Consider the following 71,574-nt stretch of genomic DNA (forward strand, 5'->3'; position numbering starts at 1 on the left):
ATCACAGTGGGTCCTCCCCTCCGAGCAGAACGGTGTGATAACGGCTTGGTACCCATGTGCCGTATTTCATCGAATCTACAAGCCATCGATTTTAAGGTACCCAATTTAAGAAATTATATTATGGCTTTAAAAAAGAAAAACATGCTGCCACGTGTACTACGAAATGCCAAACGATTATAAGACGCCCCCTAATTACTACGAGGATCTTCTAATGTCAAAAGAAGCGCTTCTTCTAGGAACCGCTGGGAAAGGGCATGTAACGCAAAGTGCGCGCACGTTTAAGCGCGAAACCAGCTTCGGCTGCACCTGCTCCGCGCGCGGGGGCGAAACGCGGGCCCTTGAGGCGAAGACTCGGTTGAGTTTCGCTTTCGGTTCGCAGGAAACGAAAGCTGGGCGGCGGGGCGGAGCGGGGCGGGGAGGTAGGCGGGGACAGAGGTGCTGGCACAGAGGTGCTCGGCGCTTGAGGACAGAGGCGCGCGGACCGAGGTGGGGACACAGGCGCAGGGACAGAGTCGCAGGGACAGACGCGGGGGCCGAGGTGGGGACAGAGGCGCGGAGGCAGACGCGGGGACAGGCTTGGGGACCGAGACTTGGAGACCTAGGTGGGGACAGACGGGGCCCCGCTCACCACGCCCGCAGCGCCCGCCACGCCGCTGCCTGGAGGACCGGACGCGGTTGCTGAGTTTCTCCCTCATCCAATTTAGCAGCGCGGGTCTGACGCTTCGCTGCACCTGAGGCAAGTTTGGTGATACTTTTGGAAGCTTTCTTTCCAGGGAAGGCACAACGGGGCTGTGCTCAGATGCCACGTGGATAATTATGGGATTCTTTTGGGCTGAGCGAATTATAATAATGGTCTGTATTCGTTAATACGTATATTAGATCAGTGAAATTTTCCCATGCTGATATATTTATTTGGACATTTTTTGCACGGCTGTTTTTAATTAAAGAAGAAATTGCAAAATCCGCCTCCTACCGTCTCCCTCTTTTCCTGGAAGAAAGCTAAATTTAGACCTTTAAACCTAAAACTCTATGACCCCTGAAAAATGTGGGCTCAAAGTGTTTTGAAAACTAAAGCAGAGCCTTTAACTTCATACTTTACAGCATTGAGGTAGTTATACTTTGAAACTGTTCAAAAAAGAGGCAAATATTTAAAACATTTCTTTGTGGTGTTATATTGTGAGAGTGAGGCGGAGGGTTCAGACCTAGTCATCCAGGTGGTCTAATGTGCTCATACAAATCGGACTAATACAGGTGCACAGATCCATCTTGGTTTTTGGATCACTATCAAATAACTGAAGAAAAAAAAACCGCTTTTTGTATTTTCACTAAAGAAAAATGCGTTGCACAGTTTGGGCACTTTTACACAATGATGAGCTTGCAGAGGGGAAAATGGTTTTCATGTGGAGTGTTCTAAATCTGTGTGCCCAGCACATTACCATCACTTGAGAAATACACACGAATGATTAAGAATGAGGTCTGAATCTGTCGTTGCCATGATGGGTTGGATTTAGAAGACTGTGAGGCTTGTGTCATGTTCCAGGCATGATGATTTTGTTCCTCTTTGAGCATTTAAGGATGGAGTCAGTCCTCCTTGTAGAGAATCTAGTGGTGAGTGAAGAGCCCAGCTAGAGACCAGGGCCAGCCCACGTTTCCATCATGTCTTATGTTGTTTCTCCGAAGACCCCAGTTGTTTCTGTGACTACAGTGATGGCCAGTCTAAGCCAGCTGTTTCTATCATTCACGTCTCCCATTTATTATTTTTTTAATTTTATTTATTTTTTTAAAGACACCAGTTGTACTTGAACATTTGTGTGTTTTTTTAATTAATTTATTTTTGGCTGTGTTGGGTCTTCGTTTCTGTGCAAGGGCTTTCTATAGTTGTGGCAAGAGGGGGCCACTCTTCATCGCGGTGCGCGGGCCTCTCACTATCTCGGCCTCTCTTGCTGCGGATCACAGGCTCCAGACGCGCAGGCTCAGTAGTTGTGGCTCACGGGCCTAGTTGCTCCGCGGCATGTGGGATCTTCCCATACCAGGGCTCGAACCCGTGTTCCCTGCATTAGCAGGCAGATTCTCAACCACTGCGCCACCAGGGAAGCCCCTCCCACTTATTTTAAGGGCAAAAATTTTTGGAAGGGTGGGAGCTATGTTAGTTTAGTTCTTTGGAACCAAAAATTTTGTTTAAATAATAGACTTTAATACTAGACTTCACTTTTCAGAGCAATTTTAGGTTCATGGCAAAATTGAGTGAGTGCAGAGAGTTCCTGTATATGCCCTGCTGCCTCCTTTGACTCCACAGCGGCCTCCACCTTTAACAGTTTGTTACAGCTGATGAACCTAGGTCATTATCATCCAAAGTCCATTCTTTGTGTTAGGGTTCATTGTTCTCTGCATTCTGTGAGTTCTGACAAATGTACAGTGACACCACTATAGTATCAGAATAGTTTCACTGCCCTAAGAATCCTGTGTTGGACCCCATTTTCTGAGTCAGGGGTTGAGTTTGAAAATTCAGCTTCCTTGGGATATATCCATTCTCTTTTTCCCTGTCACCAGCTGCTTAGGTCACTTTGCCTTTCCCCATCCTTCTCAGATCTTTAAGTTTCACTTTCCTTCCTTTTTTTTTTTTTGATAGGATCACTATTTATTAATGATAATATTTTGAAAACAAATTAAAATTTGCTTTCTTCAACCATTTAAATGCAAAGATCTTAATTTGATGCCTAAAACTAAAAACACACGATAACACCCAGGAATCAAGGTTTGAGTGTTTTCCAACAATACAAAATTATAAAATAATTTAAAACTGGACGCTATTTGACTAATATAATTCAAATCAGTCTCTCAGTGGAAGAGACTAACGTCGCAAAAGTGAAATCCCGCATGCTGTTGCTGTCTAAAGAATCTTCAAAGACATTGCTGTGTTCTTACTAACATTAACAGCTGCTGAAACAATTCTTTTAGAAATCCTCATTTTCTTCCAGGGGTGCAGTTTCCCAAAGAATCCCAGGCTAAAATCTAAATGGACACAGGGCCAAAACCGAGTGATACCACAAAATTCAGACTTCCTTTAAAACAACTTTTACACTCTTTCCTTGGAAGAGAGGACAAAGGACACAGCTCTCATTATTTGCTCTGTTTACACCACAAAGGCTTCAGGACAAGAAACTCTGGGGGTGATTACTGGCCAACTGGTTGAAGTGCATCCCTGCTCATAGAGAATGCTTCTGTTATTTTCCTTCCTTTTTTGCCCCACTTAACCTGTCTGTCATCTGTGATCAGCGCTGAAGTTTCCTGCCTTTTTCTGTTGCTCTTTGGGATCTGGCCTGCCAGCCGGCCCAAATGATGCCTCCTGGGTTTTACTGTCGTATTTTCGAGGTTTTGGCACAGTGCAGAATAATGTCTCTGGAAAACAGGCTGGTCCCTTTCTACTGTTTCATCAGATTTCCCTCAATGTGGTCTCAAAGTCCTATTTTTCGCTCATGGAGTTGTCAACTGCCATCATTTCTCTCTCTGTTTGACTTCCCTAGGCTGAGCCTCGTAAGAGGAACAGCTGTTTATGACTATTGAAAGTAAATATTTACTAAGAAAAGAGATTTTGTTATCTGAGCCATTTAACATGAATCTGTTAATTATGCCACTTATATTTAGCTGTTTCCCAACTTCAGATGTTCTCCTTCCTTCACATTTTATAACAGAATTGAGAAAAAAAATTCTAAGACTTCTCATCCCCAATTCATTAATTTTTTGGATCTTGGAATAGGAACACTATTGCCAAACAAAGCCTCCCTTAAAAGAAATTAAATCTGTGCCTTAAATGAATTATTGCTTATTTTAAATCACATATTAATTAATTACAGGAAATTTGGAAATTAAGAGAAATAATCCAGAAAAAGACAAAAATGATTTGTAATCCCACCAATTAGTTATCCTTTAATGACATTTTTGATATGTTTTGTCCCAGTCCTTTTTCTGTGTGTATATGTAGTTAGATTTATGTTTTATAAAATTGTGTTCAGACTATACAATTTGTAAAACACATAAAGAAAACAGGCTGTAAAAATGAATTTTGGTGAACAGTCTTTTACATAGATCTTTGTGTCTTTGTTTCTTGAACATAGAATCCTAAGGTAGAATCAGTGTTAATCAGTAGTCTTTCAGCTACAAGTGACAGGAACCCATTTCAAACTGATGTTAAGAACAGCAGAGGCGACTGTGAGTGGCAGGCAGCTGGGGGCTGGGTTGGATCCAGGGCTTCAGCTGGCAGCCTCAGGGTTCTGTCTCTTTCTCCATCTCTTGGTTCTGTTTCCTGTCATTGGCTCTTTTCCTTGGCTGGTGGTTTTTCTTCCTGTGGTGGAAAAGATGGTCTGATTTATGTTCTTCTGGCTTAAAACGGCTTGTAACAGGCTGATTATGATCAGCCCTGAGTGGGTCACGTGACCATTGCTGAACCAGTCCCCTTGGTCCCTGAGTGGCCAGGCCTTTGAGCCAGGCAGTGTGTGGGCTCCACCCAATCCTCATAGTCTGAAAGTGGAGATAGTGTTTGTAAAGAAAAGTTGAGTATGCTACCACAAGGTGGGGCACTGGGCTGGCAGAAATGACAGGCGTCCACTGGGGTCATTTTCAAGGTCGCGGTACACGTTGCCAAGTGGTCGTCCAGGCTGGCTGTGGCAGTGTCCACTCCCAGTAGCAGTTCTGAAAGTGGAGATAGTGTTTGTAAAGAAAAGGTGAGTATGCTACCACAAGGTGGGGCACTGGGCTGGCAGAAATGACAGGCATCCACTGGGGTCATTTTCAAGGTCGTGGTACACGTTGCCAAGTGGTCGTCCAAGCTAGCTGTGGCAGTGTCCACTCCCAGTAGCAGTGTGTGAATAAGAAGCTCGCTGCTGCTGTGCACCCGGACTGAACGATCTCTCTGCACAAGTAACACCGGGAGGTCTTCACTGGTGACCCCTTAAATCGAAATAGAGCAGCCGGGAATCATGCACCTTTAGGGAGAGCAACGCTGGGACTGAACTGAAAACAGTCTTTGTGAAATGACCTGAAGGTAGCTGGTCTGCAGGAAATCCTCTATGCCGGTGGCCAGTCCCCTGCAGCCTGAGCTTGGTCAGTGCTTGTCTAGAACAGCTTCTCAACCTTAATGCTTGCGTAGGTCACCTAGCAATCTTGTCAAAAGGCAGATTCCAATCCTGCCTTTGTAACAAACTTCAGGTGATGCTGCTGCGGCTGGTCCAGAGACCTGCCTACCTGCTTCCGAGATGCTGGACCAGTGGATGCCAATATTTTAGCAGAACAAAAGAAAAAAATTGAGGCCCCAGATCCCCTTCAGATAAGAACTGAACTCTTAGTAGCCATTAATTGAGAAAACACACTGAACATCTCTGTGCATTCAGGAAAGCTTTTACACCTTTTGGCAGAACACTGAAGGGCTGAGTGTTAGACTCAGTATTTGGTTACAGTTGAGGCCATTTGCCCCTCACCTTTGCTTAAACGCACACCAATTTCAGCACATCACTGGGACGAAGAACGGGAGGCTCTTACAGGAGGTATCGCATGAGAAATATTTGGATTCAAAAGGAGACTTTCAGTGTAGTTTCTAGTGAACAAACTGCAGGTGCTAAGTTCTGAAAACTACAGCATTAGGACTTTTTTTTTTCCCCCTTGTGGTCCTTCCTGTCTTAGTAGCCTTTTAAACACATAGTGTCTGCTACCCCATAGTGTTTGAACATCTCACATAGGTACTTGACGAGACTATTCCAAAGTCTCTGACAAAGGATGATGAAACCGTCTCCCCATCTTTCTCCTCTGACCAGGATTTCTTTTTACATTCTTCTGTGCTATAATTACCCTCCTGTACGCATACTGAAGGATGTGAACAAAACACTGTATACAAGACAGTCTACATAACTTGCAGGTCCCCTAGTAAAGTAAAAACGTGGGGCTCCTTATTAAACAATTGTGAAAAATTTCAGGACTGCAACAGGAGAGCATTAAACCAAGCCGGGCTCTTCTGAGTGCAAGTCTGTGCAGCTACACAGGTTGTGTACTCACCAAGTCAGCCCTGACTAAGTCTGTGATTCCCAAACCATTCATAGCCTGCATCTTCTTTGTTCCACTGTTGATGACAACTGTATGGTGTTGACATTTAAAAAACGGGTTTTCCAGTCTATAAATATTTCTTCAGTCAGACTTGCAAGGAGAGAATCTGACCGAACTCACCATTAACCCACCGTGCTGTTTAAAAGAGGCTCTGGTTGTTTCTGCCTGTTCAGATGCCTGATATACATGATATAGAAGTAGCACATTTAAAATTATCACTGTTTTTGTTGGTGCACACAGCAGAATATAATTCAGTAAAATTATTTTTAGGAATGTATTTTCCAGAGCAATGTTGTCCCTAGGATTCATAGTTTGGGTAACTGTCAAAAGTTGAGAGTTTTATTTCCAACTATTAAACTGAGTGACAATCTAAAGCCATCATTTGAACAACAGTTTTTAGCCTCCATAAGTAGACCAGACATTACAAAGAGCAGTGTGCTTGATTCATGTGTGTAGTCTGTGGTTTTTGAAGTTTGACTAGTGAGAACAAACTGTGTTTTGGGTGCTTTGGTTCTTTTCAGATTTTTTATATTCTTTATCACACCTGGATTGAATGATGATTTAATTATTGATTTTTTTGTAGATATGTTTGGAGTTTTTCCTCCTCATGATAAGTGGTAAAGCTGATGTTCTGGTTTTAATTCATCTTCACAAGATGTGAAGAATTTGCAAATAGGGTTTTTTTGTTTTTGTTTTTAATTTATTTATTTATGGCTGTGTTGGGTCTTCGTTTCTGTGAAAGGGCTTTCCCTAGTTGCGGCAAGCGGGGGCCACTCTTCATCGTGGTGCGCGGGCCTCTCACTATCGCGGCCTCTCTTGTTGCGGAGCACAGGCTCCAGACGCGCGGGCTCAGTAGCTGTGGCTCACGGGCCCAGTTGCTCCGCGGCATGTGGGATCTTCCCAGACCAGGGCTCGAACCCGTGTCCCGTGCATTGGCAGGCAGATGCTCAACCACTGCACCACCAGGGAAGCCCGCAAATAGGGTTTTTTTCTTGAAAGACTCATGGCTTAATTGGGATTAAATAATTAAAATTTAAATACAATTCTTAAAGATTATTTTGTTTAATATTATGAGAAGGCTGGCATACCAAACAATTTTGCAAAGTCTAACTCAGTTAGACTTGATACAGTCTAACTCTGTTATTCTCAATTACTTTTAAAATTTAATAAAGTTGTAAGCCAAAAAAGATATAATATCCTCTATAAACTATTTAGCAAACTTATTCTCTTTACTATATGTATTAATTTCTTTTCCTTTTTTAAGATTTTAAAATAATTTTATGCATATAATGGCCCAGACCATTCACTGTTACAGCATCTTTCTTTTGCAGTGAAAATTATGCTTTTATATCTCAACATACAAAGTACAATATATGAGATTTTCTACCCTAAGTTGTGTGGATCATTTGCAACTGGATATTCAGATATTACCAGTTAATCCAAGTGACCCCCCCCCTTTTTGTTACACTGGTCACATAGGGTGGTAACCAAAGTGATCACTTGATTGTGTACCAGCGCAGGGACACCAGAAGGGGACTGAGGTGGGCGTTTGGTGGATGGCCTTTCAAAGGCTGAGGCCAAGGAGCAGATCTCAGGTGAAGAATAATAATAAAGTGAAGCCATGCTTTGGTACTTTCCTACTTCATCTGAAAAACGTAAGTCTTCATACAACGTTTAGCATGCATTTGGATGCAGTGCCACTATCATTAAGTGCTCTGGCAGTAGGTGGGAACGACTGGTCTTTCGGTATGATTCAGGGTTTTCGTATTAGGTCTTTTATTATCTGTCCTTGGGTGTGTGCTCCTGTCTGTTTAGTTGGTACCAGCCTTGGCAGTCTGTCTTCAGCCCACGTCCACCGGGACATTCCCATGTATCCACTAGGGGGCAATGCCGACACTCCCACGCCTGGTTTGGCTTCTGCTTTTCTCACTGGAGAGAGAGATCTAAGGGCATCTGCCTTTAAGGACTTCTCTAGTCAATTAAAACTGAGCTTGTTGGGGCAAGTCCTGGAAGTGATTCGTGGTTCGGATCTGTCAGCGGTTGAGTTAGCTGTGCCTTCACTGCTGGGCTGTGTGTGTGCTCTTTGCGGAGAATGACTCCACACCCGCATCAGACCATGTCTGTTTGCCTCAGACCACTGACCTTGACTCCAAGTTCCAATTAATTAATTAACTAGTTAATGATAAAATAAACACTTATGAAACCCTTCCCCCCAAACTAGAACATTACTGGCGATTACATGCTCTCTACTTGTCTCATCCCTCTGCCTGCCCATTGGAGGTAATGATCTGGTCTTTTTTTGTTTTTTTAATATTTATTTATTTATTATTTATTTGGCTGCTCCGGGTCTTAGTTGCGGCAGGCGGGCTCCTTAGTTGCAGCTCACGGGCTCCTTAGTTGCGGCATGCGAACTCTTAGCTGCAGCATGCATGTGGGATCTAGTTCCCTGACCAGGGATTGAACCCGGGCCCCCTGCATTGGGAGCACAGAGTCGTAACCACTGTGCCACCAGGGAAGTCCTTGACCTGGTCTTTTTGATCTTCGTTATCCATTTAAAAATCTTTGTCACACATGCACGTTGATGCCTAAACAGCATAATGTCTCATTTTCCTTGAGTTTGAATCTACAAAAAGAAATATTAGATATTATCCTCTAAGAATTGCCTTTTGACTCAGCATTGTGTTTCTAAGATTCACCCTATTGTGACATGTTCATTCAGGTGCAACTGAGGAATATTATTTCATTGTGTAAATTTATTACAGCTCATGTACCCATTCTTCTGACATTTGGGTCGAGCGCTTGGATTGTTTCCATGTTTTTGCTGCACAAACAGCACTGCTATGAACATTCTTGTTTATGTCTCCAGGGGCACATGTAAGAATTTCTCTTTTGAATTTTTGGGTTGAAGTTAAGTGAATGTTTAACTTTACAAGATGATGCCCGGTTGTTTTCCCAAGCGACTGTACCATTCTACACCCTCCCCTAGTAGTATATAAAAGACCCTATTTATCTACATCCCCTCCAACACTTGGTTCCATCAGAATTCTTAACTGTTGCCAGTTGAATAGTGTAAAATGCTATCTCATTATGGTCAAGGTTTGCACTTCCCTGGCCACTAGTGACCACTTACTTTTTATAAAAACTAAAATTCTGGAACGTCTACATTTTATTCCAGTCCCGGCTTGGATGCACCCGTGCAGGTCTTCTCACAGTCCTTTGCACACTCTTCCCCGCATGCTTCTCCCCCAAACCCCTGGGCTTTTTTGCACAACACCTGCCCTGCCTCAAGGTGCCCCTTATTTTAAACCATAGCCTTTCCTCTTTAATAAACTCAGATCCAGACTCACTTTTCCCACGAACCCTACCCTCGTGAACATCAGTGAACTTAGGTTACTTCATTAAGCCACTGAGTCCTGACAGGCCTCTGAGCCACTGGCTAGAGTACAGACGGGGGCAAGTCATTTAGCCACGTATATTAAGAGGCTTAAACTTTGTACACTGTGACCTTGTAATTCTATTTTTAAGAATATCTCCTAGGGCTTCCCTGGTGGCACAGCGGTTAAGAATCCACCTGCCAATGCAGGGGACACGGGTTCAAGCCCTGGTCCGGGAAGATCCCACATGCCGCGGAGCAACTAAACCCGTGCGCCACAACTACTGAGCCTGTGCTCTAGAGCCCGTGAGCCACAACTACTGAACCCGTATGCCACAACTACTGAAGCCCATGTGCCTAGAGCCCGTGCTCCACAGCAAGAGAAGCCACCGCAATGAGAAGCCCGTGTACCGCAGCGAAGAGTAGCCCCCACTCACCGCAACTGGAGCAAGCAGACGCTCAGCAACAAAGACCCAATGCAGCCAAAAATAAAAATATAAATAAATAAATTTATTAAGAAAAAAGAATATCTCCTAGGTATTTAAGGATTCTTTTTTGAAGTGGACCATTTTTAAAGTCCTTATTGAATTTGTTGCAATATTGCTTCTGTTTTATGTTTTGGTTTTTTGGCCGCGAGGCATGTGGGGTCTTAGCTCCCTGACCAGGGATCGAACCCGCACCCCCTGCATTGGAAGGCGAAGTCCTAACCACTGGACCGCCAGGGAGGCCCCCCTCCTAGACATTGATTTAGCGTCTGGTTGTATCTGAAGGCCACAGGTTTATTTGCACGGGGACAGCGGAGCGATTGAGGAAACAGCATGGGTTGTGCCCGAGCTTAGACCCGGGGGCAGGCCTGAGCCCTGGGGAGATATGGCTGCCCGCAAAGCTGAAGAACTTGGCGAAATGAAAAGGCACGAGGCAGTGGGAGGACTGGGCTTGGATCCCACTTCCACGCGAAGGCCCTTCTTGTAGATACAAGGAAACCTTTGTGCATGGATTGCTGTGTCGGGCAGTGCCCTGCAGACACCAGTGGGCGCTCCAGGGCAGGTAGGGACAGGGTATGATGGTTGTGACCTCACTCCAAAACACAAGAGACTCCTGAGATTCCCACACACCTGGGGAGAATTTACAGGTGGCTGAAGCCTGTGTTGCCAGGAAGACGTGGGTTCTGGTTAACGTGACCTGGTTCACAGCTGCAGTTTTGTTGTGTCCATGACCTTTGGTTTGCCTGAGGAAAAGTCACATAGGTAGAAAAAGGTTTTATACCTAAAAATGTTCACTGCAGTTTTTTTTTATAGCTGCAAAAAATTGAAAACAGCCAGAATATTCTGCAATGTTTTGTTGCTATATCAGGCATCACTGTGAAATGGTTGAAAATATACTGCTTTTTCCATTTCACATTGTAACAAGAATATTTGATTACAGGCCTCTCTCAATTGCTTGTGCCCATGCAAGGGAAAAAGGAGAAAGCCCAGGTCAGGAAAGAATGTGTCAGAAAGTTTATATATGTGAATGTATACATATGGGCATGGTGTTTGGGTTCCCACGGACATTTGCCAGCCAGTCCTGGCTGAGTCTCAGCGTTTCTTGATGGAGCCCGTTGAGAAGAAGTCTCTATACCCTGTGTGTGTGTGTTTTGTCTGAGAAAGCTCAATAGACTCAAGGCCCCGCCATTGATTTGCCCTCCTTTGACGGTGTAGTCCCAGCTGAGCTGTGCGTGGGGAAGGTTTCCTGGGGAGCACGCTTGGGAACGACACCCAGGGGTGAGCACAGCAGGTGGGCAAACGGAGGACTTGAACTCCCAAAATTTGCGACAGAGGCCTCAGCCAATGCTAAGGGTAGCTCGGGGGCTGGGCGACCCTCCAGGCAGGTGTTAAGGCCCTTAGGCCCCCTCATCGTCCAGACTCTGGTTAGGGACCGGGCCAGCTTTCTTCACTGGGGTGAATTCTGGAGGGGGCCTCAGCTGGGGGCCGTCGACCACCAACACCCGGTGGCCTGGGGAAGGGCTCCTGTCCCGCCGGAGTGTGAGTGGTCACCACCTTCCGCTACAGGCAGACATAGCTGTTCCCCGCCGCAGTTACTTGAACGGCCCTGTGTACAACACGCGTGGGCGTTCGCAGCAGCCCCCGCCCCGGGAGCCAGGACAGGCTTCCTTGGGCCCAGCGTGTGGACGGCAAGGAGAGGGCTTTGAGCAGCCTTCAGGCAGTGGAGGGCCTGGGAATGAGGAGCAGGGAGACCCAGGTGTCTGGTCTGGACCCCTTGGTGAACGTCGAGCCATTTGCCAGAACAGAGGGCCCAGGGCAGAGGCTGTGGCCGTGGGTCCCAATGAGGACACTGTGGGAATGAGGGACCAAGGGGACGGAGTCTCGCCGAGTTGTCGTTTCTCGCCCTAGAGCTTTGCGGGCCAGTCTCCCCAGACTCTGGTCTCCCCCCAAGCCTGGCTCTTGGGGATCAGAACTGATCACTTGGACGTGCTTCCCCTTCTCTCATCCTTTCCTCTGCGGTGTGCTTTCACAGAGGTCCCGCCAAGGCCGGCTCATGAGAGCTCTTCCTGGAAGTGAGGTCGTGCCGTCCTGAAGACGCCCTGCAGCTGCCGTCCGGGCATCTTGGAGTGACCGCTGATGGGTAAGGTGCCGGGTCCCTAGGCCGGTCTTGGCTGTCTCAGCGTTTCTCAGCAGAGCCCATTAGGAGAAGGATGGGAGCAGCAATGGGAAGAGGCACAGGGAGCCCCGAGCCCGGGCTCCCAATGGGCCGAGAACCCCAGTCTTCTCTCTTGACTACGCAGAAATGCTTTGTTTGTCCGCTGGACCGTAGAGCTTTGTGGTTGACGATTGCTGCTCTCTGTGCCTCCACTTCTGCATCTGTGAAATGGGGATGATTATGATCCTGAGCCCATAGGATTGTTGGGAAGAATAATGAGGTTGTTGTGGAAGCTGCTTTAATCCTGTGCTTGGCATGTCGTGGCCCCCAGCCTTCCCCCGGGTGCTAGTGTGTCTGGTGACAAAGTGCTTCTCCTGATCGGGTTCCTGCTGACCACGGATTCTTACGTTCTTACTGCCCCAGCTCGTACACCAGAGCACTTTCCCTGGGAGCTCTGAGATTAGTGGACTCCCTCCCTCTTAAATTACGCACCTTGTGGGGTCTGCGGAGCCCAAGGTTGGGTGGGAAAGGGGAGGTTGGTTGCTAGTGGGTCAGAGAAATACTACCTTTTGGTTTTCTCACATCCTCATAAGTTCCTTGTGGCTTCCAGCCTCTCAAGGTGAATTTAGATGAGGTGGATCTCACCCAGAGCTTTCTTCTGATTCCCTTCCACCACCTGGTAGGGCCTGGGCAGGGGCCTTACCCCCGGGGCCCAGAGTAGATTGCCTGGGAGATGACTCTCGCCTCTGAGCCCGTAGATGCCCGCTGTGAGCCAGCTCTGTAGGGGCAGCTTGGGTGGGCAGGGCCCCTAGTTCTCCCCGATGCGCTGTCTGTAAGGTTTCTCTTCCTTTGCTCTTACTGTTGTTTGGGTTACCAGTTTGACAACGAGTGATACACCTCCTTGTGGCCTCTCTTTTCCTAACGGACTGTTAAAACTTCTGCTGCTATTTCACTTTGCAGAGGCTCGTGTTTCTCTCTCCTTTCCAATTTGTTTCCAAGCTCCTTAGTGAATTCTTTGTGCCTCTGGGAGTACCTTATAGAATTTCATGTCCTTAGGAGGGTCCAGAGAAATGTTTGGTGTTTGTTGAATTCTGTGGCAGGGCTTTCCCTCAGTATCTTCCCTCTGCTCCTCATAGGCCCGGTCGGTTTACACAACATTGGACAGACCTGCTGCCTTAACTCCCTGATCCAGGTGTTCGTTATGAACATGGAATTCACCAAGATATTGAAGAGGTAAGGCAATTGTTCGGGCAGATAAATGTGTATATTATTTTATGTTTTCAATTATTCAGTTATTCACAGTGGTTTGGACTTTTAGAAGTCTACTTCCAAAAGCTAACAGAGAAAAGATCTTGTTTTGCACAATCTGGATTATATACTATAATCATCTAAGATGATTTTTAAAAAATGTAAATGCTGATCCCACACCCAGATATTTGGTTTCACTTGGGGCCTAGGTGGGTGTCTAGGGTGGGGCCCAAGCATTCGTACTTTTCAAAAGATTCCCCAGGTGATTCTAAAGTGTAGCCAGATTGGCAGCCACTGATTGGGTTAAAAGGAAGTGGGGACCCTGCCAGTGTCAAATCAACGGGCAGGTCTATGAGTCTATTGATTTTTCTCAAACGAAACACATCCACATCCACACAGTATACACACCGTGAGAACCCTTCTTTCTTTCTTTTTTTTTTAAATGATTTTTAAAAAATTTTTATTTTATTTTTATTTAGTTTTGGCTCCTTTGGGTCTTCGTTGCTGTGCGCAGGCTTTCTCTAGTTTCAGCAAGCGGGGGCTGCTCTTCGTTGCGGTGCGTGGGCTTCTCACTGCGGTGGCTTCTCTTGTTGCGGAGCACGGGCTTCAGTAATTGTGGCGCGCGGGGTCAGTAGTTGTGGCTTGCGGGCTTCAGAGCACAGGCTCAGTAGTTGTGGTGCACAGGCTTAGCTGCTCCGCGGCATGTGGGATCTTCCCGGACCAGGGCTCGAACCTGTGTCCCCTGCGTTGGCAGGCAGATTCTTAACCACTGTGCCACCGGGGAAGCCCGAGAACCCTTCTTTCTTCTCAACCGGTTCTGCAGAGAGATGCTGAGACTCTGCCAGGACTGACTGGCAAATTTCCTTGGGAACCCAAGCACCACGCCCATATGTATATATTCACATACATAAACTTTATCACTCATTCTTTTCTGCCTTTTGCTTTCTCCTTTTCCCCTTCCATGGGCATGGGCAGTTGAGAGATGCCAGTGATTAAACAAATCATTGCCAAGATTCACTGACATTCCTTCATGTGTCCTTCCCAGAACCTAGATCATATTTGCTTTTGGCCTCTGGAGAACTTCCGGCTGGCCATTTTGCTGTGGACGCAGGACCTATTGCACCTGCCCTTCGTTTTGGTGTGACTGCCGTGCAGGGTGGGGAGAGGGGTGAGGCCGCAGCTGTGCTGATCCCCCTCTCGAGAGGATACTCCCCTATAGCTGATTTGCTAACACGGTAGCTCTTCATCCTTGTCTATATGTTTAAATCATCTGGGAAACTTAAAAATCCTGGGAACTGGGCCCACCCCCAGAAATTCTGATGTAGTTAATCTGCAGAGTGGCCTGGACGTGAGATTTTTGAAAGTTCTCCCAGGTGCTTCTGGTGTGCCCCCGGCACTGAGAACCGTGGCGACAGGGAGGGTCGTGGCTGTTCTCACTCGGCAGGATAACGGTGCCCAGGGGAGCTGAGGAGCGGAGGAGAAGTGTCCCCTTCCAGCTGCTCTTGCTGCTGGAGAAGATGCAGGACAGCCGGGAGAAAGCGGTGCAACCCATGGGGCTGGCCTACTGTCTCCAGACATACAGCGTACCACGTAAGGCGGTCCTCCTGCTCGGGCTCCCGGCCTGGCGCTCTGAGAGGGAGGGGAGCGCGAGGGGGAGGGGACGCGGGAGGGGGCAGCGGAGGAGAGGAGAGGAGGGGGACGGATGCTCAGTGAGTGAACAGGAAGGAAACCCTTGTGTCGGAGGCACGTGTGTGGATGAGAGATATCTTAAGGAGCCCCCATCTTCCAGGTGCAGCACTGGTGTTATTTATGCATGTATTACTTCCACACTCACTCTTTTTCTGCCTCTCAGTGGAGTAAGTAAGCCTAAGAGTCTCCTCAAAGCTGATTCAACTGCCGGTAAAGGATTCTAGGGAAACAGAATAAAGGCTTCATAAGGAGAAACCATGTTCTACAAAAGGAAACTCTTAAATAGCTTAGTTTTTTTAAAAAACAGCCTTAATGAGATATACATCACATACTGTAAAATTCAATCATTTAAAAATGTACAATTCAGAGGTTTTTAGTATTTCACAGAGTTGTGCAATTATCATCACAAACTAAATTTAGCAAATTTTCATCACCCCGCAAAGAAACCCCATACCCATTAGCAGTCATTCTCCTTTGTTTTCTTCTAGGTTTTATACTTTTAGCTCTTATATTAGATCCATGTTTCACTTAGAGCTAAATTTTGTGAATGGTGTGAGATAGGAGTCCAACTTCATTCTCTTGCATGTGGGCATCCAGTTGTTCCAGCACCATTTGTTGAAAATGCTACTCTTTTCCCACTGAATTGATTCAGTTTCTTTCCTTGTTACAACGAGCATCCTTTCATTTCAGCTTGACAAACTCCTCTCAGCCGTCCTTGTAAGGTAGGTCTAGTGGTGATGAGCTCTCAGTGTTTCTTTGTCTGGGAAAGCCTTTGTCTCTCCTTCATTTCTGAAGGATAGTGTTGCTGGATACAGTTTTCTTTATCATCAGTTTTCCCTTTCATCACTTTGAATATATCATCCCACTTTCCCATGGTATGTAAGGTTTGTGCTGAGAAATGTGCTGATAGTCTTATGGGGGTTCCCTTGTAGGTGATAAACTTCCTGTCTCTTGCTTTTAAGATCTCTCTTTGTCTTTGATTTTCGACAGTAGTTTTGACAGTATTATGATGTGTCTTGGAGAACATCTGTTCAAAGGGAGTATGTTTGGGGACCAGTGAGCTTCATGAACTTCAATGTCTAAATCTCTAACCAGATTTGGGAAGTCCCAGCCACTATTTCTTTAGATGAGTTTCCGGCCCCCTTTCCCCTCTCTTCTTCTGGGACTCCATTAAAGTGTAGGTTGTTTCTCTTAATGGAGTCCCATAGACTTTCTTCAATCCTTCTCAGTCTTTTTGCTCCTTTGACTGGACAGTTTCAAATGACCTGCCTTCTAGTTCACTGATTCCTTCTGCTTGGTCCAGTCTGCTTTTGAAGATCTCTGTTGAATTCTTCAGTTCGATATTCTTTGGTTCTTTTTTATGTTTTCTATCTCTTTGTCAAACTTCTGTTTTAATTGTATTGTTTTCCTGATTTATTTAAATTGTTAATCTGTGTTCTCTGGTAGCTCTCCGAGCATCTTTAGAACAATTATTTAGAATTATTTTTCAGGCAATTTGGTATCTCCATTTCTTTGGGATCAGTTACTGGAAGTTTACTGTTTTCTTTTGGTGGTATCATGTTTCCCTGATTGTCCATGATCCCTGTAGACTTGTGTAGGGACTTTGCGAAGAAGGACCTTCACCTGCAGCTGGGGTGTGCTGTGATCCAGGTGTAGTGCTGTGAGGCTTGTGGTGGTTCTGGGTCTGGGTGGGTGTGATATCTCATTGGCTCAGGCTGCTGGGGTCCACGACCTCGATAACTGTGCCATCCTTGGAGAGAGCTGCAGGGGGTCTGAAGTAGCTGCAAGGGCTGTGAGGTAGTATTTCATTGTAGTTTTGATTTGTATTTCCCTAATGATTAGTGATGCTGGGCATCTTTTCATGTGCTTACTGCCATTTGTATGTCTTCTTTGGAAAAATATTCCAGTTCTTTGCCCATTTTTGAATTGGATTATTTTTGTTGTTGAGTTTAAAAGTTCTATATATTCTGGATGTTAATCCCTTATCAGATATATGCTTTGCAAATATAGTCTCTCATTCTGTGGGGTGCCTTTTTACTCTGGGGATGCTGTCTTTTGATGCATACATTTTAAAAATTTTTGTGAAGTCGAAGTTTTCTACGTTTTCTTTTGTTACCTGTGCCTTTGGTGTCACATCCAAGAAGTAACTGCCAAATCCAAGGTTGTGTGCTTTTGTCCTATGTGTTCTTCTAAGCATTTTATTGTTTAGGGTCTTACATTTAGGTCCTTGATCTGTTTTGAATTAATTTTTGTATATGCAGTTAGAAGCGTTCAACTTCATTTCTTTGCATGCGGATATCCAGTTTCCCCAGCATCATTTGTTGAAGAGACTATCCTTTCCCCACTGTATACTCTTGGATCCCTTGTCAAAAATTATTGGACCATACATGTGAGGATTCATTTCTGGACTCTTTATTCTATTGCATCAATCTGTATGTCTGTCCTTATGCCAGTACCACACTGTTTTGGTTACTGTAGCTGTGTAGTAAGTTTTGAAATGAGGAAGTGTGAGTCCTCCAGTTTGTTACTCTTTTTCAGAATTGTTTTGGCACTTTGGGGTCCCTTGAGATTCTATATGAATTTTTTTTTAACAATTTTGCTTATAGCTAGAGGAGTGAGTGGAGAGTATAGTTTATTTATTTATTTATCCATTTTTATCTTTGGCTGTGTTGGGTCTTCGTTTCTGTGCGAGGGTTTTCTCTAGTTGCGGCAAGCGGGGGCCACTCTTCATCGCGGTGCGCGGGCCTCTCACCATCGCGGCCTCTCTTGTTGCGGAGCACAGGCTCCAGACGCGCAGGCTCAGCAATTGTGGCTCATGGGCCTAGTCGCTCCGCGGCATGTGGGATCTTCCCAGACCAGGGCTCGAACCCGTGTCCCCTGCATTGGCAGGCAGACTCTCAACCACTGCGCCACCAGGGAAGCCCCTATATGAATTTTAAGATGAGTTTTTCTATTTCAGCAAATATCTTATTAGGATTTTGTTAGGGATTGCATTGAATATGTAGATTGCTTTGGGTAGTATTGACTTTTAAATAATACTAAATATTCTAGTCCATGTACATGGAATGTGTTTCCATTTATTTACGTCTTCTTTAATTTCTTTCAGCAGTGTTTTGCAGTAGTTTTCATAATACAAGTCTTTTACCAATTTGGTTAAGTTAATTCCTAAGTATTTTATTGTTTTTGAAGCTATTATAGATGGATTTGTGTTATTTCATTTTCAAATTGTTTATTGTTCATGTATGTATAGAAATACAATTGACTTTTGTGTGTTGACTTTGTATCATATTTTTAATTTCATTTATTAGATCTAAAAGCTTTGTTTCGTGGAGTCTTTTAATATATGAGATCATATCATCTGCAAACAATGGTAATTTTACTTCTTCCTTTCCAATTTGGATGCATTTTATTTCTTTTCTTATCTAATTGCTCTGGCTAGATCTTCCAGTACTGTGTTGAATAGAAGTGGTGAAAGCAGGCATCCTGCTTTTACAGAGACCCGCACTCCACTGTCCCAGTTGTATGTCACCTTTCTTTAGCTTTCCATAGCAGTTTGTACACCTGGGGAATTTTTCTCATTCTTCTTCTTTTTTTTTTTTAAATAAATTTATTTATTAATTTTTTTTTTTTTGGCTGAGTTGGGTCTTCGTTCCTGTGTGCGGGCTTTCTCTAGTTGCGGCAAGCAGGGGCTACTCTTCTTTGCAGTGCACAGGCTTCTCATTGCGGTGGCTTCTCTTGTTGCAGAGCACGGGCTCTAGGCATGCGGGCTTCAGTAGTTGTGCCACGTGGGCTCAGTAGTTGTGGTGCACAGGCTTAGTTGCTCCACGGCATGTGGGATCTTCCCGGACCAGGGCTCGAATCCGTGTTCCCTGCATTGGCAGGCGGATTCTTAACCACTGTGCTACCAGGGAAGGCCCTCTTATTCTTCTTTGAATTGTGAGTACATGGATACTTGCCTCCCACTAGACTATAGGTTTCTTGGGGACAGGAACTTTCTCTGGCCTGTGCAATGCCTTGCACGTAGCAGGTGTGAAGGAAGTTATGGGTTGGGCAAGCATCCCTGTATTTCTTAGATGAGTCGGGATTCCTGGTTCTGGGATGGTCAGGTGCGGCAAGGTGGCTCTACGTGGCAAGCTGACGCGACTCCCTTTATGTCCTGTTTGGTGGGCAGCCTTCTGAAAATAATTCCCTGGAGACTGCATCAGTGCAGCCTGCTACCAGCCTGCTTGTCTACGGTTTGGGATTATTAGCTTGGAATGTGGATTAATTAACCATTCAACAAATATGTAATGTTCACCTATTATGTGCCAGTTACTGAGCTGGTAAGGGACTTAGACTGACAGAGTATTTGCCTCTATGGAGCTGACAGTTTAGAGGAGAGACACAGGCCAAAACAAAATACAACCCCAAAACATTAAGTACAGATTGTGATAAGTATCACGAAGGAAATTGTGTTGAGATAGCAGATATGAATGTTTAATACCTTTTCTTGCAACGTCTTTGCGACTCGGGAACATGGATTCATTCACCCCTGTGCACCGCTTGTAGCCTGATGTTCACGTGTGTAGGATTCATGGCCTATTCCTGCTTCCTCTCCGCCAGCACCCTCTAACACTGAGAAGGTTATTTCCCTTCTTGTTCTCCCGGACACCTTTGGGGAAGACCTGGGTCAGGTATTAGTGTTGGGAAACTGCTCAATTTTTAGGGGAGTGAATAAAGAAAATATGGAGAGGCATAGAGAAGTCAGTGGCCACAGGAGTCCAGTTGGAGGCTTGGCAGGGACATAGGAGAGAATCCACCGCTGACTGCTGGTTTTGTGTAGCTGGATTCCCCAGCGGAGGCCAGCAGGGGTGGGTGGCAACTCAGAGGACAGAAGACTTGTGTGATGCGGTGGGGCTGGACTTTGAGTTTTAAAAGGAGTTCTCAAAATCAATACCAAGCTGATCTTTCATTTTTATGACCGAACATCCTGTGGAAACTTAGCCTGAAAGTGGGGAAAGACAACGTGACGAGTGTTCGCATGCATCTAGGTAGCTGGGGCAGGAGGGCATGACAGGTGTCCCTGGGTCCTCACCCTGGGCGTTGCTTTTCTCTTTGGCCAGTGTTTGTCCAGCATGATGCTGCCCAGCTCTACCTCACAGTCTGGAACCTGATTAAAGACCAAATCACAGATGTGGACTTGGTAAGTCCTAGAACGAGAGAGCTCAGAAGGTGAGCATGCTGTCTGTGTGACGTGTAGAGAGGATTGAAAGGGGAAATGCATGTAAAATGCTTATCACGATTGCATAGTGCAGTTGCTGTGATTTCTCTGCGCCTTTGTGAGCGAGCGGAGAGCGGCTGCCCTTCTGGAGCTGTGTGTGGCGGCCGCAGCGCTGGAGCTTGGCCGGACCTGCATACTCGCGGCTTTCTCTGCACCTTCATCCTCCTCCCCCTCCCTTTTGCAGGTAGCGAGGCTGCAGGCCCTCTATGCCATGCGCGTGAGGGAGTCCCTCGTTTGCCTTGGATGTACCGTGGAGAATGACAGAAGCAGCAGCATGCTGACCCTCCCCGTCTCTCTTTTCGACATGGATTCAAAGCCCCTGAAAACACTGGTGAGGGGTCCTTGTGGGGAGTTTGCTGTTCCCGCACAGCCCAGCGCTGCTGGTGCCCCCTTGCTTCTTTAATCCACCCTTGGCTTTTAAAAAATCATTTCCGTTCCCTTTGCATGGCTCTGGCTAAGTTCTCCTTTCATTTGCGGGGGGAAAAACGTTTCTCTTCCTACGGCCCCTTATCCTCACTGCTTCCTCCAAAACGTAGGTCTTTCCTGAGACCCTGGCACATGTACCACGCTGGGCTGGATGTTAGGGGACCTGGGGAAAACCAGGAGAGAAGCTTAAGCTCATCGGCAGGGTGAGGGGTTGTACCCAGAAGGAAATAACCCTGCCTTTCCCTTGCTCCCCTGGGACAGGAGGACGCCCTCCGCTGTTTCTTCCAGCCCAGGGAGCTGTCCAGCGCGGACAAGTGCTTCTGTGGGAACTGTGAGAAGAAGACCTGCTGGAAGCAGGTACTTGCTCCCAAACCGAATGCTTCTGGCCCATCTGGGGTTCCCCTTGGGGGCCTCCTGCTGAGGGCGGGAATCCCTTCAGGCTGGGGATCCTGAGGCTTGTGACTTCCAGGGCTGTGGATACGCTCCTCGGACCCCATCACTGAGACGGACGGGGGAAGGCACAAGAGCGGGGGCTGTTTTCCCCTCAGGGCCAGACTCCCCTGGGAGGGGAGCAGACCCCGTAGTTCTTCTGGGTTCCTGGGTGGAGCCCTGGGCTTCTTGAGCCTTCTGTGGGAGGCCCAGCAGATCCAGCAGGTGGGACCCTTACCGTGTGATTCCATTCCGCTCCCTTCTTTTTTGGAAGAAGAACATACCGTCGGCCCTGGTGTTTCTCGGAATCGACCTGTTTCAAGTGCCTGGGACTCGTCTCCACGGTGACTTTGCTTTTTCCAGGTCTTGACGCTGACCCACCTGCCCCAGACATTGACCATCCACCTCATGCGTTTCTCCAGCAAAAATCTGCGGACAGAAAAAATCTGCCACTCACTGTGTTTCCCCCAGAACTTGGATCTAAATAAGCTCCTTGAGATGGAGGGCGAGCCCTGCGCTGCTGAGGAGCAGGTGAGGGCCCCTCGTGTCCCTTCCACCCACCACGTAAGACAGCCCGTCCTTTGTTTGTCTTCCCTCCCCCGAGCTGATTGGCGTCAAGATCACCGGAGATGCATTTTGAGCATCCTTCTTTCCTCCGGTGGCTGAGCTCAGGACACGGAGGGACGCTCACCAACGGCTTGGTATGATTCATAGAAACATATTCATACACTCGAGAAACACTTGTTTCTCTAAAAAGGAGTTTAATGATGGGAACCCGAGTCTCTCGAATAACAGCGATGGGCTGTTAGCCTCACATTGCCACCGACATTTGCTGTTGGCAGTTGCATTTCTTTTAAGATTCAAAAGACTTTATTTCTGATGATTGGATTTGCACTCATCTACCTCACAGCAATAAGGGAAGGAACCCATAAGTCAGAACCTTCCTTTTAAATAGGATGTGCAGTGCTTATGTAGCCACAGGTAACCACGGCACCCTGGGTTCTAAATAGAGCTTCAGCCTAACGTTCTACTTCAGGCAGCTTATGCTTACCTTGGGGATAATAAGAAAGCAGCCAGCACGTTGGGCCAAATTGATTCAGAGTAAAGTTGGATTCAATTGTCTTGAGCTAATAAATTGTTGGGAAATTCTGAGAAAAAAGTGACATAAATGTCTTTTCTCCATAGGTTTAAAATGCTACATTTATTCCCATACATATGTGAGTCCATTTTTGGACTTTCTGTTTTGTTCCACTGGGCTGTTTACTATCCATGCTCTAGAACCATGGTTTTTTAAAAATTGAGGCCTGACAACGTGTTAGAGTGGCTCCTTCCCTGTTCAGGGCATGTACATTTCATAGGATTCTCAGTTTCTTTCCTTCTAGTTTCCTTATTTCCACTTGCACAGCCTACCTAATGAAATGTATCTTAAAATTTTTTTCCTCTTGAAAAGACTTGTGAGGAATTATATAATGAATCTCCACATCCACCAACGGCTTAAACAGTTACCCAAACTCATGGCCAGTCTTGCTTTACCTACACCCCATCCTCTTCTTTCTCCAAACCTCTACTGGATGATTTTGACGCAAATCCCAGGCACCATACATGTCATTTGTAAGCATTTCATTATGTCTCTCTAAAGAATAAGCACTCTTTTTCTAAACATGACCAATTCCATCTTATGATTCTTTAATATCCTCTAATAACCGGTAAATATTTGGATTTCCCTGACTGTCCTGTAAGTTGTTTGCTTTGTTTGAATATAGAGCCAAGTAAAGTCTACACTTGTATTTGCTTACCTTTGTTTCTCCCCTCCCTCCCCCTTGCCTTTCTTTCTTCTTCAGGTTAAGTTTCTTTGATGTTTCCCCTCCTTTTCTTTTCCTTGAAATTTATTTGGTTGAAGGTTTTTTTAAATGTATATCCAGAATTGGCTGGCGGGTCTTATTTGACATATTCCTCTAGCCCTGGTATTTCTTGTGAACCGAGAGTTAGATCCAGAGATTGCCCCGCACTTTTTGCACAGCAAAGGAAACCATAAACAAGACAAAAAGACAACCCTCAGAATGGGAGAAAATATTTGCAAATGAAGCAACTGACAAAGGATTAATCTCTAAAATATACAAGCAGCTCATGCAGCTCAATATCAAAAAAACCAACAACCCAATCCAAAAATGGGCAGAAGACCTAAATAGACATTTCTCCAAAGAAGATATACAGATTGCCAACAAACACATGAAAGGATGCTCAACATCACTAATCATTAGAGAAATGCAAATCAAAACCACAATGGGGTATCACCTCACACCAGTCAGAATGGCCATCATCAAAAAATCTACAAACAACAAATGCTGGAGAGGGTGTGGAGGAAAGGGAACCCTCTTGCACTGTTGGTGGGAATGTAAACTGATACAGCCACTATGGAGAACAGTATGGAAGTTCCTTAAAAAGCTAAAAATAGAACTACCATATGACCCGGCAATCCCACTACTGGGCAGATACCCTGAGAAAACCATAATTCAAAAAGAGTCATGTACCACAATGTTCACTGAAGCACTATTTACAATAGCCAGGACATGGAAGCAAGCTAAGTGTCCATTGACAGGTGAATGGATAAAGAAGATGTGGCACATATATACAATGGAATATTACTCAGCCATAAAAAGAGATGAAATTGAGTTATTTGTAGTGAGGTGGATGGACCTAGGGTCTTGTCATACAGAGTGAAGTAAGTCAGAAAGAGAAAAACAAATACCATATGCTAACACATATATATGGAATCTAAAAAAAAAAAAAGGTTCTGATGAACCTAGGGGCAGGACAGGAATAAAGAGGCAGACGTAGAGAATGGACTTGAGGACACGGGGAGGGGAAAGGGTGAGCTGGGACGAAGTAAGAGAGTGGCATGGACATATATACACTACCAAACGTAAAATAGATAGCTAGTGGGAAGCAGCCGCATAGCACAGGGAGGTCAGCTTGGTGCTTTGTGACCACCTAGAGGGGTGGGATAGGGAGGGTGGGAGGGAGATGCAAGAGGGAGGAGATATGGGGATATATGTATATGTATAGCTGATTCACTTTGTTATACAGCAGCAACTAACACACCATTGTAAAGCAGTTATACTCCAATAAAGATGTAAAAAAAAAATACAGTGTAACATCCCCACATGAGAATAGAGAATGATTTTAGCCCTCCCTTTTGGGGGACTAAGCTTCGTTTGTCCTACCTTCATCCTGTCCCTTTCACGATCCTGTTTCAAAGTCTCAGGTTAGGGATATTATTTGACTGTGTTGAGAAAACAAGTACAGTTTTCCTGACTCATGTGGAGATCTTGCTCACAGTCAGTGAAAACTCTTTCTCTTGCCACTGTTCTCTTTTCACAGAGAATTCTCTCTTATCTTGACTTGCTAAGATTTGAGGGAGTAGAAAGACTTACTGCCAAACCTAGTGAATACTCTTTGGTCTTTCCCTTACTTGATCTTTTTGTGATATTCTGTTATTGATCCTATTCTCCTTCAAAATCTGCCTACTCTAGGCCTCTCTCCTGGGGTTTCTTTCTCCATTGCTGGATCCTTTACTGCCCATTTTTATTGGTATTTAGTTTTAATTACATTCCTTTTTCTTCCCATTTGTTGAATGTCATCTCATTAATTCTCATGGTTTCAATCACCTCAAACTGAAGACTTCCAACCCCTGTCTCCTGCCCAGGTCTCACTCTTGACCTCCAAACGGTGTGTCCACCTCCTACTCAGTGTTGTCACACGGTCCCCAAATGCACTGTCTTCATCCCCAATCACCTCTGTTCCATGTGTGACTTTATAGCAGCAGCGTCTTCCTAATTTCCAAGCCAAAAATCTGGGGTTCATCCTTGTAGTGCCCCCTACTTGCTCCCCCACCACCATATCCATCAGTTGCAAAGGAACTTATTATTTTTCCTTAACTTTGCACAAATCTGTCCTCTCGTCTCTACGTTTGCCCTCACTTCCTCAGTATAGGGGTCGAGAGCTTGGGTTTCGAAGCCGGGCAGGCCTGGGTTGAAGTCCCGCCTCTTCTCTTTGTAAGCTCTGACCCTTGCGTAAATTACTCTGCTCCCTGAGCTCAGATTCCACGTCTGCAAAGTAGGATTTATGCTGGCACCCAGTTTACAGGTTTGCTGTGGATGTTAAATGTAACAATGCATGTGAAGACTGAGCCGGGTGCTGGCAGTCAGCTAGTAATTGCCGTGTTAATAATGCTTATTATCATCTAGGGGCTGCTCCCGGTAGTAATGGCTGGGCTCTCACCACTTCTTCCTCGTGCCCTTGTGGTTCCCTGACTTGTCTCGTTGGCGCTGCCTCACTTGAACTCTCAGTCCGTTTTTCGCGCCACGTTATTTCAGTGTTTCTCAAACACAAATCCGATGACGTTGCTCCCCTGCGTAAAGCCTTCCGACGGCTCCCCCTGCTCGGGATAAAGTTCTGATTCCTGACTGGGCCTTTGTGGACGTTAATTCCATGGCTCCCAGCACCCCCAGCTGCGTTTCCGGGTGCACTGTTCTGTTCCCACCGGGCCTCCGCAGTTCCTGGTCCATACCCCATCACGTGTGTGCCATGATGGCCCTTCAGGATCAGTTCAAGCACGTCTTCTCTGGGAGCTTTCCTCAGCTGGTCATTCCTTCTCCTTTTTGGGGCAAAAAGTGGTTCTTCCCAAATTTACCTCCAAATGTATCTGGTATAAAACATGGCATTACAGCTCTGGCATAATTAGCTGTGAGCCTTGTGGTCAAAGACGGTTTTCTAGTGCCCTGGAAGCACCAGTGCCTGGCAGAGAAAGGCACTGAATAAGCAAAGGCGCGATGAAATAGTTTCCTCCTTCTAGACGAGGGTCAGAAGAGGAGGGATGATGGGGGTCTCTTTGTCCTTGTGTCCTTCAGCATGGGGGACAGTATGAACTCTTCGCTGTGATTGCCCATGTGGGGAAGGCTGACTTCGGTCACTACTGTGCTTATGTCCGGAGTTCTGTGAATGGAAAATGGTTCTGCTTCAACGACTCCAATGTTTGCTGGGTGAGAAACATCCTCCAGAATTGCCTCTTGCCCTGGATTCTCCATCTCTAATAAGTTCTGAGCCAGGACTAGATGGGCCCTCAAGGCCCAGACACCCTGTGGTCCTGTTCTCTGTGTGGGGGGCCTTTCGTGGGGTTTGAAGCCCTTTTCTTCATGGAGCCCCTGTCTGGTTCACAGCGCTCTGCTACTGCACTTAGCTCAGTGTCTAGGTTTTTGGGATTCTAGGCTCAGTGCCCTGCAGCCTCGTGCTCTGGGGGAAGCTTACTGAAAGTAAGAAGAGTCAGAAAGAGTTAGAAAATCTTGGCTTGGCGACACGAAGTTTAAACAGAGGGACAGTGTACTAAAGAGACTTCATACACATGGCACCTGTCACTAGGTGATCCAGGTCATGGGTGTAACGGGGGTGGGTTTGTCTGGGTGAGTGAGGGAGGGCCGCTTCACCTTGTCTGTCTGTGTGCTTCCAGGTGTCCTGGGAAGACGTCCAGTGTACCTATGGAGATCACAGCTACCGCTGGTGAGAGAAGCACTGGGGTGGTGGGGCCCCAACGCGCTTACACACCCTGAGCAGCATAAGGTGCTAGCTGCTCTACGAAGCGCTCACGGACTCAGCTGCCACTTGCCTTTGGATGGCCCCCTAGTGAATACTGCTCAGCCTCATCTTTCAGTACCACCCACCACACTGCTCTTCCTGCAGTTTAGACTCCAACAGTACTAAAGTATAAGTGGCTCCCGAATATCACGCTGTCCGTGGCTTTGCGCATGCTGTTCCCGGCCTGTGCTGCCTTTTCCTAATTTGTCACTGCGGCAAAGCCCCTCTCGTGCTTCGGTACGTCCGCTCGTGCCCGCCTGCTCTGTAAAGCCGTCCCAGCAGCATCCGGCAGGTTTGTAGGAGCTTCTCAGATGCTCTCCCTGCATTTGGAGCTCACCTCCTTTACAGCAAGGATCCCACTGCCCTGTGATTGTTCGCCTACATAACATTCTTTCACATTAACCGTGAACTCTTTGGAGGCAAGGATCACTCTTTTCCTCCTTCTTTGTCTGGTACAGTGGCTTGCATGTAGTAAATAACAATAACTAAATTGTTAAAAATCAATAACTACAGAGGGGAAGCTGGAGAGAAAAAAACTGGGTGAAGGTAAAGCAGAGACTTTGTAAGTCTTTCCTGCTAAGCTTCTGGCTTAGAGGTGACATTGTACACTAAGTATGATGTGCGAGATGACCCCAGCTGCACACGCAGGCCTTCACTTGGAAACTAATGAATTAGGTGAAATTCGTGCTTGAAATCCTCCCCGCCTCCACCTTGTACCTTTCGTCTTCTCTTCCTTTTCTTCTAAGCATCTCCCTTAGATGCCCACTCTTTGTCACCTTTTGGTTGTCAGTGATCCCCCATTATTATTATTATTTTTTAAAATATTTATTTATTTGGCTGCGTGGCGTCTTAGTTGTGGCACGAGGGATTTTCATTGCAGCGCACGGGCTTCTTTCTAGTTGTGGCATGCAGGCTCCAGAGCACGCGGGCTCAGCAGTTGCAGCACGCAGGCTTAGTTGCCCTGCGGCATGTGGGATCTTAGTTACCTGACCAGGGATCGAACCCATGTCCCCTGCATTGGAAAGCGGATTCTTTTTTTTTTTTAAATTAATTACTTTTATTTTTGGCTGCATTGGATCTTCCTTGCTGCCCGTGGGCTTTCTCTAGTTGTGGCGAGCAGGGGCTGCTCTTCGTTGCAGTGCGTGGACTTCTCATCGTGGTGCCCTCTCGTTGCGGAGCACGGGCTCTAGGCACGCAGGCTTCAGTAGTTGTGGTGCATGGGCTTAGTTGCTCCATGGCATGTGGGATCTTCCCAGACCAGGGCTCGAACCCGTATCCCCTGCACTGGCAGGCGGATTCTGAACCGCTGTGTGGAAGGTGGATTCTTAACTACTAGACCACTAGGGAGGTCCCGATAACCCATTATTTAGATCAGGGTTTGGCAGACTTTCTCTGTAAAAGGCCAGAGAGTGAATGTTTCAGCCTCTGGGACACACAGTCTCTGTTGCAACTCCTCAACTCTGCCTCTGCAGCACAAAAGCAGCCACAGATGATATGTGAGTGAATAAACATGGCTTTGTTCCAGTTATGTTTATTTGCAAAAACAGGGTTGGATTTGGCTCACAGGCTCATAGTTTGTCAACCCCTGATCGAGACATTAACTAGCAGCTTAATAGTAGTTATTTTCCCAGGTCACCAGTTTTGTCCCCTCTGAGGTGATGGATATGAAGACTTACTTGATCCAATAACCTGGAAAGTTTTCTGACGGGTGTCCTATCGTGAATTAATAATGTATTAATTAACTATGAATGTTTCATTTCTGTGACGCTGTTGCAATTGTTTTCTTCCTAGGCGGGAAACTGCATATCTTCTGGTTTACATGAAGACTGAGTCCTAATGGATGTACCCTAAACCTTCAGAGACCTACAGAGTATCATTTTCCTTTTCTGTTCCTGGATCTGCAGACTCTTTTAAGATATTCTGCAGTGAGGAGAGGCACCGTTTTGAAATTGTTTAATTAAACTTTATTTATAATCAGTGATGATTATCAAAATATTTAACAGTGACACTGTGCATGTTTGGATCAGTCAGAGTGGATACTTCCACCCGTGGACCCTGGCCCCATGGCTGCCTCATGTCCAGAGTACTCCTGCTGTGCAAGGGGTAGTCCTTTAGCTGGGAGATTGCAGAGCCCAGGGGCTCCCAGGGGAGTAGAGACCAGGCCAGCACTGGTAGCAGGGGGCAGTCAGGTGGCAAGGGGCAGTGGTAGGGAACTATTTCCATATTTTACAGCTAAGGTTACTGTACTGGTTGGTACTGGCTGTATATCATTTCTGTTTATAATTTAAAAAATTTTAGAACCTGTATCAATTACATAAAACTCAAGTGCTTTGTAATTGTTATTCATTTATTTGGCAAATATGTATTGATCACCTACTCTCCATGAGATGGTGTGCCAGACACAATAATGAATAAAGTTCTTTCTCTCAAAAGGAGTTTTTAGTTTAATGGGGTTTATACTAAGGGTTAATGCTACAGGAATTCAAAGGAAAGTGAAATTGCTCCTGTTTTGGGGCCATGGGAGAAGACTGAAGGCTGAAAAGGGGCTTAGAGTGAGGACAGTTAGTTTACAGGGAGAAGCATACCCAGTGGCATGCTTGAAAGGGCAAGGTTCAAGGTCCAAAGATCATCCACACACCTGGATGGAAGGGAAGTGGGGCTCAGAATGTAGAAGGTCTTGATCTAGGCTCAGAAATTTGGGTTTAATTTAATAAGTAATGAGGAATTTCTTTTTTTTTTTCGGAAAGGGTTCAAAAAGGAAAGGAACAGTTAGTGGTGTTTTCGTAAAATGGATTTGCCAGGGCTGGCGACATGGATTAGAGACAGGATGGCAGAGCGGGTGGAAGGGCGTTCACAGTCTCTGGAGCCACGTTAGAGGAAGAACGTGGACGGTGAGGGGCGGTCCCGGGAGACTCCATACCAACCTGGGAGGTGAGTACGTGGACACCCTCGTCTTACAGATGAAGTGACTGAGTCCTTCACATGTTTAACGACCTGCTCCAGGTTTCATACTCGGTAAGTGGCAGGGGCCGAAACTTCCAATGTGAAATGTGGGTGGTTTGTTATTTTATTTTTATTGGCAAAAAATTAGCCATGCAAGAATAAATTCTCACTGTAAAATATATTGATAGAACCTCTTCCTTAGACGTAAACATTGTTAAACAGGTGTGTATTCGTTTCCCAGCACTGCCGTAACAAATTATCACAAAGTGCTTGGCTAAAAACAAGAGGAATTTTATTCTCTCACAGTCTGGAGGCCAGAAGTCTGAACTCGAGGTGCCACAGGGCTGGTTCCTTCTGGAGGCTGTGAAGGAGAGTCTGGCTGGCCTCTCTCCTGGCGGCTGATGGTACGGCCCTGCCTGTCATTTCTTGCGTGTCGCTGGGTCACTCTGGTCTCTACCTCCGTCTTCCCGTGTCCGTCTTCCCTGTGTGTTTTAGTGTAAGGACACCAGCCACAACTTAGGGCCCATATCCTAATCCGGCGTGGCCTCGTTTTCACTTGGCTGATTACATCTGCAAAGACTCTATTTCCGAATAAGTTCACATTCTGAGATTCCAAGTGGATAGGAATTTTAGGGGCATACTATTCAGAGTAGTAAAATGTGTATATCCCTCTAGGCCTCTTTCTAGGCATTTGCATACGTGTATATAACAGATACAAATAATTTTTACATCATAAATTCTACTGTACAAATTATTCTGCTCGTTTTTTTTCACTTAATAATGTCTTAGGAAAATTTCCAAGTCTGCATACAGATGGATAATATTCTTTTAAATTGTTACATTTAACCCATAAATAGATATACTATATTTTTTCCATTCCCATATTGGTAAATATTGAGGGCATTCCCATTTTTTCACTATTTAAAATGCAGAGTGAATGAACACCTTTAGATGTATTTTTGTGCATGAGTAAATATTCTGCAGGTACTGAGAGGTGAAAGTACTGGATCAAAGGGCATGAGTGTCTAAAACTGTGGTAGGTACTGCCAAGTTGACTCCAATTAACACCAATTACTTACTAAGTTTTTTTTTTTTTTCACACACACACACTGTATTTTATTTTTACAAGAGATAAATAGACTGACACCAAGCATTGTACATGGATGACCACAACAAAAACAACAATGATTGCAATTACCAAACATGAAACACACTCATACTATGTCATAATATTGACATTCAGTCCAGTAATCCTCCACTGTAACAGCTCCTTTACTTTGCAGTGAAAATTGATTTGTATATTCTTTGCCTCTGAGTCCTTGTGGGATTTTTTTTTTTTAAATTCAGACAGAAAGTCACAAAAATTATACTCATCCTCATCAGTTCACTCAGTCCCATGTAATTAATTGTTTTTTTCATCTTGATCTTTTGTTAGCACTTTTATGAGTTCATCAGTTTTTCATCAGAGTTCTGAAAATGCTTATTCATTCAGTTCAGCAGTACAGTCAGTTACCAGAAACCTGTACTTGTCAGAGTCTTTTCCATGAATTTCTTGAAGATGAAACCCTTTTATAGGAACATATTTGCAAAATCATCAGAGTACACCCAGAACTGTCTGTAAATGACAAAAGACTTAAAAATGACCACGGTAAAAGATTTGATGAAAATTCATAATAATGCAGTTGACAAGAAAATTAGTTATTTCTGAGATATACATTTTAAAGTAATAACTAGGATTATTACTTATAACATTATACCAGAACATATAAGATTTTTAGAAATTTCATGTAATGTCTGAAACATTTATATTAACATATTTCCATACATATTTCCATACAAATACAAATATAAGATTTTTAGAAATTTCATGTAATGTCTGAAACATTTATATTAACATATTTCCATACATATTTCCATACAAATACAAATATAAGATTTTTAGGAATTTCATGTAATGTCTGAAACATTTATATTAACATATTTCCATACAAATAACCCAATGAAAGTTTAGTATTAGTTGTTTTGTTTGTTTTTTTATACTGCAGGTTCTTATTAGGCATCAATTTTATACATATCAGTGTATACATGTCAATCCCAATCGCCCAATTCAGCACACCACCATCCCCACCTCACCGCAGTTTTCCCCCCTTGGTGTCCATATGTCCATTCTCTACATCTGTGTCTCAACTTCTGCCCTGCAAACTGGCTCATCTCTACCATTTTTCTAGGTTCCACATACATGCATTAATATACGATATTTGTTTTTCTCTTTCTGACTTACTTCACTCTGTATGACAGTCTCTAGATCCATCCACGTCTCAACAAATGACTCAATTTCGTTCCTTTTTATGGCTGAGTAATATTCCATTGTATATATGTACCACATCTTCTTTATCCATTCGTCTGTTGATGGGCATTTAGGTTGCTTCCATGACCTGGCTATTGTAAATAGTGCTGCAATGAACATTCGGGTGCATGTGTCTTTTTGAATTACGGTTTTCTCTGGGTATATGCCCAGTAGTGGGATTGCTGGGTCATATGGTAATTCTATTTTTAGTTTTTTAAGGAACCTCCATATTGTTCTCCATAGTGGCTGTATCAATTTACATTCCCAGCAACAGTGCAAGAGGGTTCCCTTTTCTCCACACCCTCTCCAGCATTTGTTGTTTGTAGATTTTCTGATGATCCTCATTCTAACAGGAGTGAGGTGATACCTCATTGTAGTTTTGATTTGCATTTCTCTAATAATTAGTGATGTTGAGCAGCTTTTCATGTGCTTCGTGGCCGTCTGTATGTCTTCTTTGGAGAAATGTCTATTTAGGTCTTCTGCCCATTTTTGGATTGGGGTGTTTGTTTCTTTGATATTGAGCTGAATGAGCTGTTTATATATTTTGGAGATTAATCCTTTGTCTGTTGATTCATTTGCAAATATTTTCTCCCATTCTGAGGGTTGTCTTTTCGTCTTGTTTATGGTTTCCTTTGCTGTGCAAAAGCTTTGAAGTTTCATTAGGTCCCACTTGTTTATTTTTGTTTTTATTTCCATTACTCTAGGAGGTGGATCAAAAAAGATCTTGCTGTGATTTATGTCAAAGAGTGTTCTTCCTATGTTTTCCTCTAAGAGTTTTATAGTGTCCAGTCTTATATTTAGGTCTCTAATCCATTTTGAGTTTATTTTTGTGTATGGTGTTAGGGAGTATTCTAATTTCATTCTTTTACATGTAGCTGTCCAGTTTTCCCAGCACCACTTATTGAAGAGACTGTCTTTTCTCCATTGTATATCTTTGCCTCCTTTGTCATAGATTAGTTGACCATAGGTACGTGGGTTAATCTCTGGGCTTTCTATCTTGTTCCATTGATCTATGTTTCTGTTTTTGTGCCAGTACCATATTGTCTTGATTACTGTAGCTTTGTAGTATAGTCTGAAGTCAGGGAGTCTGATTCCTCCAGCTCCATTTTTTTGCCTCAAGACTGCTTTGACTATTCGGGGTCTTTTGTGTCTCCATACAAATTTTAAGATGATTTGTTCTAGCTCCGTAAAAAATGCCGTTGGTAATTTGATAGGGATTGCATTGAATCTGTAGATTGCTTTGGGTAGTATACTCATTTTCACAATGTTGATTCTTCCAATCCAAGAACATGGTATATCTCTCCATCTGTTGGTATCATCTTTAATTTCTTTCATCAGTGTCTTATAGTTTTCTGCATACAGTTCTTTTGTCTCCCTAGGTAGGTTTATTCCTAGGTATTTTATTCTTTTTGTTGCAATGGTAAATGGGAGTGTTTCCATAATTTCTCTTTCAGATTTTTCATCATTAGTGTATAGGAATGCAAGAGATTTCTGTGCATTAATTTTGTATCCTGCAACTTTACCATATTCATTAATTAGCTCTAGCAGTTTTCTGGTGGCAGTTTTAGGATTCTCTATGTATAGTATCATGTCATCCGCAAACAGTGACAGTTTTACTTCCTCTTTTCCAATTTGTATTCCTTTTATTTCTTTTTCTTCTCTGATTGCCGTGGCTAGGACTTCCAGAACTATGTTGAATAATAGTGGTGAGAGTGGACATCCTTGTCTCGTTCCTGATCTTAGAGGAAATGCTTTCAGTTTTTCACCATTGAGAATGATGTTTGCTGTGGGTTTGTCATATATGGCCTTTATTATGTTGAGGTAGGTTCCCTCTATGCCCACTTTCTGGAGAGTTTTTATCATAAATGGGTGTTGAATTTTGTCAAAAGCTTTTTCTGCATCTATTGAGATGATCATATGGTTTTTATTCTTCAGTTTGTTAATATGGTGTATCACATTGATTGATTTGCGTATATTGAAGAATCCTTGCATCCCTGGGATAAATCCCACTTGATCGTGGTGTATGATCCTTTTAATGTGTTGTTGGATTCTGTTTGCTAGTATTTTGTTGAGGATTTTTGCATCTATATTCATCAGTGATATTGGTCTGTAATTTTCTTTTTTTGTAGTGTCTTTGTCTGGTTTTGGTATCAGGGTGATGGTGGCCTCATAGAATGAGTTTGGGAGTGTTCCTTCCTCTGCAATTTTTTGGAAGAGTTTGAGAAGGATGGGTGTTAGCTCTTCTCTAAATGTTTGATAGAATTCACCTGTGAAGCCATCTGGTCCTGGACTTTTGTTTGTTGGAAGATTTTTAATCACAGTTTCAATTTCATTACTTGTGATTGGTCTGTTCATATTTTCTGTTTCTTCCTGATTCAGTCTTGGAAGGTTATACCTTTCTAAGAATTTGTCCATTTCTTCCAGGTTGTCCATTTTATTGGCATAAAGTTGCTTATAGTAGTCTCTTAGGATGTTTTGTATTTCTGTGGTGTCTGTTGTAACTTCTCCTTTTTCATTTCTGATTTTATTGATTTGAGTCCTCTCCCTCTTTTTCTTGATGAGTCTGGCTAATGGCTTATCAATTTTGTTTATCTTCTCAAAGAACCAACTTTTAGTTTTATTGATCTTTGCTATTGTTTTCTTTGTTTCTATCTCATTTATTTCTGCTCTGATCTTTATGATTTCTTTCCTTCTGCTAACTTTGGGTTTTGTTTGTTCTTCTTTCTCTAGTTTCTTTAGGTGTAAGGTTAGATTGTTTACTTGAGATTTTTCTTGTTTCTTTAGGTAGGCTTGTATAGCTATAAACTTCCCTCTTAGAACCGCTTTTGCTGCATCCCATAGGTTTTGGGTCGTCGTGTTTTCATTGTCATTTGTCTCTAGGTATTTTTTTATTTCCTCTTTGATTTCTTCAGTGATCTTTTGGTTATTTAGTAACGTATTGTTTAGCCTCCATGTGTTTGTCTTTTTTACGTTTTTTTCCCTGTAATTCATTTCTAATCTCATAGCGTTGTGGTCAGAAAAGATGCTTGGTATGATTTCAATTTTCTTAAATTTACTGAGGCTTGATTTGTGACCCAAGATGTGATCTATCCTGGAGAATGTTCCGTGCGCACTTGAGAAGAATGTGTAATCTGCTGTTTTTGGATGGAATGTCCTATATATATCAATTAAATCTATCTGGTCTATTGTGTCATTTAAAGCTTCTGTTTCCTTATTTATTTTCATTTTGGATGATCTGTCCATTGGTGTAAGTGAAGTGTTAAAGTCCCCCACTATTATTGTGTTACTGTCGATTTCCTCTTTTATAGCTGTTAGCAGTTGCCTTATGTATTGAGGTGCTCCTATGTTGGGTGCATATATATTTATAATTGTTATATCTTCTTCTTGGATTGATCCCTGGATCATTATGTAGTGTCCTTCCTTGTCTCTTGTAACATTCTTTATTTTAAAGTCTATTTTATCTGATATGAGTATAGCTACTCCAGCTTTCTTTTGATTTCCATTTGCATGGAATATCTTTTTCCATCCCCTAACTTTCAGTCTGTATGTGTCCCTAGGTCTAAAGTGGGTCTCTTGTAGACAGCATATATATGGGTCCTGTTTTTGTATCCATTCAGCCAGTCTATGTCTTTTGGTTGGGGCGTTTAATCCATTCACGTTTAAGGTAATTATAGATATGTATGTTCCTATGACCATTTTCTTAATTGTTTTGGGTTTGTTTTTGTAGGTCCTTTTCTTCTCTTGTGTTTCCCACTTAGAGAAGTTCCTTTAGCATTTGTTGTAGAGCTGGTTTGGTGGTGCTGAATTCTCTTAGCTTTTGCTTGTCTGTAAAGCTTTTGATTTCTCCATCAAATCTAAATGAGATCCTTGCCGGGTAGAGTAATCTTGGTTGTAGGTTCTTCCCTTTCATCACTTTAAGTATATCATGCCACTCCCTTCTGGCTTGCAGAGTTTCTGCTGAGAAATCAGCTGTTAACCTTATGGGAGTTCCCTTGTATGTTATTTGTCGTTTTTCCCTTGCTGCTTTCAATAATTTTTCTTTGTCTTTAATTTTTGCCACTTTGATTACGATGTGTCTCGGCGTGTTTCTCCTTGGGTTTATTCTGTATGGGACTCTCTGCGCTTCCTGGACTTGGGTGGCTATCTCCTTTCCCATGTTAGGGAAGTTTTCGACTATAATCTCTTCAAATATTTTCTCTGATCCTTTCTCTCTCTCTTCTCCTTCTGGGACCCCTATAATGCGAATGTTGTTGCGTTTAATGTTGTCCCAGAGGTCTCTTAGGCTGTCTTCATTTCTTTTCATTCTTTTTTCTTTAGTCTGTTCCGCAGCAGTGAATTCCACCATTCTGTCTTCCAGGTCACTTATCCGTTCTTCTGCCTCAGTTATTCTGCTATTGATTCCTTCTAGTGTAGTTTTCATTTCAGTTATTGTATTGGTCATCTCTGTTTGTTTGTTCTTTAATTCTTCTAGGTCTTTGTTAATCATTTCTTGCATCTTCTCAATCTTTGCCTCCATTCTTATTCCGAGGTCCTGGATCATCTTCACTATCATTATTCTGAATTCTTTCTCTGGAAGGTTGCCTATCTCCACTTCATTTAGTTGTTTTTCTGGGGTTTTTTCTTGTTCCTTCATCTGGTATATAGCCCTCTGCCTTTTCATCTTCTCTATCTTTCTGTAACTGTGGTTTTTGGTCCGCAGGCTGCAGGATTGTAGTTTTTCTTGCTTCTGCTCTCTGCCCTCTGGTGGTTGAGGCTATCTAAGAGGCTTGATGGGAGGCTCTGGTGGTGGGTAGAGCTGACTGTTGCTGTGGCGGTCAGAGCTCAGTAAAACCTTAATCCACTTGACTGTTGATGGGTGGGGCTGGGTTCCCTCCCTGTTGGTTGTTTTGCCTGAGGCAACCCAACACTGGAGCCTACCCGTGCTCTTTGGTGGGGTTAATGGCAGACTCTGGGAGGGCTCACGGCGAGGAGAACTTCCCAGAACCTCGGCTGCCAGTGTCCTTATCCCCCCGGTGAAACAGAGCCACCACTCACCTCTGCAGGAGACCCCCCAACACCAGCAGGTAGGTCTGGTTCAGTCTCCCCCAGGGTCACTGCTCCTTCCCCTGGGTCCCGATGCACACATTACTTTGTGTGTGCCCTCCAAGAGTGGGGTCTCTGTTTCCCCCAGTCCTGTCAAAGTCCTGCAATCAATTCCCACTAGGCTTCAAAGTCTGATTCTCTAGGAATTCCTTCTCCCGTAGCCGGACCCCCAGGTTGGGAAGCCTGACGTGGGGCTCAGAACCTTCACTCCAGTGGGTGGACTTCTGTGGTGTAAATGTTCGCCAGTCTGTGAGTCACCCACCCAGCAGTTATGGGATTTGATTTTACTCTGATTGCACCCCTCCTACCGTCTCACTGTGGCTTCTCCTCTGTCCTTGGATGTGGGGTATCCTCCTTGGTGAAGTCCAGGTTCTTCCTGTCAATGATTGTCCAGCAGCCAGTTTTGATTCTGGTGCTCTCGCAAGAGGGAGTGAGAGCACGTCCTTCTACTCCGCCATCTTGGTTAATCCGCCACTTACTAAGTTTTAATTTTTGTCAGTCTGATAGATTTTTAAAATCTCATTTTTTAAAAATAAATTTATTTATTTACTTATTTATTTATTTATCTTTGGCTGCGTTGGGTCTTTGTTGTTGCGTGTGGGCTTTCTCTAGTTGCAGCGAGTGGGGGCTACTCTTCGTTGCGGTGCACGGGCTTCTCATTGCAGTGGCTTCTCGTTGCAGAGCATGGGCTCTAGGTGCGCGGGCTTCAGTAGTTGTGGCTTGCGGGCCCAGTAGTTGTGGCACACGGGCTCAGTAGTCGTGGCACGTGGACTCAGTTGTTGTGGCTTGTGGGCTTTAGAGCACAGGCTCAGTAGCTGTGGTGCACGGGCTTAGTTGCTCCACGGCACGTGGGATCTTCCCGGACCAGGGCTCGAACTCATGTCCCCTGCATTGGCAGGCGGATTCTTAAGCACTGCGCCACAAGGGAAGCCTTAAAAATCTCATTATTGATTAAATTAGATCAGATTTAATTTACAGATTAATACAGTTGAGTATCTTTCCATATGTTTATTAACCATCTGTATCTCTTCTATGAATTTCCTATTATATACTTTGTCATTGTTGTAGTATTTTACTTTTTTGTTATTGATTCATATAGGATAATAATTTTATCTATTACATATGTGGCAAATATTTCTCCCCAGTCTGTTGCTTGACTTTAATTTATTCGTTAGTATTATTACTTTAGGTTGCAGAAATGTAACATTTCTACCTAGTTATATCTGCTAGTGGGTGGAGTAACTGTGGGGAGTGAAAAGCTGGTGTGCATGTGAATACAGTCTTTTTGGACAATTCCATGGTTAGGTAAGATGTTGGAGGTGGTTCCCATCTGGGAGTTCTGTCCTTTCATACCAGGTTTGGGGCAAACTTGCTCTGTTTTTCTCTCTTTCTTTCCTTTGGCTCTGATAGATTGATAAGACCTTGATTGGACTTCAGGGTGGAAATAACAGAGTGGCTTGTGATATTCTTTGAACAGAGGATACAGAGGCCTGTCTGATATTGGAAAAATGAGTCCTCCACTTAGCTTGGCTTAGCCACTGGAGTTCGGTACTGGCATTTGGGGTCAAAGCTCCAGCTCGTAGTGAAATGTTACCTTGCTTGCTTTGTATACTTTATATAAATCTCTTCTGGTTTCCTTGAAGAGAACTGGCTGGATGCAGATATTCTTTTATTTATTTATTTATTTTTAATCAAGGGAACAATTTTATTTATTTATTTAAATTTTTTGTATTCTATTTTTTTTAACATCTTAACTGGAGTATAATTGCTTTACGATGGTGTGTTAATTTCTGCTTTATAACAAAGTGAATCAGCTATACATATACATATATCCCCATATCTCCTCCCTCTTGCGTCTCCCTCCGGCCCTCCCTATCCCACCCCTCTAGGTGGTCACAAAGCACTGAGCTGATCTCCCTGTGCTATGCGGCTGCTTCCCACTAGCTATCTATTTTACATTTGGTAGTATATATAAGTCCATGCCACTCACTCACTTTGTTCCAGCTTACCCTTCCCCCTCCCTGTGTCCTCAAGTCCATTCTCTACATCTGCGTCTTTATTCCTGTCCTGACCCAAGGTTCTCCAGAACCATTTTTTTTGATTCCTTATATATATGTGTTAGCATACGGTATTTGTTTTTCTCTTTCTGACTTACTTCACTCTGTAGGACAGACTCTAGGTCCATCTACCTCACTACAAATAACTCAATTTCGTTTCTTTTTATGGCTGAGTAATATTCCGTTGTATATATATGCCACAACTTCTTTATCAGTTCATCTATCGATGGACACTTAGGTTGCTTCCATGTCCTGGCTATTGTAAATAGAGCCGCAATGAACATTGTGCTACATGACTCCTTTTGAATTATGGTTTTCTCAGGGTATATGCCCAGTAGTGGGATTGCTGGGTCGTATGGTAGTTCTATTTTTAGTTTTTTAAGGAACCTCCATACTGTTCTCCATAGTGGCTGTATCAATTTACATTCCCACCAACAGTGCAAGAGGGTTCCCTTTTCTCCACACCCTCTCCAGTATTAATTGTTTATAGATTTTTTGATGATGGCCATTCTGACTCGTGTGAGGTGATACCCCATTGTAGTTTTGATTTGCATTTCTCTAATGATTAGTGATGTTGAGCATCCTTTCATGTGTTTGTTGGCAATCTGTATATCTTCTTTGGAGAAATGTCTATTGAGGTCTTCTGCCCATTTTTGGATTGGGTTGTTTGTTTTTTTGATATTGAGCTGGATGCAGATATTCTTGAGTCTCTGGTCAAATACCATCAAAATATCACCCTTTACCCTTTTGAATAAAAATCCTGTTATTTTTATTACATTCGATGGAAATAGTGTCAAAGGAATACTTTTATAGGAGGGAGAACCATAGTCAGTTTGTAACAAGGTAAGGACCCCTTAAAAAGGAGGAATAGAAGAAGGAAGAAAATGGACTCTAATTACTGAAACGAGGGACTTGGAGGAGACAGGAGGAAAAGTGATGAAGAGCACAGGTGGTAGAATTATCTTGGAAGCGAGGGTAGCAAGGAGTGGGACACAGAGACAGAAGAGCAGCAGGAGGTGGGAGAAGTTACATATGGACTCTGAATTAAGAGGAACAGCGATAACAGATAATTTTTAATGTCCTGGATTCAAGGAGAAGGAAAAGGAATCAACTGACTGAATTTCTAGAAGTAGCTGATTTCTAACTATTTTGTTTCTTCTCTAAAGAGCTACATATTCATCCATATATCCATTTGTCCAAAAATCAAAAATTCACAGTGATGCCTGGTGCCCAAACCTGGTGTGAACTTGGCTGTGTTCTTGTTTTGAGGGGTTGGGGTCTACTGTAATTTTACCCCCATATACCCCTGCTGTCTGTTGCCCCAGACCTCTTCAGCACGTACACCCAGTACCTTCATCCCGTTGTTTTTTTTTTTCTTAAAAGGACTACTTTAAGGAATTCCCTGGTGGTCCAGTGGTTGGGACTCTGTGCTTTCATTGCTGAGGGTGCGGGTTTGATCCCTGGTCAGGGAATTGGGATCCTGCAGGCCATGCAGCGTGGCCAAAAAAAAAAAAAAAGGACTACTTTAAAGAAGAGGGCACAGTGGATAAAACCCTGCTCTCCCAATGGAGGGGGCCCAGGTTCAATCCCTGGTCAGGGAACTAGATCCCACACGCATGCTGCAACTAAGGAGCCCATGTGCCACAGCAAAGGAGCCCTGGAGCCACAACTAAGGAGCCCACCTGCTGCAACTAACACCCAGTGCAACCAAATAAATAAATAAATATTTAAAGAATAGGGCAGAGAAGCCATGCCTTGTCCCACCCACCAGTGGGCCGGCACCAGCCCCAGGCCCCCCAGGCCCCATAGCCAGTCCTGCCACAAGGCAGGGCTTGGCAGCCACCCAGGCCAGGGACAAGTCCTGCCTACCAGAGTGCCCACAAGAGTAGGCCCCAACACAACAGAGGCCCCACTCAGCCCACACAGGGGCACCCATAGATCATATAGCTCTATTACTGGTGACCAGAAGAGAGTGCTGCTGGGCCCCATAGGGTGTCTCCTATATAAGGCTGCTTCTCCATAATAGGGAAGCATAACCAACCTAACTAATACATACAGAGAATTAGGCAAAATGAGGCAACAAAGGAATATGTTCCAAACAATGCAACAAGATAAAACCCAGAACTAAGTGAAGTGGAGATAAGCAATCTACCCAATAGAGTTCAAAGTAGTGATCATAAAGATGCTTAATGAACTCAGGAGGAGACTGGATGCACACAATGAGAAGTTTAACAAAGAGAAGAAGAAGCAAACAGAGTTGAAGATTACAATGACTGAAATAGGAAATACACTCGAAGGAAACAACAGCAAATTAGATGATACAGAGGAATGGATAAGTGAGCTGGAAGACAGTAGTGGGAGTCATCCAAGCTGCACAGAAAAAAGAAATTTTAAAAATGACAGTTTAACGAAGCAACCGACAAAGGATTAATCTCCAAAATATACAAGCAACTCATGCAGCTCAATATCAAAAAATCAAACAACCCAATCCAAAAATGGGCAGAAGACCTCAACAGACATTTCTCCAAAGAAGATATACAGATTGCCAACAAACAAATGAAAGGATGCTCAACATCACTAATCATTAGAGAAATGCAAATCAAAACTACAATGAGGTATCACCTCACACCAGCCAGAATGGCCATCATCAAAAAATCTGTAAACAGTAAATACTGGAGAGGGTATGGAGAAAAGCGAACCCTCTTGCACTGTTGGTGGGAATGTAAATTGATACAGCCACTATGGAGAACAGTATGGAGGTTCCTTAAAAAACTAAAAATAGAGCTACCATATGATCTAGCAATCTCACTACTGGGCATATACCTTGAGAAAACCATAATTCAGAAAGAGTCATGTACCACAATATTCATTGCAGCACTATTTACGATAGCCAGGACATGGAAGCAACCTAAGTGTCCATCGATAGATGAATGGATAAAGAAGTTGTGGCATATATATACAATGGAATATTACTCAGCCATAAAAAGAAACGAAATTGAGTTATTTGTAGTGAGGTGGATGGACCTAGAGTGTGTCCTACAGAGTGAAGTAAGTCAGAAAGAGAAAAACAAATACCGTATGCTAACACATACATGTGGAGTCAATAAAAAAAAGATGGTTCTGGAGAACCTAGGGGCAGGACAGTAATAAAGACACAGACGTAGAAAATGGACTTGAGGACAGGGGGAGGGGGAAGGGTAAGCTGGGACGAAGCAAGAGAGTAGCATTGACATATATACACTACCAAATGTAGAATGGATGGCTGGTGGGAAGGAGCTGCATAGCACAGGGAGATCAGGTTGGTGCTTTGTGACCACCTAGAGGGGTGGGATAGGCAGGGTGGGAGGGAGACGCAAGAGGGAGGGGATATGCGGATATATGTATACGTATAGCTGATTCACCTTGTTATACAGCAGAAACTAAGACACCATTGTAAAGCAATTATACTCCAATAAAGATGTTTAAAAAAATGACAGTTTAAGAGACCTTTGGGATAACATCAAGTGTACTATTATTGACATTAAAGGGGTCCCAGAAGAAGAGAGACAGAAAGGGGCAGAGAACTTATTTGAAGCGGTAATAGCTGAAAAGTTCTCTAACTTGGGAAAGGAAACAGACATTCAGGTCCAAGAGGCACAGAGAATCCCAAACAGGAGCAACCCAAAGAGGAACACACCAAGTAAAAAATGAAATCTTAGCAGTCCACATCGAGTGTACCATTTTTATCAAACTCAAGAACAAACAAAACAGTATATTGGATAGACATATATAGTAAACCCAGAAGAGAAATGCAAAATTCAGGATAGTGGTGCAAACACACAGATTCAAACCATTGAGAAACTTCTAGTTCTGGAGTTGAGTGGTGCGTTCGCAGGTGCTTGTTATTTTATTTTCCTTTATAGAGGAGGAGCAATGTGTGGATCCAGACAGATCCAGTACGATTTCCCTGTCACACAGTTCCTTGTTTTCACTTTGTCACAATGGGACCCAGAGGTCTTTGGGGAGGTTGGTTCAGGAAGTGGAAGGACCAGAAACTGGATGAGGGCATTCCTCCCCCTGGGCCTGTTTCCCCATAAGCAAAGGCTGCACCGGGAATGACAAATGGCTGGCATGCATGACGCAGGTCTCCCCTTTCTCCTCCACCACAGACATTACTAACGGATTGCAGCACTCTTTAATGCTGAGCACATATACAGCTTTGGACTCCTTCTTAGCTTGGCATTCAGGCTGCCAGGGATGGCTGATCATAGATGGTGTACTAAATGACACCTACTTGCTGAGTTGGAGAGTCCCTCAGCTCTGGCCTGGGAGTTTTGAAGCCTGGCTGGCAGGCAGGAGCTGCTCTGAAAGGCAGTCAGGGAGCAAGCAGCCCACTGGCTTTGCAGCCGGCCCTGGCCAGATCCTGGCAGTGGGGAACCTCAGCTTCTACAGCACCCCCCCGCCCCCCAACGGCCTCCAGTCTCTAGAGCCCCTCACTGCCCACGCACCATCCTCCTGGGCCTCTGTGTTCCCACCTTTTGTGTGGGCAGGCTCATGTCTACCCTATGCTTGTGATCTTCGCTGGAGTTGAAAACAGCTTTGCCGGCACAGAAGGCCCGGCAGAATCATCATCACCCTCTAGTCCGGAGGGCACCACTGGGAATGGCCCGCTGAGCCTTATCCAGTCTCCCCCAGGCAGACGGACTGCGTTCCTCTCACCACCTTTGCCTCTTAGGCCCCAGGCCTTTGTTCTTATGCTCTGCCTGCCTGGGGCCCCCATCTCTCCTCCTTCGTGGCCACAGCTCATAAAAGCCATCCTGGGTTGTGCTGCCCCAGCACCTTCCTCCCCAGCAGGAGCTAACGTGCCTCCTCCTGATGTCCACGAGGCAGAGGTCAGCTTTCTCATGGAGAATATGTGTGCTGGGCCTGCGTCCAGTTTCTGTGGGTGCCTGTCCCCGCAGGTCAGAGACCTGCCTCACGACTGGCATGAAAACACTAGCGCCATCAGGAACAACAGCAATTCCTCAGAATAAGCGGGCTTTTCCGAGCACTGGCCACTGGCTGCATCAGCTTCACACCAGGGCAGCGGGCGGTGAGGGGCAGCGCTTCACTCTGCATTGTAACGGGGAAAAGTCAAGGGCCACAAGTGTCACTGCCCACTTCCCCACCCTTTGGGAGGCTTGGGGGCTTTTCTGCCACATTCTGGCCCCAAAGCCCCAGTCCTGTGTGGACACCCTTCCCTCCCCGGAGCAGGGGACCACCGAGTGACCACAGTCACTAGTCATGGAGCGTGGGACTTGTCCCGGCTCATCCAGCTGCCTGCAGGTTATGCTAATAACAAGATCCTAGCGAGAGACATATCCAGTACATGGTGTGTTTGGTGATTCATCTCGCTTACACTTTATTCATCTTAGCAAATGTTAAATGACAGCTGGGGCTGTGTTCTCAGGAAGCTTTGATTTAATACTAGAAAAAACTATGGCACGTTCTTAGGAAACAAGGACAGGAATTAAGGCATCCAGACACCGCCAGTGAGCAGGGTGGGGACAATGTTGTCTCCTGCTGCTTCATCCCAGAACAAAGCCACCCATGTGCCCACAAGGGACTCACCTGACCCCCAGACCAGAGTGCGCCATGACACCCATTGTGTGGAAGGGCCTGCAATCTGCTATTCTCATTACTGTCCATCAGCTTCAAGAAGCAAACACCACGAGCTGCTTTTCACTGGCAAGGTCACCTGAACAAGAACACTTGTGTTCACAGGAACACAGGTGACAGATGCTCACTTCTGGTCCCGGCTGCTCCTGGGCTAATCTTTTCTCAAGACTTGGAAACCCTGGGCACACTGTTTCTTGATCTACAGTCCCCCCACCACATCCCTCAGCAAGCTCCCCACCTGGACAACTCCAACGCCTCCTCCAGAACAGGCTGTGATACCCCCTCCTCCAGGCAGCCTCCCTTGCCTTCCCCCCAGCCTCTTTAATATTCATTTCCTGCTAAAATGATCACAATGGGTTCAAATGCTGCTGCTTGTGTGTTTGTCTCCTTTGCCATGAGGTGGGTTTGTGGAAGCAGGGTTCATGGCTGATTCATACCCAGTACCTCCGGCCCCTCAGCATGGGCTCTGGCATGTAGTGGGGATAGAGCAAGGCCTCCAGAATACATGCGATAACTACCTGGTCTCTGTCTTCATGAACCTCATAGTTTAGTGAAAGAGATCTAATGACAAGGTGAATTCAAGGTATTTTGAACACGGATCAGACAATCCTCTCCTGAGTACCTCACATTTAAGCTTAGATCTCTGGTAAGTAAACATTAACTGGGCAAAACAAGGGTGTAAAGAACCTTCCCAGGAGAGAGAATAACAGACAAATGTTCTAAGGTGGGAGGGAGCAATTTGTGTAACTATGAAAGGCCAGTGGGGCTTTAGCAAAGAGATGGGGCAAAAGCAAAAGCTCATGGATTATGTGCATCAGTTAGGATAGGCTGGGTTATGCTGAGTAACAAATGATTCCCAAACCTCAGTGGCCTTCAGTAAGGCTTATTTACCTCTCCTGTTACATGCCCACATGGCTCTGCTCCGTGTCATCTTACCTTTGGATTCGGGCTGACGGAGCAGTCTCTATCTGGATACTGCCAATGCTGTGGAAGAAGGAAAAGAAGTGGTAAATCATGCACTGCTTCTTAAGCGTGCGCTCACATGTCTTTCACTGTTCACCAGCACCTTTGCCATGACTGAGAGAAACAAAGGGCAGGGCTGTATAATCCTCCAGTGAGAGGGGGGCCACAGCAAAGGGCACTGAATGTGGGCGCATTGTAATCTGGTTGCACACTAAGCTTAAGATTTTGATGTTTATCTTAGGAGCAGTGGAGTACATTTTCCGTTTTTAATAAATCACTCTGGCTGTAGTGAGGAGAACAGCAGAGTAGACGTGGGGAGAAACATTAGGAGGCCATTTCAGTTTTCTGGGGACAAAGAATAGTACTTTAGACTGGGTCCCTGGCAGTGGAACTGGAGAGAAACCAATAGACTTAAAGACAGGAGGACATAGTGCTGTGCAAAGAGAAGCAGAGGTGAGTGACCATGTGGCCCCAGGAGGGTGGTAGAAACGCAGCAGACCTGGCATCTCCTGTCTTACCAGCTGTTTCTCCAGTCTTTTAAGAAGACCAGGTAATCTACTCTCTGTTTTTAGGTTCCCTGTGTTCTAATAAATCTCCCTTCCTGCTTAAAAAAGAGCATGAGCTATATAAAGGAGGGAGCAAATGGATTAATAAGGTGAGGAGCTGCTGAGTGAACTGACAATAAATTACAGAATGACCAGGGGAATTAATTCATGTCCCCAAATGTTCAAAGAGTGAAGAGAAACTAGACTTGTCCAGAAGAAAGCAGACTCTCCACCGGGCCTGCCTCAGAAGGATCCTCCCTTCCTCATCAACACACCAGTATCTCTATTCTTCGAGGGAGCCATGACCAATTTCATCTGTGACAGGGAAAGGAGAGGAGGGAGAGAGAGGGAGGTGGATGATGGATGGGCTCCGTGGAACCTCCACATCTTCCTCCCTCCCCTCCATGTGGCCTCACTCTACTTCCCTTTCAGAGCCCCAAACTTGAATTTCAGAGGTGGGAAGGCTTGGGAATCAAAAATGTCCCCAAAGAGATTTTCTGGAGCAGCAGCAGCATAGGGCAGCCTCATAGGGACCCAGAGCCTGGGGTCCTCACAGGCACGGAAAGCCCTGATCCTCGTCTGCCCTGGTTGCTCTCAGCAGCCACGAAGAGGAAGGATCTAGATGCACAGCTGTGTAATTGTGGACTCATCTCAGCCCAGCCCTGCCGTGGGAGCATTGTGGCCATTGTTCATGGTGCTCATGGGCTGACTCAGCTGGAGAGACATGTTCTAAGACCCACCTACAGTATGTCAGAGCTGAGGGGGCTCCAGGACCTCATTTGCCCCAGTGCCTCATTTTGCAGATGAGAAATTAGAAGCCCAGAGAGGGGGAGGAATTCCTCAGGGCCACACAGTGGGTGGCAGAGTGGGACTGGAAGGTCACCTCCAGATGCTTCCTCAAACAAGACCTGTTCCCTTTGGGAGGCCCCTGGTTGATGCCCACTACTCAGAACAATTAACAGTCCTGAAAACCCGTAGCAGCATGTAGTAGGTGCTCAGTAGACATTTGTTGACTGAATAAATGATCGTTTGTTGACTGAATAAATGATTGTAATGGGAGACAAAAAACAAGCCTTGAGGCTGCGAGTGAATCCCCAGTCCTGTCTTCAAACAGGAGGTCTTGCTCCTTTTTGGTGTGGGTGGGTGAAACAGGGCTTGGGAAGAGAAGAAAGAAACGCGTCATGAATTCTTTTGTAAACAGAGGACAATGGGGTGTGGGAGGAGGATGTGAGCAGATACATCCCAGGAAACTGAGCACAGAGGGCGCAGCAGCTGGACCCTCACCCCTGCTCTCTGGGCATCACACTGTCTCTCACCCTGGGACACAGGGCGAGCAGCTCACAGGTTTCCTGGAGAGGATGGTCACATGACCTTGACCTGGCCAATCAGCATGTTCTATCCTCCCTGGCTGCTTGTCATTGGCTTAGGGCTGGGGGAGTGGCCAATCAGGTCCCGGGCAGGGCCTCATGCTGGAATCCTGTGGAAGAGAAGCTCTATTTCTGTTGGGAGGGAAGGGGACATGACGTCAGCCTGCAGCAGCTGGTGGGAACGTGACGTCAGCCTGCAGCAGTTGGAGGGGACACAATGGGGCCAAGGTTGAGGCCAAGATAGAGGCCAAGCACGGGGCCTGGGATTGAGGAGAGTCTTGGTCACCTTGCTTGGTCCTGGGCACCTGCCTGGTGTCTCTGTGTCCTGAGCTCTTCTTGTAAGGACACCAGTCCTATGGGATCTGTCATCTCAGAGTGAAGGGGGATTGTGCACCCTCAGGGCCTCAGGACGGAACCTCAATGGAAGAAGGGTCTGGTCCTGTAAGTAGTTAAGACAAGGACATTAGGGTGGCCCTAATCCTGTGTGACTGTGTCCTTACAAGACGAGGGGAGACACAGAGACAGAGGGGAAGCCACATGAAGACAAAGGCAGAGACAAGAGGGATGCGGCCACAAGCCCAGGGATGCCTGGAGCCCCCAGAAGCTGGAAGAGGCAGGAAGGACCCTCCCCTGGAGCCTCAGCACTTTCCAAGTAGACAGTTGCCATGGGTGGGCCTTAAATGAAGGCAGTGCTGTGGCCCCTGACCATTCTGTCTTGCCCGCATGGTGCCCTGGGGAGCAGCTCTCACAGGACACTGACCAGCGAGTTGGTGTCACATGAGACTACAGGGCTGGTCCTCTAGACATACAGGCTCGTGTCAACATTCCTCCTGGGCTCTGGTCACACAGGGTGACTATGCACGGTGTGGGCCTGAGCTTTTGGCCCCTGCACAGGACCCCTGGGTGTTGGATAAAAGTCAGGTTACACCCTAAAAATGATGGAAGGTGAATTTCTCATCAGCCCTGTGCAGTGCAGGCAGAGAGTCACAATTAATTATAGAGTTAAAAGTAGCGGGGGATATTACTCAGCCATGAAAAGGACTGAAACACCGACACAGGCTGCAACATGGATGAACCTTGAAAACATGATGCTCAGAGCAAGAAGCCAGACACAAAAGGACAATTAGTTGATTCCACTTACATGAGACGTTCAGAACAGGCAAGTCCGTAGAGACAGAAAGTGGATTGGTGGTGCTGGGGCTGTGAGAAATGAGGGGTGACCTCTAAAGAGTGGGGTTTTGGGGAGATGATGGAAATGTTGTCAAATGGATTGTGCTGATGGCTGCACAACCCTGTGAATATGCAAAACACCACTGAGCCTAATACTTAAAATGGGTTAACTGTGTGGTATGGAAATTAAATCTCAATAAAGATGTTATCAGAAGTGAAAAACTGGAGGCCTCCAGGCCCAGCTCCAGAATGTGACCCCAGAGGTGCGGGGTCGGACAGGACCTGTGTGTCTGAAAGCCCCATGTGTCCAACCAGATGGTCTGAGGGCACCTTGCGAAATTCTCCCTGTGGCATCAGAAGCGTGGGACGCTAGTGTGGCCAGGCCTCAGGCAGAGAGGCTGGATTCCATGCTTGCTGTCCTCTCTTAGGGACTGTGGCATCGTCTCCACTGTAGCAGGAGGTGGATCAGCTTGAACACCACTTCCCTCTTCTGAACGTTTCTTCTTTCTCTCCCAGCCATGGTGCTGGCCGAGCTGTGCCAGAGCAACCAAGGCAAAAGCATCATGCACAGAATGACTGAGAACTTTGACCAGGTGCCGTGGGCTCCTCAGAGGCAGTGACCCAGGACTGAGGTCCCAGAGCCTCCTTCTGAGTGTCATGGCCCCGGTGCCCCTCTCACGGGAGTTGTTGTCAGGCTTGATGGTTGAAGCAGCCATGGTATCGAGATTTCACTGGTAGAAACTATTCCTTTTCTTCCCTGGGAGAAGCAGGTCTCCTTCTACTTTGTTGGGGAGACCCCCTTTTTAATAAACAATAATGATAAGCTCTAAGTACATATTAAGGATTAGGTTATATACATGTAAAGAATAATCATAAAGATCAGGAAACAGAACATGATGAGTGGACACCCAGGAGTGCCCTTCCCTCGTCACAGCGTCCTCCCCACCGTGAGGTAGCTGTTCTCCTGATTTTGTGTCAGTGACTTGTCCTCATAGTTTACGCCCAGGCTCGCATCCCTAAACAACGCAGCCCAGCTTTGCCTAGTTCCAAAGTCTGTAAGTGCGTGTACCGTGCTTGCTGCTTTATTGCTCTTGATGGCTCAGCACTGTGTCCATGAGATTCTTTCATCTTGTGAATATAGTCTTTTAAAAAAATAATTTTTATAGTTATAGTAAAGTTATAGTAAAAGTAGTGACCTTTAAACAAAATGTACTCCATTGCTGTGGAATATTCCTTCATAGGAGCGTGCATGGTTCATTTCTGCATCCGCTTGTGATGGCCTTCAGGTTCTTTCAGCTTTGGCTCCCGTGGCTGCGAGTCCATGTCCATGTGTCCTGGTGCAGGGCTGGTGGGTTTGTGTTCAGCTGGGAGGAGCACTGTGGGTCTCTGTGCACGGACTTCGCTATCTGAGGCCCGATTGTTTCAGAAGTGGTTGCATCCCCCCCGCTGCGTACCAGGCTTTCCATTGCTCCACATCCTGCTGATATTTGATACTATGTCTTTCATGTCTGCCATTCTGGTAGGTGTATGCACAGTATTTTTCTTATGGCTTTAATCCCTCGGTTGTTAGTGAAGTTGTGCATCTTGTGGTATTCATGGACTATTTCCTGTTGTTTTTAAAAAAGTTTTAAAAGTTGTGGTCAAATACACATAACATAAAATTTACTATCTTAACCATGTTTAAGTGCACATTTCAGGGTCATGAAGTAATTCACACTGTTGTACAACCCTGACCGACATCCTCCTCCAGAACATTTTCATCTTGCAAAACTGAAACAGTCCCCGTTAAACACTCACTCCCCATTGTCCCTCCCTGAGCCCCTGCACCCACCATCCTGCTTTCTGTCTCTATGGTTCTGACTGCTCTAGGGGTCTTGTATGAGTGGATCAAGCACTGTTTGTTTTTTGTGTCTAGCTTACATCACTGAGCATAATGCCCTCAAGGTTCATCCCTGGTGCAGCCTGTGTCAGAATTGCCTTCCTTTTTAGGCTGAATAACATTCCCTTGTATTGATGGACCGTGTTTTTCTTCTCCATTCATCCATTAGTGGACACATGTAATATCTACATTCATTTCTCCTGTCATAATATTTGTGGAATAATGTCAGAAAGTCATATGAATCAAAAGTCATTTGCCATTAACTTTTTTCTTAAACTTTTTATTGTGAAAAACAGCAAAGCTAAGAAAAGGGAAAAATACATGTCAGCTTCACTTGTGTTCATGGATTAATGCTTTACGGATTCACTTTATTCCCTGTGTGTGTGCTATGCGTGTGCATGTGCCTGTTTGCGTGCATATGCCGTGCATGTGGATAGGTATGTGCACTTGCACACGTTAGTGTGTGCATGGGCATATGCGTGCATGTGTGTTCACATGCTAGTGTGTGAATATATTTGTGCTGTGCACGTGCATATGTTTGTGTGTGTGCTGTGCCTGCCTGTGCGCACACCTGTGTGTTTGCTGGAACCACTTGCAAGTTGGCTGCAGACTGAATTGTGCCCCAGATATATCCGCACGCAGCTGCTCTAACAATCCTGCGTAGCCACGTAAAGGTCACAGATCTCAGGGATTTAAACGGATGGAGCAGGATGTCCTGACACAGAGTCTGTCTTCCAGTGACTGTCACTGTCTCAGTAACATCCTTCACACCTTCTTTAAGCCCCATTCAGGGTCCAGTTTTGAATGTCCTGTCTACTGATTATGTTTAGAGCTGACCATGTGTTGTCTATAATAAGATTTAGACCTGACCATGTTCTGTGTACGCTGGGACTATGGACACCTGGGTAGAGACACGGCCTGGCCTCAGTACTGGGAAGCTCCATGCCTGCATCTGAAGGTCAGTGCTTAGATGTCTGGGGTCTGGAGCTGAGGTGGGCTTGTCTACGTAACAGCCTCTCTTCTGAGTGTGGTGACCTGGTCCTCCCAAGGGTCAGTGCTATGGTCGGGGCCTTAGTCTTAATCCCTGCAAGGTTCACCTTCCCTGGGGCTCGTGGAGAATCCTCAGGAGGGCTACCTGGCAATAATTCCAATTTACCAGCATGTGCATGGTGCGTAGGAAGGCAGGTTTAGCTGGTGAATTGATTGCAGGGCATGCAAATCGGGCAAAAGGCCGATGGGTAACAGCTGAGGCTGCTGCTGAGCTCTCCTTCCAGTCTACCGTCCCTACTCAGCAGAGTCCAGAGCTGCCCTTCGGCTTTCAGCCCTGCTGTCCTGTGAGTTTTCTCAACATGTAAGTGAGACGAGAAAGGACTGAGCCTGCCAGCACCAAGGTCGTGTGTTCAACTCTAGCATGAAAGCTTTAAAAACAGTTAAAAATCACACAGAACCAAAGTGAGAAGAGGAGGACTCCTCTGGGACAAGTGTGGGGAAAGGAGACCCACCTGACACTTTTTCCCATCCCAGGAGGTCCCAGGGACCCAGCTTGTTTCCACATTGGGGGAGCCCCCTGCAGAGCCATGGTGTCCTGACCAAGGGGACGTGTGACCCCAGGTGCAGGGTCTGGGGAGGTGAGGTCACCCTGGGACTGTGGACCTGTGACCCAGGTGGAGGGGTCTGGGGAGGTGGGTCACCCTGGTGAGTGTGGATGTGTGACCCCAGGTATAGGGTGCGGGGACTGTGTGGGTCTCACCACACCTGCATGGGTCAGGATCACATGTACGGGGAGACCGCATATGCGCTCTTTGCCTGCAGTGTGTCCTGTCCCCTTTGAGATTTCCAACCTCTGCATTAAGGGTGTTGCCCTGATTAACCTGTGGTTCCTTTTCTCCTCTTAATCTTGTCACAATCATATGAGGTCAGGCATGTTTGAGTGGGTTGCTCCTCTGTGTTCTGGTGAGTGACAACACTTGGTGGTATCATATTAATATCATAGCATATCATATGTCTAATCTATGGGGGTCACCGCTGCCTGGGTCCCCTGGACAGAGGTCAGGTGAGCACAGACTAGCCCCCCCTAAGGATGGTCTCCCACGTGCTCTGTGAGGGTACCATGATGGCCCCTAAGGTAGGGGACTGTGTCTGGGCCTCAGACATTTGTGATGAAGGGGAGTCGAAATGGAATCTCAATTAACAAGACATTATTTTAAGAATTTATTTTAAGTGAGATAAAACACACGTCACATACCCTTTACCATCATCACCATTTTAAGTGCACGTTTCTGAGGCATCAGATATATTCACTTTCTCGTGGAGCCATCACCACCATCCCTAGAACTTTTCATCTTGCAAAACCAAAATTCCACAACCATGAAAGTCTCACTCCCCATTCCCTCCCACTGCCCCTGGCACCGATATCCATTTCAGTCCCTGAGTTGTCGACTCCAGGGCACCCACTGGAGTGGAATCCTGCAGTGTTTGCTGATGGGTCATTTTGGAAGAGCTGACTTTCAGTCTGAAGCTCTGCCTGTTTGCATCTGAAGAATCTGCATTTAAGGAGAGGGTGTATGAGGAAGGGGGTGTATGCGGGACAAAGGTGTCCGGGGTGCAGGTGAGCCAGGACCTGACCAGCTGCCTTTTGGGTCCTCTGGTCCCATCTCTTGGTCTGTGCCTCATCTGCATCATCATTGTCCCCGCTGGCACCCCTGGGGTGTTGTTGTCTGAGCGAGATTCCCCTGGTGCCCCTGCTCTCCTCCCCTCCTCCTGCTGGTTGGGGAGGGAACTGCTTGTTGTGTGGTCTCTACTCCTGAGGCACGAAGGACCCTGTAGCATGCACCTGCAGAGTGTGGGGTGTGGTCCCAAGAGCATGGGGCCCACATAGGACACAACATCGGGGCGTGACAAGTGCTAGGGCTGCCTCATCACTGACAGGGAATGTTGCCCAGATCCTGCTCGGGAGGGCGTGTGGGTGGCCTGGGACCCTAGAGGCCCCATTCCTATCCTGGAGCTTGGAGAGTGCATCCCCATGGGCTCCAGATTCACCCCATATCTCAGCCATATCCCTCTGTCCTGTCTTTGAACTCAGGAAAACGAGCTCTCTTGTCCACAACATAGGCCTGGTCCTGTTGGTATTAGGATTCTTTAAGTTAGGCGTCCTGGGATAGCAACTCTTTTTAGGCCTGAGAAGGAACAACTCAGGAGTGCACAACAATTTCAGATGAAACTAATACTCAACGACTATCTCTATACTACGTGGTTGTTGACTTCTATTAGTCATAATTCTCCTGGTTTTAGCTCTGATGTGGGGATTACAGAGGAGTCAACATTTAACTCTTCATGATCTGTGTATTCGTAGCTTCAGTATCATTACTGACCCATAGTTTTTTATGGTTTGGGAAGAGTTATTGATTCCATGTATCATGTAAAGGATTCACAATGATGATAGGGCAATTAAGGTTACAATAATGGCTAGTAAATTGTTCACATTTTCTCTACCTGTGCATCTATTGTATGCATATGAGTTAGTTTAGATGTCAATATTAGTGAAATGATATACAGGACTAGAGAACTTATTTTAAAAATCACTATTAATGTGTGATGATGAAAATGTAAAAGTTCTTCCATAATCGGTGATGTTGTATCTTGAGAGCCTAGATGAAATTGATATGCCTTAGTGATATACAGGATTTTAGCCTATGGTTTAACTTTGACAAAGCTACATCACTTTTTACTTTTATCTCATTTATTGAGAAAGACATAATTGTTATGGTGTTGGCTTGAAACTGGTTGAAAAGGACTTGAGTCCTTCCTTATTTTACATTTACATAAGTAGGATCTTGAAACATTGGATATGGTGGAGGGCATCTGTGTAACCATTCTAGGTTAGGAGTAGCAGTTTCCACTGCTAAGACTTCTTGTTTAGACGCAAATGCTTCTCAAAGTATGAAGATTATTAGCATTACTGCTGCTACTGAGATAAATGAGCCTAAAGACAAAATATTTCATGCTGTGTGTGCCTCAGGGTGCTCAGACTAACGCAGTGACATCCCTGAGAGGCCGAGAAAGCGCTGCAGGAAGTCATATTTACTACTACAAATATACTTGTGCAGTGAATTTTTGCTCACGCTGAGTTAACTGTATAACCTGAGAATAGTGGGAATCAGTGTAGGAAGCCTCCTATAATAGTGAAGACTGCTCCCATGGACATTAGGTCATGGAAGTGTGCTACTACATAGTATGTATCCTGGAGGACAATGTCCGGGGGTGAGTTGGCTAAGATGATTCCTGTCAAACCACCTACTGTAAAAAGAAAAACTAAAGCCTAAAACTCATAATATAGTGGGAGGTCATATAATATTACCTCTGTGAACAGTTGCTAACCAGGGACTTCCCTGGTGACACAGTGGTTAAGAATTCACCTGCCAATGCAGGGGACACAGGGTCGAGCCCTAGTCTGGGAAGATTCCACATGCCGCGGAGCAAAAAACGCGTGCGCCACAACTACTGAGCCTGCCCTCTAGAGCCCGCAAGCCACAACTACTGAAGTCCACGCGCCTAGAGGCCGTGCTCTGCAACAAGAGAAGCCACTGCAATGAAAGGGCCGCGCACTGCAACGAAGAGTAGCTGCCGCTCACTGCAACCAGAGAAAGCCCACGCGCAGCAACCAAGACCCAACACAGCCAAAAAAAAAAAGAAAAGAAAAAGGAAAATTAAATAAAGAGTTGCTAATCAGCTAGATACTTTTACTCCTGTAGGGATAGAAGTAATTACAGTAGCTGAAGCAAAGTATGCTCCTGAGTCGACAGCTATCCCTATGGTAAACCTATGATGGGCCCACAAGAGAAATCCTAAAAAGCCAGTGGACATGACTCATACTATTCCCAAATAGCTGAAAGGCATTTTTTGTCCTAAATAGTATGTAATGATATGTGAGTTTAGAAGAAACCCTGGTAGGCCATGAATACAGACTTCAGGGTGAGCAAAGAATCAAAATAGGTGTTGGTATAGGATTCGGTCTCCTCCTGCAGGGTCAAAGAAAGTAGTGTTTAGATTTCTATCTCTTAACGGTTTGGCAATTCTGGCTGCTCGGCCTGAGAGTGGTAATTATAGTAATATGGCTATAGTCGGGGAAGATTAAACAAATAATGGTGTTTGGTATTGGGATATGACTGCTGGTTTTGTATTAAAGACTATAGTAATAAAAGTAATAATACCAAGAATTGAAGAGACATCTGCTAAATGTAAGGAGAAAACAGTTAGGTCGACAGAGGCTCCTGCATGGGCCAGATTGCAGGCTAGAGCTGAATACACGGTTCCACTGGTAGCAGAACCAGCTTCTACTATTGGTGATATGAGTAGGAGTAAGAATGATGGGGGAAGTAGTCAAAAGTTTATATGATTTATTTGGGGAAGTGCTACTTCAGGTGTCCGAGTTATTAGTGGCCCAAGTCTGTTTTCAAAGCCTGCAATCATAACGGGTACAACTATAAAGAAAATTATTACAAGTGCAGGGACTGTTATGACTACCTTACAGGTTTGGGCATCTCCAAGTAGCGGTCCAGGTCAGCATAGCTCAGCCTGGATTAATATAATTAAGGTGCTGCCTGCTACTCCAGCTCAAGCACCAAATAGTAAAGATAAAATGCCGATATCTTTGTGATTTGTTGAAAATAATCAGCAGTGTATGAACAGAGGTAAAATGACTGAGTTAGCATTAGACTGTAAATCTAAAGACAGAGATTGAGCCCTCTTTATGGCAAACCCTGTGGTGAATCAACAAATTGAATTGTAACTTCAGAGAAGCAGCTTCAATTCTGCCTGTGATTTTCCTGCCTTTTTTTTTCTTTTTTTCTTTCTCGAATGAAGGAAAAGTAGACTGATGCCAGTTGACTAGAGGATTTGTCTGTTAACTAAAGTTTCCTGGGGTTAAAACTCATCAATCTTGTAAAGATTTGGCTCAAATACAGTGTTTGCTTTACATTCACTTGATGTAGAATAAAGTCTTGCAATCCTTATTTTTAGGAATTAAGTAAATTTTATTTTTTAGGGTTTTGAAAGCTCTTGGTCTGAACTAACCTAAATTCCTAGTCCAGCACCGATAGAATGGGTGTTGTGTGTAGTAATCGTGTGGGTATTAGGATTGGTAATGATAGGAAGGTTATTTCTTTGTATGTTCAAATTGTTTTGTGTTTGTGTTGTTTAGTGAAGGGAATATAGTTAGTGATGTGTATTATGTTAGCTGCAAGTAGAAATATATGCTGAGGACTGCTATGATGGCTATTAGTGTTGGTAGAACGATGTTGTCATTTTTGTTATCTCTTGGATAATTATTCATTTGGGTAAAAACCCTGATAGTGATGGGCGATGTCCTAATGATACTATAATGGTGAGGAAAAGGATTGTGATGGGAGGTGTTTTATCTCATGTGTGTGATAATGATACTCTTGTAGTACATGATCTGGGCATAAATAAGAAGAAGATAGTGTTGTTATGATATAAATTAGTATGTTTAGGATTGTTATAATCTGAATATACATTATAATAGCTGTTATTCATCCTATATGGGCAATTGATGAGGAGGGTGTAATATTTTCCAGGTGAGTATGGCGAAGTCTGCCTCAGCCTCCAGCTATGATTTATAATATCTCTATGATTAATAGTATATTTAGGTTGATGGATGGTGACATGTGGTATAAAACTGATAGGGGTGCAATTTTGTCATGTTGATAGCATCAGGTCTGCTGTTCACGAGATGCCTTGTGTGACTTCAGGCACTCAGAAGTGAAATGGGGAAAGTCCTACTTTTGTGACAAGGGCGATTGTCATGATAGTGGATGCTGCTGGATTAAAGATTTTTGTTATTCATTGTGCTCTTTGACCAGAGTATATTAGATTAATGATAATAGCCATTATAAGTAGTATTGATGTGGTGGATTGTTTTAGGAAATATTTGTTGGATGCTTCTGTAGCTTATGGGTTCATGTTTTTTATTAGAATGGGGATACTATTAACCAGTGTGAGCTTGTTATACAATTATATTTCCTGAGAAAATGGTCAGTAGAATGATAGTAAAAACAATGAGAGTTTATTAGCACAGGAAGGATATACAAAAACATTTTGGGGCTATGGGCCTGGAGCTTACTTAGAGAACCTTACTATATAGCATGTGGTGTAATGTGGTAGCATGGAGAATGTAAAATTCTTAGGAAGAATTCAATTCCAGGAATAAAAGCATTGAAACCTCTATGATTTACTCTATCAAAGTAACTCTTTTGTCAGACATATTTCTTAAGTTTATGGTGGGTTGCCTGGTATGATGACAAGTAGTGAAAACTCTCATATACATAGGGTTAATGTTAGTAGTAAAAAAACTTTTTATAAGAGATGTATGCATTGATCATATCAAAATTGTGGGCAGGATGCTCAAATTCATAGAAAGGAGATTGTTAGATGTGTTTTAATGATGACTTGGGCTGTATATAATTCTGGCACCTAGGGATTGCCGAATGCTCCTAAAAATAGATTGTTGTGGAAATGTTTATTATAGGGAAATTGACATATTCTCTAGGAAGGACGGGGTGAATGGGCCTGCTACATTTTCTACATTGAAGACATATACAGGTTTTGATCCTACTTCTGTTAAATCAAGTGGGGCTTCATTGGATTTCTGCTACTGCGGAGATAATCAAATTCTGGGTAGGGGTCAGGAGAAAATTAGTCATAGGTGTTCTTGTGTAATAATTACTGTTGAAAGTGTAAATGATCCATTTATCAGTAAGACTGAGAATAGAATAACTGCTACATTACTTCATATGAGATTGTCTGTGCTACTGTCCCTAGAGCTCCAATGAGTGAGTATTTTGAATGTGAAGTTCATCCAGATCTGAGGATGGAATAGATGGCTAGGTGTGATATGGCTAATATAAATAATATGCCTACATTTATATTAATTAGTGGATAAGATATGGGAAGAGGAATTCATGTTGTGAGAGCCAGGGTTAAGGCTAGCATTGGGGCAATAATATATAAATTGATGATGTTGATGGACATAGTGGTTCTTTAATAAGTAATTTGAATGCCTCAGCAATGGGTTGTAATAATCCATGGGGGCTGATGATTTTTGGCCCTTTCTGGGTTTGTATATAGCCTAGGATTTTCTATTTAGTTATTATGAGGAATGCTATGGTGAATTAAATTGGGTAATTTGTGAAAGAATGTTGATTATAAACATATTCTTAGGAAGAGGACTTGAACCAGTGCAGAAAAAGGTTTCAGTTTTACATAATTACCGGGCTCTGCCACCGTAACAAACCCTGTCCTGCAGTAGGGTATGTATAAATTAATTGAATGTAGATTATATCATCATTTAGTTTGAAGACATTTTGTAAGGTAAGCCGAATTGCTCTTGTCCTTTCATACTGGAAGAAATCTGCAATAGACAGAAACCAACCAGGATGACTCCAGTCTGAACTCAGATCACATGAGACTTCAATCGTTGAACAAACAGACAATTAATAGCAGTTATACCATGGAAATGTCGTGATCCAGCATCAAGGTCATAAACCATATTGCCGATATGAACTCTAGAATACAATTACACTGTTATCCCTAGTAAAACTTGTTCCATTGATCAGTGTTTTAGAAGAACAGGTGATAAAGCATTTTGACTAGCTGGTCTAAATTTTAATCACTCAAAGGTGGTTTTCTCCAAAAAATAAATGGCGCACGGGCTCAAGGCACACTGGCTTCAGTAGTTGTGGCATGCACACTCAGTAGTTGTGGCCCACTGGCTTAGTTGCTCCGTGGCGAATTCTTAATCACTGCATCACCAGGGAAGTCCCAGAATTGCAGTCTCCCTTTTAATATACCTTAACCCCAAAGAATCCATGGAAAATTGTTACAGAAAATAAGACAATAAAATATTGTAAGGACTATAACAGAAGCATATAGTACACAGTTCATATAGACACATCCCAAGCAGTTACAAAGTATATTAAAAGGGAGGCTGCAATTTTAAAAGAATAAGAAAAATTATACCCACAAACTCCCAATCTTTCCTGAAACGTTGCAATCTGAAACCCTATTGTAGGAAGCAGAAGATTCCAGGAGACATTCTACAAATGAAGGACTCTAAACCCTGTGGGTGGATAAGGAATTCTGGAAGGAAGGTATCCTCACCCAAGGAGAGCAGGTTCCTATACTTCTCTAACATCACATCCCTGTACAATTCCCACTGATCTTGGTCCAGGCATTCTCAGTCCTCTTGAGAGAAATCTATGGCCACATCCTGGAATGTCAGCAGTCCCTGAAATTAAAAGTACACATGCCATGTGGCCACGGGAAGAGTTCATAATGTGACCCAAGAAGAAAACAGCAGGTTAAGAGAACTGGTTTTAATTTAGAGAAGTGTCTTCAATTATCCACTAATATATATATATATATATATATATATATATATATTTTTTTTTTTTTACAAAGTAACTTTCTCTACTTTATTTCTAACTACAAGAAAAGAGTATGGCATGTGATCCACAAAACCAGTATAGAGACTATACTTGTCTGGAAAAGAAATGATAAAATGATGGTTTCAACACAGGCATATGCATTTTTGAGTGTTTTATTTATATCAAACTGGATAAAATGGGTGTATTTCTCAGACAGAAAAGACATGTCGAGGTAGAAATGTACCTTTCAACTATTCATGGGTACACAAGTACACTGGGGAGATGGTAAAAGTGCAGATTGTGATTCAGTAGGTCCGGTGGGCCTGAGTTCTATTTTTTTAACAAGCTCATTTTTAACTAGTGATGCCACAGTCTCTGATTCATTAACCACAATTGTGAATAGAAGAGACATAATTAGAAAGGTAAAAATTCATATTTAATTTTGAACTTAAAGTGTTTTATGGATTTTACACCTTTAATAGAATAGTAAGCACAGCAGCAACAATCATTTGTGAATATTTACTATAGACCGTGTATCTTTCTAACATTTTTGTGTAGGATTCCAGGAAAAAGGCCTGGGCTGTGGCCAGAGTGGGCGTGGCCCCCAGGCCGGACCGCCCCTCCAGGACCCCCGACGGGGCCCTGCGCTCCTGGCTCCACCCCCAGCGCCCCGCTCCCTCCCGGAAGGCCTCGGGGCAGAGCGGTCCCACCCACTGCGCCCAGAACGGAGCCCGCGTTTCCTCAGAGCTGGAACTCCCTGCTCGGGGTCTCTTCCCTCCGCCGTCACGGAACTGCCCCGGAGCCCGAGGGGAGGGCGACCTCACTGAGGCTGCCGGCTCTGGAGGGGCCCCGGCGGCCGAAGCCGCGACAGTCGTGGGGACGGCGGGCCGGGTAAGTGGGCGCCGACCCTCGTCCTGGTCCGGTGCCCAGGCGGCAGCGCAAGACCAGCTTCTGAGGGGCAGGGGTTCGCTGCCACCCGCCGCTGCTGTGCAGAAAGAGCGGCCCCCAGCGTCTGGTCCCCGGGAACTTCGGTCCCTCCTCTCGCCCCTGCCCTCGGCCTGGCTCGCGGGGCCTGGTGGGCGTGGGGAGGGGGTCGGCCTAAGCGTCCTGAGGGGAAACGGGGCAAGGGAGGCGCAGGGTCCGGCTGCAGCGTCAGCGCCCCTCCTCCCGACTGCGGGGAAAGCGGCTGAAAACTCCTCCTGAGGCGCGCAGGCCCCTTATTCAGCCGAGTCCCTCTGCGCTCCTTCCTCCCTGAGCTAAAGTACCGGGGGGAGGGGACAGGGCAGGGGACTGGCGCAGGTAATGGGGAACATCAAAAGGTGATTGTTAACTAAGGAAAACCAGCTCTCCCAAGGTGAGGAATGCGGCGCTTTTCTTTGTATGGGAAGATGCAAGAGTCTGGGCTCACTGAAATCCTTCCTTTGATATGCACCTCAGCTCTCTGGAGCCTGCATTCTGTATTTGCATATCCTGAGTGCCTCAGGGCCCGCCGGCTCACATTGGAGGGCTGCAAGTGCTGATGACCGTGGCATCCTTTTTTTACTGATATGGCAAGAAATATTCCATTTCTCACAGGCTTGAGGGGCAGACAGTGAAAAAGAGTCGGAGAATCTCACTCGGCATGTACTTTGGTTTACATATAGATAATATGTATACTTAACTGTGCTAATACAGGTTCTCAAGTCCAATCAACTTGTACTACTGCCCTCTATGTATCAATTTCATCAATATCATAAGATAAATGCCTATAGAATTGACTTAATCCATTTAAATAGGATAATGATTTTTAAAGGAAACATAATAGAAATATAACAACAAAACATTTACCACTAAAGGCTGGGTCTGGAACAACCTAAATAAATGTTCCATTGTTAAAATATTGAAAGATGTATTCAATAGAAATATCAACAAAAATGACAAATAATAAGGGCAGCAGAATGTTGAAATGTTCTATCTTTATCATTAAAGTGGCAGAAAATCATTTATTAGTAGGCACTGGGGGCAGAAGATGCCTGATTTTATATCTTTGTCATATTTGTGCAGTTGTTTCAACAAGTAACTTAAAGACAAAATGGAAAAACAAGGAGGTTTGTGCCTGAGATCATGTTGATGTGAAACCAGGGATGGCCACCTTGTGCCAGGTGAATTAAGTTTACCTGGCAGGTAGACCGCAGAGCTCCTGGGAAGCAGGGGTTGGAATTTTTCTGCTGGGTGCCCCTTAGGTTGTGACTTGATTGATTGTGGTCATCTTTCGGGAAAGACCTGATCACAGGAAAAGGGTGGAAATAGAGCGATTTGGGGAGCAGCTAACAACATTCATCACAGCTCACGGCCTGAATGAATTTTAAAGAAACAGGAAAACAAATGCTTCTTATGGAATCAGAGAATGTGAGGGCTGGACAATCCCAGAAAATGAGGAACACCCATCCCATTTTCCAGATGAGAAAACAGAGGCCCAGCAAGGTGAAATCCCTCACCCAAGTTGCACCCGTCTCTCCTCCCCACTACGTGGTTCATGAAAGCAGGACTCTTCCTGTCTTGATCACTGCTGAACCCCAAAAAGGGCCAGGCATCTAGCAGCTGCTCCAAAAATTTTGGTTGACTGTAGGAACAATGCTATTTCTTTCTTTCTCACTCTTATTCAGGATTGTGCCAAGAACTCCCCAGGTTGCAATGTAATTCAATAAATGTAAATATTAATTGAGTTTTGTTGTGATGAGGACTTGGGCTTTGAAGGTAACAGACTTGGTTCAGATCTTGGTTCTGCCACTCAATAGCTGTTTGGCTTTGGGAAAATTACTAAACCTCTCTGAGATTATTTCCTCCTTTGTAAAGTGGGGATAAAACTATCTGAGCCAGCAGAGCACCTGCATCAGGGATGTGCACTAAGTATTGGTCTTTCTCACTCTCCTACGCCATCTCTCTGTTCTTCCCAGAGAAGTTGTACAGAAGGATGTAGTACTTTTTGAAAATAGTTAACTAATTAATTAATTAATTAGTTTTTGGCTGCGTTGGGTCTTCGTTGCTATGCGCAGGCTTTCTCTAGTTGCAGCAAGCGGGGGCTATTCTTTGTTGTGGTGCGCGGGCTTCTCATTGCGGTGGCTTCTCTTGCTGCGCTTGTTGTGGAGCACCGGCTCTAGGCGCGCGGGCTTCAGTAGTTGTGGCCTGCAGGCTCAGTAGTTGTGGCGCATGGGCTTAGCTGCTCCGCGGCATGTGGGATCTTCTCTGACCAGGGCTCGAACCCATGTCCCCTGCCTTGGCAGGCAGATTCTTAACCACTGCGCCACCAGGGAAGTCCGATATAGTACTTTTTAAAAAGGGGTTTGAATTTATTTCAGATTGTGTACATTTTTCTTGTAGCAAAGATTATTCCACTATAGAAACATAAACACGCAAAACCACTCCAAATGCAGTATTCTATGGGTTAGATATTATCAGTCACATTTTATAAGTAATTGGGCAAATGCCAAAGCACTAGGTACTGGGGAGTAAGAAGACTCAAATCTGGGGTGCCCCCCACCCCAATTTCAAGAGCAGGGTGTGTTTTTCAAATCCATGTTTCATCTGGTCTTTGTTTCTCATGCATCCTCTGTGTCTGCCTTTCTCAAGAAGGCTCAGATCCTCGGCTTTCACACCCTCCCGGCTGGCTGTGCCCCAGCTCCCGCCCTGGAACCTCTGCGTGCCTGGGTGTGCCTGCTCCCCCTGTGCATCACCAGCTTGGCCAGGGAGCTTCTGTATCGTGCACTGCTTGCTGTACCCAGAGTCCCTGGACCCTTCTGGTACATGAAGTGCACCCTCCTCACCACGTGTGCAGCCCGTCCCCTTACCTTATATCCTGCCTCTAAGCCAGGCTTGGGGGTGACTACAGTGTGCATTCAGCTGTGTGAGGTGCTGGGATCAAAGTGAAGTTCCCAACTTTTGAAGTTGCAGGCTTGAGGGGCACACAGTGATTTAAAGTCGGGTCACCTGACTTAAAGGGGGGACTGATTGATTTAAAGCCAAGGCAGCTGACTTAAAGCCTGCGTCCCTCAGCTGCAGGACGAGACCAACTTTGGCGGTGCACGGGTTCGCTCCAAGCCAGCACTGCTGTTCAGGAAGAGCTTCCAGCAGCGCCTTAGTGCAGGGGGATTTGGTCCGTGGTCTTGGCCCTGCCCTCAGAGGGGGGCCACCTGCTCTTCTGGAGAATCAGGGAGGGGGAAGTGCAGAGTCCCGGCTGGAGTTGCGGCACCCCTTGTCTGATGGCAGAGAAAGGGGGGCGGGGCTGTGTGGTGTCCTGGGGCTGGACTCACCAGGTCGACTCAGCCTCTCAGCCTCCTAACCTCTCCCCCACACACTCCACAAGAGTTTCCAATAATATGTAATTGCGCCTTAGGTTCTCGGTCTTCAAACTCATACCCAGGCTCCCAGATCCCTTGATTCAGCCTATTCCTCTGTGCTCTTTCTTCTATTAGATACAGTCCCAGAGGGAGGGGCTGGGGGATGGGACTGGAGGGATGCTGGCAGCACTGGCCTCAGCTGACTGAAGAGATCCGGGGCCTGCGCTATCACACATGTGCGAGGACCCTTAAGGCGGAATCGAGGGGGCCAGTTAGAGGCAGTCCTTGCTGCCTCAAGTGAGTATGGATCACCGTCGGGTGGGGAGCACGCTGACCCCTGAGAAGTACTGTAAGGAGGATGTGTTCCTCCCTCGGCTTCAAGGACGTGGGTGGGCTTCAGGGCTCCAGTTCCCCTCCAGGCCTCCAGGTCCGACTGCACCGCAGCGGCCTTGCAGACCCGCCTTCCTGTCCCAGAACTTGCCAGGCTCCAGGAAGAATCCAGACAGCAGAGATGGTGCCTGAGGGCTCCAGCTTGAGAAGTGCTGTCCCCGGGGACCCAACAGTGGAGGGAGGAAGGGTGAAGGGAGTGGGGGTGTGGGGTCGGGAGGGGTGGCTGCCCTGGGAGACGTTGAGAGAGAAATATCGCCCCCCACACCCCCTGCCCCTGCAACTGACCCATTGATGCCATAGGATCTCAGGGCCTTTTAGTCACAGATGCCTCTGCTTCTTTACTCCTGTGTTCAAAACTATGCAAAACCAACTCTTCATCCTCTTGCTGCCTTGCCAGGACTTTAAAAGCAGTGTTCTTTTGAAGCACTCGTTCCCTAAACTGCAGCTTGGAGCTGTCCCAGCTATTTAAAAGTGTTCTCCTTAAACTGAGACTAAATCCTACTCTTGGAAAAACGGCCTTCACTTCACTGGAGATCGTCTTTTCTGCCCATTCCTTCCTTCTACTGCCCTCTTAAGAACCCCTGTGCTCAAAGAGGTTGGTGATTTATTTTTTGCTTCATGTCGAAAAAACCTTCCCCATGCACCCCAAAAAGCTTTCCTGGAACATAGGTGATTCAAAACCATGACAGTGTTTTGCAGTTAATATACACTGGGTAGACTGCCTAGCAGTCCCTCCAAGAGCCAGAGGTGAGCAGACCTTTACTTATTTGATTGGATGCCCTTCAAGTTTAGGAAGGTCCCATTCTTATGACCCAGCAGGTAAGACAGAGCCCTGGATGGCTGTGGCTGTGATTAGATAACTTCTGATGATTTTATTTCCCTTACTGAGCTGCTGCTTCTAGGTTAAATTCATTTTATTACCTGCCCATTTTTAAAGAAAGGCTGAGAAAGTCACTGTAATAGGTCAGGAGTCTGAACTCAGGGTTGGTCAAAGGTACTCACAGGGAGGAAGGTGGATAAAAATAGGTGGGTAAAATAGGAGGGTTGGCAAGTACAGCCAGGACACCCGTGTTCATCGTGCATACTAATAAAGGCCAGAATCTCCTCATTTATCTCTGGTGGGAAGTTCTGATGGTTTCACAGGATCAAACTCAAATCATATCCAAACTAGGGGATTTCCGTGAGCATAAAAGGAAGTATCCATCCCTAGCAGGAGTCGCTGCAGAGGAATAAAGACGTAGATGTAGAGAACGGACCTGAGGACACAGGGAGGGGGAAGGGTAAGCTGGGACGAAGTGAGAGAGTGGCATGGACATATATACACTACCAAAGGTGAAATAGATAGCTAGTGGGAAGCAGCCGCATAGCACAGGGAGATCGGCTCAGTGATTTGTGACCACCTAGAGGGGTGGGATAGGGTAGGTGAGAGGGAGACACAAGAGGGAGAGGATATGGGGATATATGTATACCAATAGTTGATTCACTTTGTTATACAGCAGAAGCTAACACAACAAGGTAAAGCAATTATACTCCAATAAAGATGTTAACAACAACAACAAAAACCCCAACATCTAAGTCAATCAAGCCAACGGAGACAATGTATGTGTTTACAGTTCAAGAAATCCACAAGAGAATCCTTTATTCTGTAGGCAATGAATGGTCCATTCGAAAAGAAAAAAACTTTCTAAAATGTTGTTTTTCCATCTATTGTTCAGAACATCATTTTTATACCTCTGCATTTCTTACTATTCAAAGCCAAGTCACCTGAGTTACAGGGAAGCAGCTGATTGATTTAAAGTTGGGTCATGTGATTTAAAAACCAGTGGCAGTTGATTGATTTAAATCCCGGTCATATGACATGAGGAGGGGGTGCTAAAAACTGCTTTTTCATCTCTGGCTCAGAATATCATATTTACTTTGGTTTTTGTTATGATTTAGAAAACTTGAGCTGTCTCTCCTTGGAATCATCAAGAGAAAAATACAGTATTTCAGGTTCATTCTTGAAACCAACTTCTCACGGTTAAGGTGTATTGACTAAAAGATCTTCCTTCTTCAAGAGATTCCAAACCTCTGTAAGACACTTCATTGTAATTGGAGAAAAAAGAAGAATGAATTCAGGCCAGCAGCTGCAGGAGGCAAGACAGCCCCCAGGACTAGGGAAGGAGGAGGAGGAAGGGCTGAGAGTTGGCTTTAGAGCAGACAACCTCCAGAGGGCGCTGAAGCACCGGCAGAGCCCACCTGCCACTCCCAGTTTGGCACTCCAGGGTCAGATTTGGGTTTGGAGATGGGGTTGCTGTAACCCCAAGGAGGTGAGCAGAGAGGAGGAGTTGATTACCGGTCTCCTCTGACTCTCTGACCCAAATTGCCTGGCTTCACAGGGGGGACAGAGTTTTGCTTTCAGCAACTGATGGGGCACTTCCAGGCTGGTCGGGTTGCCCAGTGGCCCGACAGCCTGACAGGCTGACTGTGGTGTGACCGCCCTTTGTTTCTCCAGAATCTGTACATCAGGAGGTGCATGGGTGCGGGAGCCCATTCACCGCTCCTCCCCCCAGGGGGGATGGCACCTTCCCTGGCTGTACCCTATGATCACCAGGTACTTGAAATGAATGCAAGTTTTTTGACTTCAAGGAAAAGCTCACATAACCGCTTCTTCCTCATTATGTATGGGGTTTACTATAATGGAAGGACATTATAAAGAACAGGTAGAAAACTCACCTATTGGTCTCCATGTAGGAGTTTATTTTGCCTGAATCCCTCCTACATGAGTAGATAACAGAGGTTTATTTTTGTTCCCGTGTGTGTAGTTGTGGCAGAGGATGTAAGTATGGTGATTTGAAGCCCTCAAAGAAATATTCTCAGAACTCTCAAGACTTCTCTTGATTGGAACCGAAAGAGACCTGGAAAAGGAGGAAAAGAAAAGGAGGAGGGAGAACGAATGACTGTTTCTCAGTAAATTCACCTTCCTGGTTGATTGTTCTGTCTTCTCATTTCTTTTAACTTCTATGTGTGTCTAATGGAATAATGTAGAAAGGCTGATTTTTATGCTTTAAAAGATTTTACATCACAAAGAAACTAGAAGTGGCTAACAGAACTTATTCAAATCAATTTTACATAGGGACTTTGATATTAAATTTGTATACTAAAATGGTTTTATCCAAATTTTCTCTTTCTTTCTGAGTGAATATTTGTAACATAGTTTTGTAGATAATAATTTATCCTAGATATACAAAATTGTGGGAATGGGTACCATTTTTTACCACTTAAATGATTTCTTTTAAATGAATAGATTGTACACTTTAAATGCCAATGTTGTGTCTTACATGTTGTTTTTTAATTCCTTGATTTCCAAAACTTGTGTTTATTTAATTGATTTCTATCTAATAATCTGTGTCTCCCCTTTATTGTTTCTTACTTTATATTTTATTGATCTATAGTTAATTTACATTATTATATTAATTTCAGAGGTACAACATAGTGATTCATAAATGTTTAGGTTCTTCTCCATTTATAGTTATTATAAAAGAATGGCTATATTCCACATGCTATACAGTACATCACTGTAGATTATTGATTCTATACATAGTGGATTGTACCTCAAAATCTCCTACCACTATTTTGCTCTCCACCCTATCTCTCCCTGCTGGTAACCACTAGTCTGTTCTTTAATCTGAGTCTGTTTTGTTTTTGTTTTTTGTTGTTGTTGTATTCAATTTTTTAGATGCCACTGTAAGTGATAACATACCATGCTTGTTTTCTCATAACATACCATGCTTTTTTTCTCATAACATACCATGCTTGTTTTCTCTGCGGCTTATTTTACTAAGCATAATACCCTCCAAGTCCATCCATGTTCTTGCAAATGGCAAAATTTCATTTTTTGCTGAAGTCATCATAAAAAATCTTTTATATCCACTAAGCTATTGATGAACACTTAGTTTGACTCTATATCTTGGCTATGGCAAATAACACTGTTATGAACATTGGTGTGCAGTTATTTTTTTTGAAATAGTGTTTTTGTTTTCTTCTGATATACCCAAGAGTGAAATTGCTGGATATTATGGTAGTTCTATTTTTAGTTTTTTGTGGAACCTCCATTCTGCTTTCCACAGTAGCTGCACTACTTCACATTCACATCAGGAGTGTACAAGAGTTTCCCTTTCTCCACATCCTCACTAACCTTTGTTATTTGTGATCTTTTTGATGACAGCCATTCTGACAAGACTGAGGTGATATATCTCATAGTTTTGATTTGCATTTTACTGCCGATTAGCTATGTTTAACATCTTTGTGAGTTCTGGCTGTCTATCTGTATTTTTTTCTTGGAAAAATGTCTATTTAGGTCTTCTCATTTTTTTAAAAAAGATTTTGGGTGTTTTTTTGATATTGAGTTGTATGTGCTGTTTCTGTAGTTTAGATATGAACCCTTGCTTGGTCATCTTTTTGGTGTTAACCTCTTATCATGTGCAAATATTGTCTCTCCTTCAGCAGGTTGTCTTTTCATTTTGTCTTTGGTTTCCTTTGCTGTGCAAAATCTTTTAAGTTTAGTGAAGTCCCATTTGTTTATTTTTGCTTTTGTTTCATTTGCCTTAGTAGACTGAACCTAAAACTGTTGTTATCATTTATGTTGAAGAATGTTCTATATTTTCCTCTAGCAGTTTTATGGTTTCTGGTCCTACATTTAGGTGTTTATTCAGTTTTGCGTTTATTTTATATATGGTGTGCTAAAATAATCTAATTTTATTCTTTTCCATGTAGCTGACCAGTTTCCTCAGTACCACTTATTGAAGAGACAGTTTTTTCTCCATATTGCCTGCTTTGTCATAAATCAATTAAATATAAGTGTGTGGGCTTATTTCTGGGATCTCTATTCTCTTCCAGTGATCTTTGTGTCTGTTTTTGCTCCGGTACGATTCTCTCTGATTACTGTCGCTTTGCAGTATAGTCTGAAGGCAAGGTGCGTGATGCCTACAGCTCTGTTCTTTCTCAAGATTGTTTGGCTATTTGGGGTCTTTGTGTTTCTATACAAATTTTAAAATGACTTTTTCAAGTTCTGTGCAAATGCTTTGGTATTCTGATAGGGACTGCATTAAGTCTGTAGATTGTCTTTGGTAGTATGGTTATTTTAAGAGTATTAATTCTTCCAGTCCCTGCACATGCTATATTTTTCCATCTTTTTGTGTTGCCTTCAACTTCTTTCACCAATGGCTGATAGATTTTTGAGCACATGTCTTTTACCTGCTTAGGTGTGTTTATTCCTAGGTATCTGATTTTTTTTGATGTGATTGCATATGGTATAGTTTTCTTAATTTTTCTTTCTGACAGCTTTGAGTTTTGTTTTTTCTTCTTTTTCTAATTCCTTCAGGTGTAATGTTAGGTTGTTTATTTGATATTTTTCTTGATTCCTAAGAATAAGCTTGTATCACTATAACTTCCCCCCGTGAACTGCATTGGCTGTGTCCCATAGATTCTGAATCATAGTGTGTTCATTTTCATTTGTCTTGGGTATTTTTAGAATCCCTCTTTAATTTCTTCAGTGTTCCTTTCTTCCCCTTTTATTCCCTTCATCTGTGATGTAAGGACTATCTTTAATATTATGTTTGGATTTCTTTCAGTTTTGTGTGAGTGTGTGTGTGTGATTATTTAAGTTGCTGAGCTCTTAATTTCACATGGACACTACCAAGCCTGCACTGTTACTCTCCTCCTCCACAGTTATTGAATTTGACCTTATATTTTACATCTACTTGTTTTGTGTGTCCCTTAACTTCTTATTGTGAATATAGATGATTTTATTACTGTTTTCTTTCATCCTTCCTATTAGCTGTGTACATGGTTGATTTACTACCTTTGTTGAATATTTGCCTTAACCAATGAGGTTTTTCCTTTAGTAAGTTTCCTTTCCTAATTTTTATGTTTCAGTCATGGCCTTTTCTTTTTCACTTAGAAAAGCCCCTTTAAGTTTTCTCATAAAGCTGGTTTGGCGATGCCGAGCCCTTTTAGTTTTGCTTCTCTGTAAAACATTAGATCTCACCATCAGATCTGAAGGAGAGCCTTGCTGGGTAGAGTATTTTTGGTTATAGGCTTTTCCCTTTCATGACTTTAAATATACCATGCCACTCCCTTCTGGCATGCAGAGGTTATCCTGAAAAGTCAGCTGATAACTTTATGCAAGTTCCCATGTTTGTAACTTGTTGCTTTTCCTTTGGTCCTTTTAATAGTGTCTTTTTGTCTTTATTTTTTTGCCATTTGAATTACAGTGAGTCTTGGTGTGGTCCTCTTTGGGTTGATCCTGTTTTGGCCTTACTGTGTTTACTGGACTTAGATGTCTGTTTTCTTTCCCAGGTTAGGGAAGTTTTCAGCTTGTATGTCTTCAGGTATGTTCTACACTGCTTTCTCTTTCCTTTTTTGCTTCTGGGACCAGTATAATGCAAATATTAGTACACTTGATGTTGTTTCACAAGTCTGTTCAACTCTCCTCATTTCATTTTAATCTATCGTTTTACCGTTCATCTTCAGTGATTGCCAGTACTCTGTCCTTCAGTTTTCTGATTCATTCCTCTGTATCATTTAGTCTACAGTAGTTTCCTTTTAGTGTATTTTTCACTTCAGTTATTGCATTCCTCACCTCTGTTTTGTTGTTCTTTAATGGTCT

General features: G+C 44.5%; 1 protein-coding gene across 7 annotated transcripts; it reads left to right on the plus strand.

The window, feature by feature from the left end:
- Positions 1-405: 405 nt before the first annotated feature.
- USP18 (ubiquitin specific peptidase 18) lies at positions 406-30,815 on the plus strand. 7 transcript variants are annotated; one of them, XM_082420914.1, is made up of 12 exons: positions 407-574; positions 613-736; positions 11,984-12,091; positions 13,243-13,339; positions 14,799-14,944; positions 20,146-20,225; positions 20,488-20,634; positions 20,991-21,086; positions 21,522-21,689; positions 26,069-26,200; positions 26,665-26,714; positions 28,581-29,697. In XM_082420914.1, exons 3-12 carry the CDS (start codon positions 12,088-12,090, stop codon positions 28,624-28,626), a joined length of 966 nt encoding a protein of 321 aa, XP_082277040.1. In that variant the 5' UTR covers positions 407-574; positions 613-736; positions 11,984-12,087; the 3' UTR covers positions 28,627-29,697. The 7 variants fall into 7 exon arrangements, with proteins under 7 accessions (XP_082277043.1, XP_082277040.1, XP_082277039.1 ...); XM_082420917.1 differs by lacking the exon at positions 14,799-14,944 and adding an exon at positions 18,352-18,413 and having other exon boundaries at positions 406-736; positions 28,581-29,701; XM_082420913.1 differs by having other exon boundaries at positions 407-736; positions 28,581-30,815.
- Positions 30,816-71,574: the final 40,759 nt, after the last annotated feature.

This window comes from Balaenoptera physalus (genome assembly GCF_965194825.1).
Source record: "Balaenoptera physalus genome assembly, chromosome: 13".
NCBI classification, from domain to species: domain Eukaryota; kingdom Metazoa; phylum Chordata; class Mammalia; order Artiodactyla; family Balaenopteridae; genus Balaenoptera; species Balaenoptera physalus.

Excerpts from the sequence above, each read along its gene's own strand:
- USP18 (XM_082420913.1), top strand. Across the intron at positions 14,945-20,145 it reads CCAGACATACAGCGTACCAC|TGTTTGTCCAGCATGATGCT; the intron begins GTAAGGCGGTCC and ends CTCTTTGGCCAG. Across the intron at positions 20,226-20,487 it reads AAATCACAGATGTGGACTTG|GTAGCGAGGCTGCAGGCCCT; the intron begins GTAAGTCCTAGA and ends TCCCTTTTGCAG.